Source organism: Triticum urartu, chromosome 2A, assembly GCF_056163025.1.
Source record: "Triticum urartu cultivar PI428250 chromosome 2A, HENAU_Tu73, whole genome shotgun sequence".
NCBI classification, from domain to species: Eukaryota; Viridiplantae; Streptophyta; class Magnoliopsida; order Poales; family Poaceae; genus Triticum; species Triticum urartu.
The window spans coordinates 630,994,385-631,066,270 of NC_141874.1; the positions used below are offsets into that span (position 1 = coordinate 630,994,385).

At 43.5% G+C, this 71,886-nt stretch overlaps 4 protein-coding genes across 5 annotated transcripts; 2 read left to right on the forward strand and 2 right to left on the reverse strand.

Moving 5' to 3' along the window:
- Positions 1–15,968: 15,968 nt before the first annotated feature.
- On the forward strand, positions 15,969–24,584 carry LOC125539306 (uncharacterized). 2 transcript variants are annotated; one of them, XM_048702731.2, is made up of 12 exons: positions 15,970–16,116; positions 16,190–16,255; positions 16,353–16,529; positions 17,560–17,691; positions 18,865–19,004; positions 19,734–19,820; positions 19,898–20,020; positions 21,130–21,273; positions 22,280–22,381; positions 23,177–23,347; positions 23,433–23,512; positions 23,889–24,584. In XM_048702731.2, the coding sequence occupies exons 1-12, from the start codon at positions 16,095–16,097 to the stop codon at positions 23,938–23,940; spliced, it is 1,296 nt and encodes a 431-aa protein (XP_048558688.2). In that variant the 5' UTR covers positions 15,970–16,094; the 3' UTR covers positions 23,941–24,584. The 2 variants fall into 2 exon arrangements, with proteins under 2 accessions (XP_048558689.2, XP_048558688.2); XM_048702732.2 differs by lacking the exon at positions 23,433–23,512 and having other exon boundaries at positions 15,969–16,116.
- A 2,022-nt stretch (positions 24,585–26,606) lies between these two features.
- Positions 26,607–30,307, forward strand: LOC125539308 (4-hydroxy-tetrahydrodipicolinate synthase 2, chloroplastic). The gene is made up of 3 exons (XM_048702735.2): positions 26,607–26,834; positions 27,749–27,829; positions 29,152–30,307. Exons 1-3 carry the CDS (start codon positions 26,710–26,712, stop codon positions 30,077–30,079), a joined length of 1,134 nt encoding a protein of 377 aa, XP_048558692.1. The 5' UTR covers positions 26,607–26,709; the 3' UTR covers positions 30,080–30,307.
- Positions 30,239–32,815, reverse strand: OZS1 (C4-dicarboxylate transporter/malic acid transport protein). Its single transcript, XM_087544641.1, has 3 exons — positions 31,777–32,815; positions 30,886–31,691; positions 30,239–30,794 (listed from the first exon to the last, which is right to left on the reverse strand). The coding sequence occupies exons 1-3, from the start codon at positions 32,320–32,322 to the stop codon at positions 30,410–30,412; spliced, it is 1,737 nt and encodes a 578-aa protein (XP_087400767.1). The 5' UTR covers positions 32,323–32,815; the 3' UTR covers positions 30,239–30,409.
- Positions 32,816–32,961: 146 nt separating this feature from the next.
- LOC125539307 (zinc finger protein-like protein) lies at positions 32,962–37,299 on the reverse strand. The gene is made up of 7 exons (XM_048702733.2): positions 36,940–37,299; positions 35,448–35,911; positions 34,856–34,970; positions 34,070–34,702; positions 33,886–33,978; positions 33,425–33,547; positions 32,962–33,330 (listed from the first exon to the last, which is right to left on the reverse strand). Exons 1-7 carry the CDS (start codon positions 37,234–37,236, stop codon positions 33,058–33,060), a joined length of 1,998 nt encoding a protein of 665 aa, XP_048558690.2. The 5' UTR covers positions 37,237–37,299; the 3' UTR covers positions 32,962–33,057.
- Between the last annotated feature and the right edge of the window lie 34,587 nt (positions 37,300–71,886).

Sequence of the window (71,886 nt, forward strand, 5' to 3'; positions counted from 1 at the left end):
ATGACTACCCCATCTCACATGATGATCGGACATGGGTTAGTTGATTTGAATCAGGTATCACTTAGATAAACTTGATGGATGTTTATTTAAGTGGGAGTTCATTAGTAATTTGATTAATTGAGCTTAACTTATCATGAACTTAGTCTTAATAGTTTTGCATATCTACGTTGTAGATCAATGTATAGCTCGCGATATAGCTCCCCTGTTTTTGATATGTTCCTAGAGAAAACTAAGTTGAAAGGTGATGGTAGCAATAAAGTGTGCTGAGTCCGTGATCTGAGGATTATCCTCATTGCTGCACAGAAGAATTATGTCCTTGATGCACCGCTAGGTGATAGACCTATTTCAAGAGCAGATGCAGACATTATGAATGTTTGGCAAGCTCGATATGATGACTACTTAATAGTTTAGTGCGCCATGCTTTATGACTTAGAACCGAGACTTCAAAAATGATTTGAACGCCACGGAGCATATGAGATGTTCCAAGAACTGAAAATTGGTATTTCGGACTCATGCCTGTGTCAAGAGGTATGAGACCTCTGACAAGTACTTTGCCTACAAGATGGAGGATAATAGCTCATCTAGTGAGCATGTGCTCAGAATGTCTAAGTACTACAATCGCTTGAATCAAGTGGGAGTTAATATTCTAGATAAAATAGTGACTGACAGAGTTCTCTAGTCACTATCACCAAGCTACTAGAACTTCGTGATGAACTATAATATGCAAGGGATGACCAAAACGATTCCTGAGCTCTTCGCGATGCTGAAGTCGGCGAAGGTAGAAATCAAGAAAGAGCATCAAGTGTTGATGGTTAATAAAACCACTAGTTTCAAGAAAAGGGCAAGGGAAAGAAAGGAACTTCAATAAGAATGGCAAGCAAGTTGCCGCTCCCATGAAGAATCCCAAAGCTGGACCCAAGCCTGAAACTGAGTGCTTCTACTGTAAAGGAAATGGTCACTGGAAGCGGAAATGCCCCAAATACTTGGTGGATAAGAAGGATGACAAAGTGAACAAGGGTATATATGATATACATGTTATTGATGTGTACCTTACTAGTATTCGTACTAGCCCCTGGGTATTTGATACCGTTTTAGTTGCTAAGCAACTCGAAACAGGAGTTGCAGAATGAATAGAGACTAGTTAAGGGTGAGGTAATGATGTGTGTTGGAAGTGATTCCAAGGTTGATATGATCACCATCGCACACTCCCTCTACCTTCGGGATTAGTGTTGAACCTAAATAAATGTTATTTTGGTGTTTATGTTGAGCATGAATATGATTAGATCATTTTTATCGCAATACTATTATTCATTTAGGTCAGAGAATAATTGTTGTTCTGTTTACATGAATAAAACCTTATGTGGTCATACACCCAATGTGAATGGTTTATTGAATCTCGATCGTAGTGATAAACATATTCATAATATTGATGCCAAAAATGCAAAGTTGATAATGATAGTGCAACATATTTGTAGCATTGCTGTTTAGGTCATATTGATGTAAAGCGCATGAAGAAACTCCATGCGGATGGACTTTTGGAACCACTTGATTATGAATCATTTGATACTTGTGAACCATGCCTCATGGGATATATGACTAAAACTCTGTTCTCCGGAACAATGGAGCGAGCTAATGACTTATTGGAAATAATACATACTGATGTATGCGGTCCGATGAGTGTTGAGGCATGCGGCGGGTATCGTTATTTTCTGACCTTCACATATGATTTGAGTACGTATGGGTATATCTACTTGATGAAACACAAGTCTGAAACATTTGACAAAGAATTTCAGAGTGAAGTGGAGAATCATCACAGCAAGAAAATAAAATTTCTACGATCTGATCGCGGAGGCGAATATTTGAGTTACGAGCTTGGCCTTCATTTAAAACAATGTGGAATTGTTCCACAACTCACGCCACCTGGAACACCACAATGTATTGGTGTGTCCGAACGTCATAATCGTACTTTATTAGATATGGTGTGATCTATGATGTCTCTTACCGATTTACCACTATCGTTTTGGGGTTATGCATTAGAGACGGTTGCATTCGCGTTAAATAGGGCATCATCTAAATCCGTTGATATGACACCGTATGAACTATGGTTTGGCAAGAAACCTAAGCTCTCATTTCTTGAAATTTGGGGTTGCGACACTTATGTCAAAAGGCTTCAGCCTGATAAGCTCGAACCCAAATTAGAGAAGTGCGTCTTCATAGGATACCCTAAGGAAACAATGGGTTACACCTTCTACCACAAATCTGAAAGCAAGATCTTTGTTTCCAAGAATGTATCCTTTCTAGAGAAGGAGTTTCTCTCGAAAGAAGTGAGTGGGAGGAAAGTACAACTTGATGAGGTAATTGTACCTTCTCTTTAATTGGAAAGTTGCACATCAGAGAAATCCGTTCCCGTGATGCCAACACCAACTAGAGAGGAAGCTAATGATGATGATCATGAAACTTTGGATCAAGTTACTACTAGACCTTGTAGGTCGAACAGAGCACGTTCCGCACCAGAGTGGTACGGTAATCCTGTCCTAGAAGTTATGTTATTAGACCATGGCAAACCTTTGAACTATGAAGAAGTTATGATGAGCCCAGATCCTGATAAATGGCTTGAGGCCATGAAATCTGAGATAGGATCCATGTATGAGAACAAAGTATGGACTTTGGTAGACTTGCCCGATGATCGGCAAGCCATAGAAAATAAATGGATCTACAAGAAGAAGATTGAAGCTGATGGTAATGTTACTGTCTAAAAAGCTTGACTTGTTCCGAAAAGTTTTCGACAAGTTCAAGGAGTTGACTATGATGAGACTTTCTCAATCGTAGCGATGCTTAAGTCTGTCCGAATCATGTTAGCAATTACCGCATTTTATGATTATGAACTCTGGCAAATGGACGTCAAAACTTCATTCCTTAATGGATTTCTTAAAGAAGAGTTGTATATGATGCAAACAGAAGGTTTTATCGATCCTAGAGGTGCCAACAAAGTGTGCAAGCTCCAGCGATCCATCTATGGACTAGTGCAAGCATCTTGGAGTTGGAATATATGTTTTGATGAGGTGATCAAAGCATATGGTTTATACAGACTTACGGTGAAGCCTATATTTACAAGAATGTGAGTGGGAGATCTGTAACATTTCTGATATTATATGTGGATGACATATTGTTGATTGGAAATGATATAGAATTTCTGGATAGCATAAAAGGATACTTGAATAAGATTTTTTCAATGAAAAACCTCGGTGAAGCCGGTTATATATTGGGCATCAAGATCTATAGGGATAGATCGAGACGCTTAATAGGACTTTCACAAAGCACATACCTTGAGAACGTTTAGAAGAAGTTCAACATGGATCAGTCAAAGAAAGGGTTCTTTTGCCTGTGTTGCAAGGAGTGAAGTTGAGTAAGGCTCAAAGCCTGACCACGACAGAAGATAGAGAGAGCATGAAAGTAATTCCCCATGCCTCTTTCATAGGTTCTATAAAGTATGCCATGTTGTGTACCAAACCTGTTGTGTGCCTTGTGATATGTCTCCAAAATATCTATAATTTATAAAGTATTCATGCCAAGTTTACAATAGTTTTATATAATTTTGGTATGATTTGATTAGAACTAACTCGGACTGACGCTGTTTTCAGCAGAACTACCGTGGTGTTGTTTTTGTGCAGAAATAAAATTTCTCGAAATGCGATGAAAATCAACGAAGAATTTTTCTGGAAAATATAAAAAATACCAGAACAAAAATCTACCATAGGGGAGCCCCGTGGGTCCCACGAGGGTGGGGGCGCCCCTGTGCCTCATGGACTTCCCGTGGGGACCCCTGACTTGTTCTCGACGCCAACCTCTCCTATAAATGCCCAAACCTCCAGAAAATAACCTAGATCGGAAGTTTCGCCGCCGCAAGCCTCTGTAGCCATGAGAAATCAATCTAGGCCCTCTCTGGCACCCTGCCGTAGGGGGCCATCATCATCGGAGGCTATGGAGGAGGATCCTGGAGGGGCCATCATCACCATGAAGGCCAAGGACCAGAGGGAGAACCTTTCCCCATCCAGGGGGGAGGCCATGGAGGAGGAAGCACAAGGGGGAGAACCTCTCCTCCTCTCTCTCGGTGGCACCGGGGTGCCATCGGGAGGGGAATCATCGCAGTGGTGATCATATTCATCAACATCACCATCATCATCACCATCCTCATCTCTTTTACGCGGTCCACTCTCCCGCACCCCGCTGTAATCCCTACTTGAACATGGTGCTTTATGCCACATATTATGATCCAATGATGTGTTGCCATCCTATGATGTTTTGAGTAGATATCCTTTGTCTTTGGGTTGATTGTTGATCTAGATTGGTATGAGTTGTATGTTTTATTTTGGTGATGTCCTATTGTGTCGTCTGTGTCGCGCAAGCATGAGGGATTCCCACTGTAGGGTGTTGCAATGCGTTCATGATTCGCTTATAGTGGGTTGCTTGAGTGACAGAAGCATAAACCCGAGTAAGGGGGTTGTTGCGTATGGGATAAAGGGGACTTGATGCTTTAATGCTATGGTTGGGTTTTACCTTAATGATCTTTAGTAGTTGTGGATGCTTGCTAGAGTTCCAATCATAAGTGCATATGATCCAAGAAGATAAAGTATGTTAGCTTATGCCTCTCACTCATATGAGATTGCAATGACGACCACCGGTCTTATTAACGATTGCTTAGGATAATTCCGCACACCGACCCATCATTATTCCACACTCGCTATTTATAATATTTAGTAATATATTCTAACTTTATGATAACAGCACCTACTTTTATATTTTAGCTCTCCGATATCATGCAAAGTTATCCTCTTCATACCCACAACATAGTTTTATTTCTCGTTTCTAGTTGGAAGCAAACGTTCGGTGTACGTAGAGTCGTATCAGTGGCAGATAGGACTTGAGAGAATATTGATCTTACCTTTAGCTCCTTGTGGGTTCGACACTCCATACTTATCACTTCCGCCTTTGGGAATTGCTACGATGATTCCCTGCACTTGGGGATTATCAAGCTCTTTTCTGGCGCCGTTGCCGAGGAGCAATAGCGTGGGGTTGATATTCTCGTGTGTGCTTGTTTGCTTTCTTCACTAAGTAGATTTTGTTTTTCCTTTATTTGTTTCTGTTTAGTTGTGGGTGAAACATATAAAAAACAATGAAAAAACAAAAAAAATTAGTTGCCTCTCATACCTAAAAAGTTTTTCAATAAGAGAAGTGATTGGAAGGTTATACATTGGAGAAGTGAGGGTCGACCTTGAACACTTGTGTTCATGCTCATGGAAACAATGTAAAAAAAATCATGGAAGCTTCTCTAAAAATAATTATCCCCTTGTTCTATTGTATTATAAAAATAATGTGCCAAGCCTTGGGTTTAGGATGATTAGATTGCTTGTTTACTTTGTGCAGTACAAAAACAGAAACTTTGGCTGTAGCGCGTGAATTTACATTTTTTACTGGAAAGTCAAATGGGTCTGAAATTTTTTGCACATTACTTTTGTACAGATTGTTTAAATTGACATTTTTTTGAATTTTTGGAGTTACAGAAGTATACTGAACTTCCAGATTACTACAAACTGTCTTGTTTTTGACAGATTTTGTTTTCTATGTCTTGATCGCTTATTTTGATGAATCTATGGGTAGTACCGGGGGTGGGGGTATGAACCATGGTGAAGTTGGAATACAGTAGATATAGTTCTAATATGAAATTGGAATGAGTTTGCAACAGTACCTAAAGGTAGTGGTTTGCTTTATTATACTAACGGATCTCACAAAGTTTTTGTTAAAGTTTTGTGTGGATGAAGTGTTTGAAGAATGAGGAGTTACCGATGTGAGAAGAATAAAGGGAGGCAAGAGCTCAATCTTGGGGATGCCCAAGGCACCCCAAGTAAATATTCTAAGGACACTCAAGCATCTAAGCTTGGGGATGCCCCGGTTGGCATCCCATCTTTCTTCTTCAACAATTATCGGTATACCTCGGTTTTTGTTTTGTTCACATGATTTGTGTCCTTTGTGTTTTTTTGTTTTTCCTTAAGAACCATGCTAGTATGAGATAGCCCTTCATTTATTTATAGAATGCTTCATGTGCTTCACTTATATCTTTTAACTATGATCTTATAGAATTGCTCTTTGTGCTTCACTAAAATCTTTTGAGTATGGTTTTATAGAATGCTTCGTGTGCTTCACTTATATATTTTGAGCTTGGATATTGGTTAGTCTATATTAATTGTAGAATGCTCCATGAACTTCACTTATATCTTTTGTAGTATGAATAATACTATAATCTAAAGTGGATTTGGAAGAGTGTCAACTTTAGTTAGTAATGATTCCACTATTTCGGAGAAGGTTCCCATTGATTATGAGAACAAAGTTGTTGTCTATGATGATTATTGTGACGACATGTATGCTATAAAGAATAATGTTAACCATGAAACTTGTCATCATGATTTTAATTTTCAATTGGATTATGCCTCACATGACAGTTACTTTATTGAGTTTGCTCCCACTATTCCGAATGAGAAGAATTTTGCTTATGTGGAGACTAGTAAAATTTCTATGATTGTAGATCATGAACATAATGCTTAAAGTGATGATTACATTGTTGAACTCATTCATGATTCTACTGAAAATTATTATGAGGGAGGAATACATGCTTGTAGGAGTTGCAATAATATCAAGTTTCCTCCCTATGTGCTTAAAGTTTTGAAGTTATACTTGTTTTGCCTTCCTATGCTAGTTGATTCTTGTTCCCATAAATTGTGTGCTCATAAAATCCCTAGGCATAGGAAGTGGGTTAGGTTTAAATGTGCTAGTCATATTCTTCATGATGCTCTCTTTATGTTTCAATTTTTATCTTTTATGTGAGCATCATTGAAATCATCAAGCCTAGCTAAAAGGCATTAAAGAAAAGCGCTTGTTGGGAGACAACCCAATATTTACCCTTACTGTTTTTGTGTGTTCTCATGATTAAGCTACTATAGTAATCATGTATTATAGCTTTTGTTTCAATAAAGTGTCAAGCAAGACCTTTGGGAAGACATGGGTGAAAATTAATGTGATCTTGTTGTAAAAAACATAAACTTTGCGCTCACGAGATTAGCTGTCATTTTTTTTACAGAAGAGTGCGATTGAGTTGATTCTTTTTTCAGAAGATTAATAGACAAATTCCTCACGTTCACCAATTTATTTCATAATTTTTGGAGTAGAATAAGAATGGTTGCTGTTCAGATCATTACAGTCTGTTCTGTTTCTGACAGATTTTGTGTTCATTGCATAGTTTTGTTGTTTTCTAGTTTCTATGGCTTATATTTCTCAATATAAATTGTAGAAATGATATGGTACAGTAGGCATTGTGTGAGAACAATTATGAACCTTGTCTTTGACAGTGCCAGAGTGAATGGTTTACTCTTTATCATACTAACCTAACTCACGAAGTTCCGTTAAGTTTTGTGTGATTGAAGTTTTCAAGCTTTGGGTGAGATATCGATACGAGGAGAACAAGGAGTGGAAAGACCCTAAGCTTGGGGATGCCCAAGGCACCCCAAGGTAATATTCAAGGAATACTCAAGCGCCTAAGCTTGGGGATGCCCCGGAAGGCATCCCCTCTTTCGTCTTCAAAACTATCGGTATAGCTTACTCGGAGCAATATTTTTATTCATCACATGATATGTGTTTTGCTTGGAGCATATTTTCAATTTTACTTGTTGTTTGAATAAAATCATTGGATCTGAAATCTTGAATGAAAAAGAATCCTCCCATGGCTAGTTAATTATTTGACTACTCAGTGTTCTTCACTTATATCTTTTTGGAGTAGTTTGTCATTTACTCACGTGCTTCACATATATCCTATGAGTAAATGGTTGAATGAATTGAATATCATAAATCTGAATTTATATACGTTTCATATGCTTACAACATGGGGAGTAATGACTTCACACATAATAAGTGTAGGTAGTAAACTTATTGGAAGTTAGCAAACACAGAATTGGTCACTTGAACAATTCATGAAATAATATTGAAGGAAGAGAGATTTCACATATAAATATACTATCATGGACATCTTTTGTAATTGTGAGCACTCAGTAAAATATGACATGCTAAAAAGTTGATGTTGGACAAGGAAGACAACTTAATGGGTTATGTTTTCCTATATTCGAAATGTTATATTGTCTTGGATCATCCAACATGTTGAGCTTGCCTTTCCCCCTCATGCTAGCCAAATTCTTTGCACCAAGTAGAGATACTACTTGTGCTTCCGAATATCCTTAAACCCAGTTTTGCCATGAGAGTCCACCATATGTACCTATGGATTGAGTAAGATCCTTCAAGTAAGTTGTCATTGTTGCAAGCAATAAAAATTGCTCTCTAAATATGTATGATCTATTAGTGTGGAGAAAATAAGCTTTATACGATCTTGTGATGTGGAAGAAATAAAAGCGACGAAATGCATAATAAAGGTCCATATCACAAGTGGCAATATAAAGCGACATTCTTTTGCACTAAGATTTCGTGCATCCAACCATAAAAACACATGACAACCTCTGCTTCCCTATGCGAAGGGCCTATCTTTTATTTTGTCCTATACTTTATACAAGAGTCATGGTGGTCATCACCTTTCCTTTTTACACTTTTTTCTTTGGCAAGCACTTTGTGTTGGAGCAATCCGGATATATATATCCACTTGGATGTAGGTTTTCATAAATTATTATTATTGACATTACCCTTGAGGTAAAAGGTTGGGAGGCGAAACTATAAGCCCCTATCTTTCTCTATGTCCGATTAAAACTTTGAACCCATAAATATCACATGAGTGTTAGCAATTGTGAAAGATTAAATGATAGTTGAGTATGTGGAGTTTGCTGAATCAAAGCTCTTACATAGACCCTTCCCAAAAATAAGATGAATTGCAGTTTTTTGATGACTAAGAGCACGGTTTGTTAGTTTTCAAGAAAGTTTATGATCTATACTTTAACATGTGAATAGCTTGTTACTTGATCATGAGAAGTTTCATGAGTTGAGCTACTGTTATGATATATAATGATGCTAGAAAAAGTGATTGGAACTATCATTGAGCAAACTTATGCACTTGCTAGCATTCACACTTCATAAATTATTTCTTTTATCATTTACCTACTCGAGGACGAGCATGAATTAAGCTTGGGGATGCTGATACGTCTCCAACGTATCTATAATTTATGAAGTATTCATGTCAAGTTTACAATAGTTTTATATGATTTTGGTATGATTTGATTAGAACTAACCCGGACTGACACTGTTTTCAGCAGAACTAATATGGTGTTGTTTTTGTGCAAAAATAAAAGTTCTCGGAATGCGATGAGAATCAACGGAGAATTTTTCTGGAAAATATAAAAAATACCAGAACAAAAATCTACTAGAGGGGAGTCCCGTGGGCCCCACGAGGGTGGGGGGCGCGCCCTTGTGCCTCGTGGACTTCCCGTGGGGCTCCTTGACTTGTTCTCGACGCAAACCTCTCCTACAAATGCCCAAACCTCCAGAAAATAACCTAGATCGGAAGTTCCGCCGCCACAAGCCTCTGTAGCCACGAGAAATCAATCTAGGCCCTCTCTGGCACCCTGCCGGAGGGGGCCATCATCACCGGAGGCTATGGAGGAGGATCCCGGAGGGGCCATCATCACCATGAAGGCCAAGGACCAGAGGGAGAACCTCTCCGCGTCCAGGGGGAGGCCATGGAGGAGGAAGCACAAGGGGGAGAACCTCTCCTCCTCTCTCTCGGTGGCACCAGAGTGCCATCGAGAGGGGAATCATCGCCGCGGTGATCATCTTCATCAACATCACCATCATCATCACCATCCTCATCACCATCCTCATCTCTTTTACGCGGTCCACTCTCCCGCACCCTGCTGTAATCCCTACTTGAACATGGTGCTTTATGCCACATATTATGATCCAATGATGTGTTGCCATCCTATGATGTTTTGAGTAGATATCCTTTATCTTTGGGTTGATTGTTGATCTAGATTGGTATGAGTTGTATGTTTTTTTGGTGCTGTCCTATTGTGCCCTCCGTGTCGCGCAAGCGTGAGGGATTCCCACTGTAGGGTGTTGTAATACGTTCATGATTCGCTTATAGTGGGTTGCTTGAGTGACAGAAGCATAAACCCGAGTAAGGGGTTTGTTGTGTATGGGATAAAGGGGACTTGATGCTTTAATGCTATGGTTGGGTTTTACCTTAATGATCTTTAGTAGTTGCGGATGCTTGCTAGAGTTCCAATCAAAAGTGCATATGATCCAAGAAGAGAAAGTATGTTAGCTTATGCCTCTCCCTCATATGAAATTGCAATGACGACCATCGGTCTTGTTAACGATTGCTTAGGATAATTCCGCACACCGACCCATCATTATTCCACACTCGCTATTTATAATATTTAGTAATATATTCTAACTTTATGACAACAACACCTACTTTTATATTTTAGCTCTCCGATATCATGCAAAGTTATCCTCTTCATACCCACAACGTAGTTTTATTTCTCGTTTCTAGTTGGAAGCAAACATTCGGTGTACGTAGAGTCGTATCAGTGGCAGATAGGACTTGAGAGAATATTGATCTTACCATTAGCTCCTTGTGGGTTCGACACTCCATACTTATCACTTCCACCTTTGGGAATTGCTACGATGATTCCCTACACTTGGGGATTATCACCTTGCCATGAGTTTGGCAAGGGGGTACAATAGTGATCCAGGAGTGGACCACTGGACGGCGATCAAAATTATCCTTAGGTACCTAAAAGAGGACTAAGGAAATGTTTCTCGATTATGGAGGTGATAAAGAGTTCATCATAAAGAGTTACATCGATGCAAGCTTTAGCACCAATCCGGATGACTCTGAGTCTCAATCTGGATACGTGTTGAACGTGGGAGCAATAAGCTAGAGTAGCTCCATGCAGAGCATTGTTGACATAGAAACTTGCAAAAATACATATGGATCTGAATGTGGCAGACCCGTTGACTAAACCTCTCTCACAAGCAAAACATGATCACACCATAGTACTCTTTGGGTGTCAATCACATGACGATGTGAACTAGATTATTGACTCTAGTAAACTCTTTAGGTGTTGGTCATATGGCGATGTGAACTATGGATGTTAATCACATGGCGATGTGAACAAGATTATTGACTCTAGTGCAAGTGGGAAACTGAAGGAAATTTTCCCTAGAGGCAATAATAAAGTTGTTATTTTATATTTCCTTATTCATGATAAAGATTTATTGTTCATGCTAGAATTGTATTGACCGGAAACTTAAATACATGTGTGGATATATAAACAAATACCATGTCCCTAGTGAGCCCCTACTAGACCAGCTCGTTGATCAAAGATGGTTAAGGTTTCCTAACCATAGACATGAGTTGTCATTTGATAACGGGATCACATCATTAGGAGAATGATGTGATGGACAAGACCCATCTGTTAGCTTAGCATTTGATCGTTCAGTTTATTTCTATTGCTTTCTTAATGTCAAATACATATTCCTTTTTTTTGACAGAAAGACTGTAAGGGAACCCTTTACATTATAATTGGTGCAACAAACCCAAATTGCAAGTACCATGCCTTGAACCTGGGTGGGTGGGGAGGCATCAGCCCCTTCCCACCACTAGGCTATGCCTTAGTCTGCTAAATAATTCCTTCGACTATGAGATTTTGCAACTCCCAGATTCCGGAGGAACGCCTTGTGTGCTATCAAACGTCACAACGTAACTGGGTGATCATAAAGATGCTCTACAGGTATCTCCGAAGGTGTTTGTTGAGTTGACATAGATCGAGATTAGGATTTGTCACTCCATGTATCGAAGAGGTACCTCTGGGCCCTCTCTGTAATACACATCATAAGAAGCCTTGCAAGCAAAGTGACTAAGGAGTTAGTTACAAGATGATGTATTACGGAACGAGTAAAGAGACTTGCCAGTAACGAGATTGAACTAGGTATGAAGATACCAACGATCGAATCTCGGGCAAGTAACATACCGATGGACAAAGGGAATTACTTATTTTGTCATAAGGTTCGACCGATAAAGATCTTCGTAGAATATGTAGGAGCCACTATGGGCAGCTAGGTTATGCTACTAGTTATTGACTGGAGAGGTGTCTCAGTCATGTCTACATAGTTCTCGAACCCGTAGGGTCCGCACGCTTAACGTTCGTTGATGATATAGTGTTATATGAGTTATATGATTTGGTGACCGAATGTTGTTCGGAGTCCCGGATGAGATCACGAACATGAAAAGGAGTCTCAAAATGGCCGAGAGGTAAAGATTGATATATAGGACGATGGTATTCGAACATCAGAAGAGTTTCAGAGTACACGGATAGTCATCGAGTCACCGGAAGGGGTTTTGGACACCCGCGATAAGTGTATGGGCCTAATGGGCCAAAGGGGGGGACAGACCAACCCACTAGGGGGATGGTGCGCCCCTCTACATGGCTGGACGACCCTAGGGGAAGGAAAGGGTGGCCCCTCCTGCCTTTCCCTCCTCATGAGAGAAAGGAAGGGGGCGCCACCTCCTCCTTCCTCCCGCACTCCAAATAAGGAAGGGGGGCGCCACTTGGGAAGGGACCCCAAGTAGGATTCGACCTACTTGGGGTGCCTCCTAGCTACTCCCTCCTCCCCCACCTATATATATGTGGGAGGGGGGCGCAACACAACTACAACATTATCTTAGCCGTGTGCGGCGCCCCCTCCACCGTTTACACCCTTGGTCATATTTTCGTAGTGCTTAGGCGAAGCCCTGCGGAGATAGCTTCACCATCACCGTTACCACGCCGTCGTGCTGCCGGAACTCATCCACTACCTCGCCATCTTGTCGGATCAAGAAGACGGAGGACGTCACCAGGTTGAACGTGGGCTGAACGCGGAGGTGATGTACGTTCGGTACTCGATCGGTTGAAGCGTGAAGAAGTTCGACTACATCAACCGCGTTAACAAACACTTCCGCTTACGGTCTATGAGGGTACGTAGACACACTCTCCCCTCTCGTTGCTATGCATCTCCATGGATAGATCTTGCGTGTGCGTAGAATTTTTTGTTTTCCATGCAACATTTCCCAACAGCCTTAACATGTTCCTTAACTCTAACAGGGAAAGGGAGCTTCTCAATATAAGCAGTAGGCACAACAAGATTAGTAGTATAACCTAGCATTTCAGTATTAGAAATGATAGGTTCTTCACAAGCATCTTTAATGGGTTCATGATATTTAAACCACTTCTCTTTAGGAAGATTAACATGAACATCAAAGCATTTACAGAATGTAGCTACTATCTCAGAATCAAGTCCATATTTTGCAGTAAGCTCATGAAAAACATCTATTTCTACAAAAGACTTAATGCAATAATATTCATCATTTATACCTGACTCTTTACCTTTGTCCGCCTCCCAATCTTTAGAGTTGCGTTTAATTCTTTCAATAAGATCCCATTTGATTTCAATACTGTTCTTGACAAAAAACCCTCATAAGATGAATCAAACATTTCTTTATCATGAAGAGAAAGCCTAGCATAAAAATTATGAACAATAATATCTCTCGAAAGCTCATGATTGGGGCAATTAAGCATTAAGTCCTTAAGCCTCCCCCAAGCTTGAGCGATACTTTCTCCTTCACGTGGCAAAAAATTATAGATAAAATTTCGATCACGATGAACCAAGTGCATATGATATTTTTTTGATGAAATTCCAGCTTCCTTCGGTTCTAGTCCAATTAATCAGAATCATCCAATAGCCTATACCATGCCAATGCTTTTCCCTCCAAAGATAAAGGGAATAATTTCTTTTTAATTTCATCCCTCGACAGATATGCAATCTTAAATAATCCACAAAGTTCATCCCCTCCAGCGGTCCCTCTGCATTGGATGGTCGCTCTCCGCCTCCATCATCGCCCAGTAGAGGTACTCATCGGAAGAGCGCGGTTCGGGAGCATGCTGGCCTTCTCCTTGCGCCGTGAGACAACCGACGATGCCGACCGCCTCCTTGTAGATCATCGCCAGGTTAGGGAACCACACACATATCTCGCGTAGCCGGGCGAGCTTCTCCGCATTGCCGGCGACCACCTGGACAAGGATTTGCGCCAACGGATTGAGGATTGGAGATTGGATGGGGATGGCCGGAAGATCGATTGACTAGGGTGAGAAGGGTTAGGGATTTGGGCAAGCTCGGGTCATGGATTTCGGAGAGATGATGAAGAGACGGATCGAGAGGAGTGGTGGTGTGGAGGCGGCTGGCTCAGAGTGGTGGAGTGGAGGCGACTGGCTTACCGAATAAGGTTGCATGATTTGACTACTTCGCGCGGGAGGCCGACAATTGTGCCCGAAGACGACGAGGCAGAGAACGTGTATCGGGGGAGCGCGGGTTGTTTTCGAAAAACGCGAGTTTTTTTTCCACAAAAGCGTGGCGCCACGCGACGGCACCAGGGCGCTCTACCGTCGAGGGGACCATAGAGATAACGTCAATGTAATGTATTCTCGTGTATAGGGGCCGTATTGAAGCGTTTCTCGAGTTGCGGTACCATTTTTTATTTTTTTGTGCCAGAGAATTAGAGGACCAAACATGTACTACTTTAGTGATCTAAATACTCTTATATTTCTTTACGGATTTAGTGATCTAAACGCTTTTATATTTCTCGAATTCACTAATTGAGGAGTACTCCTCGCAGAGATCACTTCCACCTTCCCAGATTATGACAAGTGGCACGCTGCATGCGGGCCACTTGTCGCAACCTGGGAGTTTTCCTTTTTTCATAGATCCATTTATTCAAAACGTTTTATCTCTTAAACCGTGCGTCCAAATCTCGAACCATTATCATCGTTGGATTTCTCGCGCCGAGTTCTTCAAAACTAGATCCCATGTTGATAGATTTTAACGAACTTATTTTTCATGAAAAAACCAGACAAAAAACCAGACAAAAAAACTGAACCGGGAGCACGATTCTTTCCCTTTGTGAAAGAGGCATGACCATGCCTCTCGCGAAATCACAACCGTGTCTCTCGTGAAAGCAAAACCATGCCTCTCTTGAAAGAAAAAAAATAAAAAACACATTTTTTCCATTTCCGAAAGGCATGGCCGTGCCTCCCGCGGAAGGAAAAAAAAATAGAAAACGTGTTTTTTCCCGTTTCCGATAGGCACGGTCGTGCTTCTCGTGAAAGCAAAACCGTGCCTCTCGCAAAAGCAAAACCGTGCCTCTGGTGAAAAAAACTAAAAATATTTTTCTTTTCATTTTCTGAGAGGCACGGTCGTGCCTCCGACGAAAGCAAAACCGTGCTGTGGCAGAAGGAAAAAAAGTTAAAAAACACGTTTTTTTTCCATTTCCAAGATGCATGGTTGTGCCTCTCTCAAAAGCAAAACCGCGCCTCTCGCTGAAGCAAAAAAAGCGTGTTTTTTCGCGTAAATTTTTTTCGGGACAAAAGCTAAGACCGGTGAAAACCAAAACGTCAAAAAAAAACAAAAAAATCATTTAAAAAGCCAAAAACGCGTGCAAAAAATATTTTTTTTCGAAGGGAGCATTCAGAGTGCGACACGTGACGGGCGGCTGAGAGCGCGCTAAGTGACGCTGATCGTTGTGAGGCTTTCGAAGAAGCGGTCGTCAACTAGTTGCTCTCTTTCTATACTAGTCAATGTGAACGTGCAATGCACGTTAGTCTGGAAGTACATTAAACGCATGCGGATATTAAATAAGATATTATTTACGTGTTATTATGTGATTAATACTATATTTGGCATAAAATTAATTACATGCTAAATATGTTGAACACTCAATATTGAAGGAGTCTAGGTCGTTGGATTGACATGATTTAATGATTAAAATTAATTGAATCTGTCTATTTGGCTCTTTTTATATTAGTGTAGAAGTATAGATATAGATTTATCTACGAAGGGAGTAATTTTCTCCCTTTCATCAAAGCCCAAAAAGCCCAAGATCAGTCAACACTCGTTCCCGTCCAGTCCACCGTATCGTCCGTTTCGTCGTTCCTTGATTCCCTCCCGCATATTAGCCGACTCCTTATTTTTTGCAAAATCGAAATTCGAACCCCAACTTCCGCAAATCCATCGCCATGGCGTCGCCTCTCGAGTACGGTAAGCACCCCCAAACCCTAGCCCCAACACCCCCCAAGTGCGGGCTCTTACCGAACTCCGCTCGCCCGTGTAGCTCTCGCCGTGCTGCAGGCGCGGCTCCTCCAGGCGGCGGAAGACGGCGACCTCCCCCTCTTCAAGAGTACGTACGCGCGCTGCGGTCTACGATACTATCTCCTCCTGCCTGCTCTGTTAAACTCGCTCGGACGCTCATTTGGGGTTTTCGCTCCGTCTCGCAGGGACGGCGAGGGCGCTGGACGGCGGGAAAGGCCGCCTGAGGGAGGCGGTGGAGGGCGCGACCGCGAGTAACTGCGGCGCTCGGGCTTTGCACGTCGCCGCCGTTCACGGGAGGATGCCCGTGTGCGCCTACCTGGTCGAGGACCTCCAGGTGAATGTCGATGCCACCGACGAGTCAGGTTGTTCCTTGTGTTCCATCTCGTGCTAAGCGAAACACTCCGTTGTCAGAAATGAATGTCTAGTCACGTTGGGAAATCTGGGTGACTGAGCAGCACTCCAGCCGCGCATCAGATTTCCCCAAGTTTGTACGCTGCCTGTACCCTGTAGGTATATATAGAGTATACTTATTGGTTTCAGTTTTTCTGGCGATTTGATTTGGCTTATCTCATGGTATGTTTTTCACTAGGCAAGAGTACAAGTTCTGCAGGGAAATTGTAATTAACTGGATTGTAATACTGAATTTGCTAGCGTTGTGTTTCAGTGGCAAATTTGGTTAACTGGTAGTTGCTTTAGCGTCGGTGTATCTTACTGTAAACTGTAATAAATCGACCAATTATTTCATGTTTCTGAATTCTGATCAAGGTAAGTGTTACCTGCATGCTTAGGTTGCTTGCTCGATCGAATTTAAATTAAATCTGATCTGCATGATGCATGATTATGGAGAACCATTTTCCCATGATATCATTGTCTCTGCTGCCATGACCTTTTTTGAAAAGACTGGTGCCATGATTTCATACACTAGAACGGATAAATAAGTTGTTTCCTAGATTTTAGCTTATTGGATTAGACATGAAGACTGCATGCGTAATCTCAGCCTATAACACACAATCAGGAAGGGAGGGGGGGCGGTACTCCTGATTTGGAAGCATAGCATAAATTACAATTTGATACAACTGAACAATTTTTAGTAGACTTGCGTAGCAGACTGACATGCCAATTTGTCAAAGCTGAATCATACGAGGATGATTGGTTATGTGCACATTGACATCTCTATCCTAGTTTTGTGTTAATATTTTTATTGCATTGTTTTGGTACTTATCCTGCTGAAATCAGCACTATGCACTTCATTTAGAGAGCCACATCAAAATGAAGTATGTTTATGCCATGCGTCGTTAGTCAAGGTACTTTTCATGTATTATAGCAAAGCAAAGATGCTTTGCTGCAAAAATCTCTGTTTTGACAAGCCTTTTCTTTTGATGATTTTGATAGGCGAGACAGCTCTGAGTTATGCAGCTGTTAATGGAATTGTGAATGTTGTGCGCTATCTTCTTGATCACGGTGCCAATCCAGATAAGTCTGGTCCGGGAAACCGTACTCCTCTCCACATGGCAGTTGGACAAGGTCTCTATCTATTTTCTATTTCAGTTGGGACTATTTATAAATTGTTTCCTTATCTGTTTTCGCTGAATGTAAATAATTGTGGGATAACCATTATATGTTGGAAGACAGGGAACTACCCATGCAGTAGCAAGGTTGTGCATAGTTATTATTCAAGGCTGACATGGTTATTCACTTATGCTTCTTGTTGTAGAGATTTCTCCACGATGAATGGGTTGGGTGGGTGAGTGATTTTGGTGTTTTTTTTTCTGTTTGTGCAAGTAAATGATGTGTTTCAGTATAAACCGAGTAGATAACATCTGAAAGTCTGGACCTAAGCAGTGGCCATTCAAACTTTAAGAGTTACCAACTGACCATCCTGTAGTTCTAAGACTTACCAATACAAATTGATAATTGAGTATTTTGATTTTAAATTTGAGAACAATAATTCTCGTCTGAAAATGGTCAAACCTTTGTATTCAACCGATATCAGCTCAATTAAATTTTGTGTTTAAATTTACGATTGAGGCAGGAGGAAACTATTTCCTAGCAATATCAGCCAGGAAAATTTGTTATTCGTCAGAATATTTTGCAACCGGTTTCTAAATCTTTGCTAGGTAGTATCAGAATTCCTGTTTATTTGAGTTGAATTTGATCAGAACTTGAGATGTATAGACAACAATTCCATTCCTACTTAAGGCTGGAAATGATCTACTAATTTATATACCTATCGGGGAAAGAAAATAAATCTGTAAGTTCGATTGCAGCTACTATCTGAACCAACTCTGAACATGACACATCTATGATGAATTGCTGTCATATACTTCCTTTGACCATCTGGATTTGCTAGTCCTCATTAGTGTTGCAGTTATCACCAGAGTCATCAGAATTTTCCAGGTTTGCTGTTATTATATCTTTCTTGCCATTTGAGATGGTGCACATCACATTCAGACATGCAAGAAGTTCTTTTGTTCCTTTCACATGCTGGTGTGATAAGATACAGGGAGGTTTATATTTTAACTGGCAGGAGCATTGCCTATTCACAAAGGGGAAATAGAACCAACATTTACATTATGGATATGCTATATTATCATACTTGTCTATAACAGTGCCTATTGCAAGGTCTGACTTTTAATTAAGAAAACTGTGAAAGAGTAATAATACTGACCTATTGCATGATCTGTATTTCTAATTCAGGGAATTGTGAAATAGTAAAGGTTTTGCTGTCAAAAGGAGCTGATGTCAATTGTTATTCTGACTCGGGGACGCCACTGCATATTGCTGCTGTATTTGGGTTAGATGGTGCTATGAAGATTTTGTTGGATCACCATGCAGATGCAAGTCTCACTATTTTACCTTGTTTGCTCCTTGTACTTAACGCACCAAGTACTGCACAATCCACTCCATGAATATGCTGCTATATAGCATATTTATGTTGAAGTTCAATTGCTGTAACTTCGCTTCTGGGGTTGGAACTGAGTAGACTTGTACAATTTAGGGTATCAATGGATTAGATATATCTGACCGGCACAGTGCCAAATCTAAATCAAGTTGTCCTGGCTGTGATATTTGCTATCTGGAAAGAGAAGATCGTAAGACACACACTTTAGTTTTTTTTTTCTTGATACTCCGTGGCTCATTGGAGGGAAGTGCTTGAAATAAATGGAGTAGATTAGGAACAAATTTGGTTCGTATTAGGTAAGTCAATGGATCTTATTCCTAAACTCGTTGCGTGCTTATGGTTTGACTGATTAATGTCATGTGTTCACTAACAGTGTGCATAGGTTTATATGTTTGTATGTAATATGTGACTCCAAATTTGTAACCGTGTTTTAGCAATATGGTTCTTTATGTGGTTCTGTTACTACCACTTCTTTGCTTGCCTCATGTCTGCAAACTTTCATCATGTAAGGGTGCTAATTTCCTTATGCCCACCTATTTGTAACCGTGTTCTGCCAATTTGGTTCCACCTGTTCATATTCTGTGTGCATACCACTTTTTTTGTTCTCCACATGTGCCAACTTTCAACAAGCTGAAGTGCTAATTTTCTTCACCTTCACTGTCAGTGTAACAAATCAGTTTGCATCGCCGATACACCTCTCATTGTTGCTCTCCGAGCTCACCGGCAGAAATGTGTGAAGCTTCTGATTAAGGTGGTGTACATTGTTTGTGCAACCAACTGAAGTTATGCCAGTCTTATTTAGAGGCATCTGCAATATTTTCTGTGTAGGCCGGTGCTGATTTGAAGGGTCTTGGCAGTGCTGATCCCGTAATAGTTGCTATAGATGAGGGTTTAACTGATTGTCTCAAGTGCTTACTAAATGCTGGCGCTGATCCCAATGTCCTTGATGATGTAAGTTTTGACCTTTTCATTCAGTTACCAGTGCATGTTCTTCACAATGGAAATTGAATTGACGACTAATTCTTGTTGACATTCAGATATCTAGAAGATGTTCTTGCTCACAATGCGGAAGTATTTTGTTATGATCTGCAGGGCTATTAGGACCTTAGGAACCTTGTCCTAGGAGAAGGATGCACACTCGACCTTTGTAGTAGTAATTCCCTTGTAACTAGGCATATACCATTCAAACTGGGGCTATTACAAGATTAGGACTCAGACTGTAATGCATTGCTGTGTCTTCATTCTGACATGCCTTCCGGGAAAAGTCCTGACAGCCACATGCCCAGGGTAGTGGTATACACTTCCCTCCCTTACATACAGCTGTCTGAGATCTGGAACATCCGCAAGGTCAGGTGTGCTCGACCCTTGTTGGCCTTAGATGATGGACTAGAGACCTTCTAGCATGACATAGTTGAGGTGGCCGCCATAGCATCGCTTTGTTGCATTTGGTGATGAATCAAGCACTTAGATGATGTATCAGTTATGTCTGCTAGACCCACCTTGACACTGCAAGTGCTTGTGAGGACAACCAAAACCTCAAGGTTAATGGGTGGCATTTAACATGCATTAGAATAGGTCGATACTCTACTAGATGTTCCCTGCACGCACAAAGGCGGGTTCTTTAATGTTTACGGTCTTTGATGCAAGATTTAACTATGGTTTCCAGTCATGTTATGACAGGGTTTTGCGCAATAAATCCGATGACATTATTTTCATAACTTTATCTACTATTTATTTTCATAAACTAGTGGCCAAAGGCTCAAAGGTTCAGTGCACAGATCCCATGCAGACCTATCCTTGTGGATGGAAGTATTCCTTCTGTTCATAAATGCAAGATGTTTTGGCAGTTCAATTTAAACTGCCAAAATGTCTTACATTTGTGAACAGAGGGAGTAGTAATTTAAAGGCAGTATATAAGTGAAATTTTCATTATTGCCATGTTCAGCTCTAGCCAGATGTTGTATGCCACCTATGGCTGCTATGTTAAGTTGTTACTGTGATACCGTCATGACACTGGTGGGCCCTTTCAAGTAAAATATGTCTCTGTTTATTCATAACAGTTTGGACGCCTGCCAATTGAAGTTGCTGCATCTTACAATAGCCGGGAAGACGTTGAGATCCTATTTCCAGTAACTTCTCGCATTCCATCGGTGCGTGATTGGAGCATTGATGGGATAATGGCTTACGTAAAATCAAAAGAGAAGGTACAAACTAGAACACCATTGTCATATCTAAGATTTTATTATTATTTGGTCTTAACAGTTCTTGCAGTATTCTGTAGATTCTTCAATAATCAATGTGTACCCTCACTTGAAAGAAAGTATTTGTTGCACTAGAGCATTTCCTATTCAATTCATTCTTCAATTATTACCCCTGAGTTCAAGAGCTGAAAGCATGTAGACAAAAGTAGCACATATTTCCATTCACCTTTCTTGAAGGCAGCATTGCAATTGGTTTGCTATGAACTATGAATTAGTAAATCCATAAATTCATCGAGATTTAAGGGTCTAGTAGCAGGAACAGGAATACTATCAATTTGACTTATGCTTTCTCTAAATATATCACATTTAGTTCCATTACATTCTGTAGTTGCAATTATGAGCTACTTGTCTCTTTTTTGGGGGGGGGGGGGGGGGGGGCGGCAAATCAAGCACATAATTGATCTCAAATAGATACTTGTGAAAGCTATGAGAAATGAATGTGTAGTCATATGTTTACCTCGGATAGTTCCACATTGGATGGTGGATGCGGCAGTTTAGTGGTCATGGAGAAGGTGTAATTTCAATGCGTGAGGTGGCTTATTTAAAATTTAACAAACTATGTCACGTCTAGCTACCTAGTGTGTTCATCCCTTTTTCAATAATTCGAGTGGGAAGTTGGAAGTTTGCACAATAGCACTGAAATTGTGAAATATGACTGAATGTGTTCCCATTCCACGTTTATGTGGTAATTCCTAAATGGTCAAGATTTTCGGATATGGCTTCTCGGCAGAAGTATCAGCATTGGGTAACACAGGTTCTTTCACTGTTTTGGAAGCAGTTGTGAATGCGTTATGTGCATGTTCGGAGTTTGGGTGGGGGTGGGCCGGTGGGGGATATGTAAAAATAAACAAGTCGCATAGGTCAAGCTAATATTAAGTTGGCTGATTATATCTGCTACCTTCCCATATATGTCTTAACCATATGTATCTGATATACTCCAATTGTACAGGATGACCCTATTTTTAAATTGAATCCATCTAATATGAAGATAGAAGGAAACAAAGCATACAAGAGAAAAGACTATATTACTGCAGCAAGGCTCTACACCATGGTATATTTTCCACGATGCTGTCTTATCATTCCTAGTTTACAATTGCGCGATATTTTAAGGAAAGTTATGTAGTTTCAGAAAAATCAATATTATTGTGATCTATCGGCAATTGTATGGCTTACACGTGTGTTCATGGTATCTGCCAAACGTTAATAATGCCAGTCTCTTGATTGGGATGCTATGGAAAGCCATTTTCATCGTGATTAGAGGAAAAGCCTTTCCTGCCACTTGAACTTTGTGCAATCTGGCTGTCAGTATTTCATACTTCCTGTTGTTGTTGTTGCTGCTGCTGCTGCTGATTTAGGTGTTGTTGCCTTAGTCAGTACTGTCAATTAACAAGCAGGTTGCCCTAAACTTCTACCTTCTCTTTTGTTTGCTTAAAAGGAGAAAAAAGGCAGCCATTTGTTGTGGCTTGGTACGATCTTCAGAATGTGGTGAACTTGAATGATCGTAAATTATCCCAGGGTTTATTGGACCCCCTCGGGAATGTTTCTGCCCGATTTGCTGACGAGTTATATGGTGCCATGCCATATACGTACCAAATTGCCATTTTAATTTAGGTAGGTTAGAAAGGCTCTAATTTGGATGGCTTAAAGTCTTAATAACAAAGTAAAATTGCATCCTATCTAATCTGTATGTGGGTTTATCATACGATTTATGCAGAGCTTAGCACTTACCCCTTTCAAAAAAGTTTTGCCAGTTTAATTGTACTCACACAAATGCCCCTGATGAATTTTTATTTAAGTGGTACCAGTTAGCAAAAGTGATAACTACTGGTTTGATTTGTTGGTGTAGGCAGAAGGTGACTACCCAGAGAATGTAACATTGATTTCAAATAGAAGCGTTTGCTGGCTTAACATGGGTGAAGGAGACAAAGCTTTGCGGGATGCTCAAATTTGCAGGGCACTGCGTCGTGACTGGCCGAAGGCCTGCTTCCGGGAAGGAGCTGCTCGAATGCTGTTAAAGGTAAAAGAAATGTATAATTGGCTTCCACAGCTGTATTTTCTGTAGAAAATCTTTCTTCATTATGCCATGGTCCTTCTGTCTTCAGGACTATGAAAAGGCATGTGATGCATTCCTTGATGGCCTCAAATTAGACCCATTGAACACTGAGATTGAGAACGCCTTGAGGTAGCCTACTCTTCCCCGTCCATTGAATTCTTAGTTTGGAAGGACAAAATTCACTAGATTCGGTGCGGCACAATAATTCAATCAAATACGTACATATCATCTGTAGCTGTCATCTAGAAACACATTAATTGACTTGCTGGTGACTTCTTTTATCTGCAAAGAACTTCTAGCCAGTAGTTTGTAGATGATTTTATTTCCTGTCATTTGGGACGTGAGATGTTTCCAGAACTCCTAGGGAAGCTGAACCGAACCGTCTACTATGAAACTCCTGTATGCTAAATAGTGCTTGAATACACAAGAGCATTATCTAAACATGCACCATGCATATGCTATATGCTTTTGTATACGCTGTAATTGTTGGAATATGGTTTTTCAGGGAGGCTTTACATTCCCTGGAGGTATCACATGCTGTCAAGAAGGGCCACTGAAGTGTCATCTGCCCCAAGAAAGGAAAACTTCTATGATGTTAAAAGAAATTAACTGATCTCGACAAGCAGATTATGTGATTCGATCACTCTGCAATGCGCTGTGGCCTCCAATGTAAGAATATAAAAGTTGAGCGCTTAAATTCAGTATTGCACCAAGAGCGTTGTCCACGGCTTCACGTCATCTCATGTCAGATGAGGCCGAGCAGTTTGGGCAAGCTTGGGAGTTCCCTGCATAACGAAACAACAATTACTGAAACCTATTGTCTTCACAGAGGGAGTATTTGTTTAGGCCTCCGAAAGTACCTACAAGAACTCAGCACGAAACTCACTGACCCATTTAATCTCGTCCACAGAGGTTGGTAGATGTGGTGTCATGAAAAAAGCAAGACCTGACCAACTGGTCGCTGCATCTGTTTGTCTCTGTTTAGAAAAAAACATTCAAGCCAGTCTCTTGTAAGGGCATGTACAATGGTTCTATCTTAAGAGTGCCAGGTAGGATAAATGATGAGGTGAAGGAGAGAGAAATGATAAGAAAAGGCTTGTCTTATCTTATTTAAGAGAAGACAAGAGATGATCTCTTAGCACAATTTGTTTCACCATGTTTTTAGGAACAACTAATTATTGAAGATAAGACTAAAAGATGACCTATTGTAAACATGTTTTTTTGTCATCTCTAATTTACATGCAAAACTTAAGATAAGACTATCTTATCAACCATTGTACATGCCCTAATATTCTCTCGCTATCTAGCTCGCTCGGCGCTGGCGATGGCCGTAGTTATGCGCATATGATGCCCACGTCGGGCCTCTTCTTTTTTTAGGGAAGGGCGTCCTTTGTTTGCAAACCCAGGAATAGGGAAAATTTTAGTAAGGTGTTTCGGACGGCAGCTTCATGGAGCCTGTTAATAAAAATAAATCAGTTTGAGTTTTTTCTGTTTCAAATATCGCTAAAAAAATTATATATAAGGATGTAACGTATATGTGTGCAAATTTCATGATGAAATACCTTTTTTTAGGTAAATGAAATACCTTGAATTGCAAGCTGCACCAAAGAATAAAATCGTGTACTGTAAGAGTGAATGATGAACGGTGTATGTGCTAAAAAGCCATATGTTTGTCTTTTGTAGCTCTTATTTTAACATATTGCATCAACATACTACTATAGAGCACCAAGATGGGAAGTGAGGAACAGCAGCTAGGACCTAGCTGCGTCCCTTTGGTCCAAGTTTTTGAACCAAAAAATGCAAAGAGAGAAAACTTGCAGAATGTTCTTTGTGGAGATTTTAGCAGGAACAATGTCATCTCTAAAAGTGAGAGAGTTGCGCGTGATGGGAGCTAGGGTTGTCACAAATTGCCTTCTGTGCGTGAGAGGAGAGGAGTAGAGATAGGGTTCATCGAGCAAATGGGTAGGATGCAAATCTGGAATCTTGAAGGTACCCTTTGACTCTCCTTAGTTCGACTAAATGAACTAAAATTCACATTATATTTAAATTTTAATTCATTTGATTTAATTGAGTGTACGTGTTCCAAATTTCATTTGATTTGAGGGCACGTGTTTCAAATTTGCATGCCTACAAATGAGGAAATTTCATCCCAACCCGTTCGCTGCCACGTCATCTAACATGTCACAACCCAGTCAGCATAATGAGTCAAAGGGGTTGTTTGGTTGGTGCCCATGCCAACCCTACCAAACGAGGGCTTGCCCCAAAATTTTGGCACAGGATTTTATCGCCAGGGTTTCGCCTGCAGGTTGCAGCAGAATCTCAAGGGGTGACCAAATAATTGGCAGTGATAGGTGCGATCCAAACACTTACCAACCCATCGGTGAACGACCAAAAATTGCCTGGATAGCTCTAGGCACCCATCCAAACAACCCCAAAACAACTATGAATGTGACTCATCACAGGGGATTTCAAGAGTGAAAACTATGGGGCTACTTGGTTGGTGCCCATGCCACCCCTACAAAAACGAGGGTTTGCCAAAATTTTGGCACAAGATTTTGCTACCAGGGTTTCATCCACAGGTTGTAGCAGAATCTCAAGAGATGACCAAAAAATGGCAAGGATATGAAAAATTAGGGGGACGTTTGGATTACACCTAGGATGGCCACGCCAAATCAGGGTGAGCCAAAAATTTGCCGGAGGAATCGACCGCCCGCGCTTCATCGGCGCATGGGTATCATATCTAAACTAGACGACCAAAATATTGGCGTGGAAAGGGAAGCTAGGCTTTAATCCAACATTCACCCATGCAGTTAGTCAACGCCAAGATTTTGGTGTGGTGACCGTGGGCCACGATCCAAACTGCCCTTCAAAACACCTACCAGCCCATTGGTCAACAACCAAAAAATTGGCAGGGCAGCTCTGGGTCCCATCCAAACAGCCCCAAAACCACTATGGATGTGATTCATCACAGAGGATTTCATCAGAAGTGATTTTTTTTTTTAGAATCAGGAGTTTTTTTTTTTTGAGAATCAGGAGTGAAAACTACTATGTACTTCCACATTTCGCAAGAAAAAAACTATGTACTTCCCTCTTTTCCCTCTTCCACGGGCGAGTCGAAAAGCCCAGGCCACTGTTCTATAAAAAAGGGGCCCAGGCCACACCGTACCGTGCCGTCCAGACGTGACCAGCCCAACCCAGCCCAGCGCATCCAGACGGGTTAGAAGCCGTTAGTCCCGTCTGCCTACGGCGTCACCGCGTCAGCCACGCCCACACCCAAATTCCAAAACCCTCGCCTGGTTCGCTGGTTTCACTCGAGGGACGAAACAATGATGGCGGCGCAGCCGACGGCTACCCCGGGGGTCCGCCTCGGCTGGAAGGGCCTTGGCGCTCTAGCGTCCCCGCCGCGCCTGGCGCTCTCTCGCTCCGCCGCCGCGGCGCTCGCGTCACACAGGTTGCCCCCCGGTCTCTGTGACTACGTTTTTTTTAGTGTATATAACCGATTTGTTGATTACTAAAATCGGAACAGTCTGATGAGAGTACTTATGTGCGAATTTCGGTTGAGATTCCTGGATTTGTTCGGCCATTGGATACTAGTCAGTGAGACAGTGAGATTGGGTGGATAGTGAATAGAAGGCCAGCGAGAATTGGCTTCCCCCCGGCAGAAATGAACAGAACTGGATTAGTTATTTAGCTGTAGTTCTAGACCTGGACCTCAGAATAGTTAGTGTATTTTGTTTTGAGTGCTAAATTAAGGATAATGACAGCGTGTTTGCTCTTACTTTAGTTGGCACCAAACATGTGGGGAGCTGTTTGGCTGTAAAACTATTCCAGTGTGATGGTTGCCTTTTATTTATTTATTAAGGAAGCAGATTTTATACCAGCAACTTATCAAATAGGAGGCACCAGACAATGTGGTGGGTGGACCGAGTCTGTATTTGAGCTATAATTAGTCAATCTTTGCAAATCCTTTGTTTCTAGTAATAGAATCAGAAGCTATGAAGCCTCTTTCTCAAGGAAAAAACAAGAAATAAGTAGTACCAGTAGGCGGCGCCAACGTATTTCCTGAGCCACACACATCTTGGTAGGTACTCAAGAAGGTTCCATTGCAGTGTTATATTTTGCACTTGTTTTATTCAAGAGGCTGTGTTTATAATATGTTTCATTTGTCATACAATATGCACAGCTTCCCGTCTTGATTATTCAGGATTGTCATCCTTCTGTAATGTGCAGTTTTCCTTCCATTGTTAGAACTGGACATGGGTTTTAGCTTTCATTTTTGCACACTTGTTTCAGCCTGTCTATTCTGCCTGATATTCTGCTCTACTTCCAAAAGCAACACACTAATGCCAAAAAGTGCTTGTACAGGGTTGGCAGAGGAAAGTTTTCAGCTGCGGCCATCACTACTGATGATTATCTTCCAATGCGAAGTACTGAAGTGAAAAATCGGTGACTTTTCTATCTCTAAATTTAGAAAGCCTTGGTTTCTTGTTTTATTCATTTCAAAATTTAGAATGTCTTGGGCAACTTCTTGCAATGGTCAGTATCTATAAATTTTGATATCGCTGTTCATTGAGTTAGGTCAAACAAGAAATATATTCTTACTTAAACTGACGGAGATTACATCAATTTGGCCCTTTTTTTAAGTCCTGAGGGCCAGATGCTTTACTGGCACACCAATTGATGATCATGTTTGCTTCCTGCTGTTTTCTGTTGCATGGGAGGAATATGACAACTCCCCAAAGCTACTGAGAAGTAGAAATGTGAAGTTAAATTTATTGTCTCAGAGACAAGGGATGAAAACTGGGAGAAGATGTTTACCAAGTCAAAGTTATTGTGTTTGTGTGATCAATCCTGTTTCAACCATCACTCGGTTTATTGTTGTAACATCAGGGCCCACTGGCATAACTATTATCTTCTGCAGTTTGTACCTTTTGCTAAATTGCCACATGTACTTCTGCACCATTTCTCTAGCGAATTACAATAAGTCCAGGTATAGCCCCTGAATTATTGTTTTGCTAATAGAGAAACAAAGGATGTTCTTAACGGACGTGGAGTATCTACACCTGAGCTTAAATGAGCTCGGGTGAACAGTAAAATCAAAAGACATTTTACAAATGTTCAAAAAATTCTGAATTTTTTTTGTGATAAATTTTGACAAATGTTCTAACTGCTTGCAAAATTTCATCTTCAGATCACCTTCGTGGAAGGTGTGACAAAAAAAACAAAATCGATGCTCTGAAAATGCTACTTTCAAAGCATTTCAGAGCACTGATTTTGTTTTTTTTGCCACGCCTTGTACGAATGTGATATGAAGATGAAATTTTGCAAGTAGTTAGAATATTTGTCAATGTTTACCACAAAAAAATTTCAGAATTTTTTGAGCATTTTTAAAATACTTTTTGATTTTACTGTTCACCCGAGCTCATTTGAGCTCGGGCTGAGAAAGGACTTTCCGGTTCTTAACTTCTTATTATCTTCCTTTATTAAGCCAATTCTGTAAAACTAACCTAGTTTTTGTGAATTATCCCTTGTCTCGATAATCTAGTCAATTGTTGTAGATATGAGAGTCTAAACTAAGCATATTATATGCTTGGTTCATTCTGCTAAACAAATGATGCTTGTACAATCCTAGTGAATGGCTAACCGAGGGATTTAGTTGCTTAGTAGCCACATGACTAACATGGACCATCCTGTTTGCACACAAGTATTTGACGACTTTGATACATGTCGATGTCTGCTGCTTATATCTGATCTTTCCCTGCCTGCAGGACATCAGTGGATGGAATCAAAAGTCTCAGACTAATCACAGCAGTCAAAACCCCCTATTTGCCAGATGGGAGATTTGATCTTGAAGCATATGATTCTTTGATAAACACACAAATAAACGGGGGTGCTGAAGGTGTAATAGTTGGTGGTACAACAGGAGAAGGTCATCTTATGAGCTGGGATGAACACATCATGCTCATCGGGCACACTGTTAACTGCTTTGGAACTAACATTAAAGTGATAGGCAACACGGGAAGTAACTCAACTAGAGAAGCTATTCACGCTTCAGAGCAGGGATTTGCTGTTGGCATGCATGCAGCTCTCCATGTCAATCCTTACTATGGGAAGACCTCAACTGCAGGACTGATCTCTCATTTCGACGAAGTACTCCCGATGGGTCCAACAATCATTTACAATGTGCCAGCCAGGACTGGTCAGGACATACCTCCTGCGGTCATTGAGGCTCTCTCAGGTTATCCAAACATGGCAGGAGTGAAAGAATGTGTTGGACATGAACGGGTGAAGTGCTACACTGACAAAGGTATAGCAATATGGAGTGGCAATGATGACGAATGCCATGATTCAAGGTGGAAATATGGTGCTACTGGAGTCATTTCTGTAACTAGCAACCTTGTTCCTGGTCTCATGCACAGTCTCATGTTTGAAGGGGAGAACACAACGCTAAACGAGAAGCTACAGCCTCTGATGAAATGGTTATTTTCTGAGCCTAATCCGATTGGTCTCAACACTGCCCTGGCTCAGCTCGGTGTAGTGCGGCCAGTTTTCAGGAGACCGTATGCCCCTCTTTCTCTTGAAAAGAGGACCGAGTTTGTCCGGATTGTTGAAGCAATCGGGCGGGAGAACTTTGTGGGACAGAAAGAGGTGCAGGTTCTGGATGATGATGATTTTGTGTTGATCAGTAGGTATTAAATAAGTGAGTTCATTGTGCGCAATGTACGTTGACAAACAGCGGCGGTTCTCCTTTTAGACATTTTATTTGTTCAAGAGTCGTATGTTTATCTTTTCTATGCTCGGAAGTTAATTTGGAACCCTGTGGGGTTTCTTTGCACCCTATAATGCCAGTTCTAGTGAGAAATGAGAATAAGCTAAGATATGTACAACACTCTTGTGATCAATCCATAGATAGTATTCCTTCTAGCTCTAGCTTACTACAATTCATATAGTATTATAAGTGTCTTATTTATGCTGATCAAGCCATGGAATCCTGTAATGCTGTTTAACCACACATAGTATGTACAACTAGTCTGTTTTCTCCTCTTCTTCCTTGTCTGCAGAGTTGCTCTTGGTGATGGAGGAGACGACCGAGAGCGGCACCTGCTTGGCCCACCGCTTGATGTCGTTCACCCTCTTGCCGGCCTTCCTCCCCTTGCCGTGCGGCCTCCCCGCGCCGCTCTGCCGGTCCTTGGTGATGGCGATGGCGAGGTCGTTGGGGAACAGCGAGCGCCAGTAGAAGGCGTGCAGGAGCGTCGACACGAGCAGCAGCGACACCATGGTCGTCGACATGAGGGAGAGGCTCAGCGCCAGGGCTCTGCTCGTGAAGCACGGCACGGCCTCGGCGTACTTGACGGTGGCCAGCGACGCCGTCGTCATGGGGAACGTGTAGGACCACCACGCGATGGAGAACCTGTTGAGTTGACACGGCGAATGATCATCAGATGATCGGATCGGACGGTGGAGTACAAGCGGATATGGGTCATGGATGGGGTGGTGCTCACCGGAAGCCACGGAAGAAGTTGATGCGCACGACGAGGGACATGTAGAGGAAGAGCGCCATGAAGAAGAAGGTGCGCGCGACGGCGTCGAAGCTGCCGTAGATGGCCGCCCAGGCGAGGCTGGCGGCGGACGGCGTGGCGATGAACATGGAGTAGACCGGGTGCAGCTCCATGGGCAGCGCCTCGTTGGTGGGCAGCCGCTGGTAGAGCGTGACGAAGACGACGATGTAGTGGGACACCCCGATGGCCCACAAGAACTTGCCGGCCTCCTCCCACCCGACCCTCGCCGCCAGGATGGCGCCCACGAAGTTGCCCACCACGGACAGGTGGGACGACGGGTTGGCCACCTTGCACAGCCTCCGCTTGCCGCCCGACAGCCACTGCCCGTAGATCTTGAGCTCCAGCGCGAACAGCGGCGCCACGAACGCGCACCACACGGCCGGGTGCAGCCTCGCCGGCGCGAAGGCGCGGGGGAGGCCGATGGCGAGGAACATGGCGGCGATGGACGGCGTGAAGAAGAAGTTGACGCGCACCGGGTGGAAGAACTCGCGCCGGATGGCCTCGAAGTAGAAGACGCACTTGAGCGCGTAGGTGACGGACGTGGCCACCAGCACCGCCGTCGCCAGCAGCCACACGGCGACGTTGATCATGGGCGTCACCCGGAGGAACCCCATCGCCGGGCTCGCCGCCAGCGCGCCCCACAGGATGGCCTGGCTGCCGAGCCCCAGGCAGACCCCGAAGCAGCCGATAGGGAACCGCAGCAGGAACGGCCACACCTCGTCCTTGGGCAGCAGGATGTCCTCGTAGTCCTACGTGCAGACAGTTCAGTCAGTGTGATTTTTCAGCAAAATCATACTGATCAGCAAGGACAAGATGGATGGATGGATGACTTACGCGGACTTCGTCGAGCTCGGGGCCGCGGAGCGCGGCGAAGTAGCGGCCGGCGGGGACGCTCTTGTTGAGAGGGTCCACGTCGGCCGGCCTGCCGGCGGGCTGGCCCTCGACGCGGTCCAGGTCGACGCCGTCGAGCTCCTCCTTGATCCTCGACGGCAGCATGGAGTTCTGCTTGCTGAGCGTGGACTTGGTCCGGAACATGCTGAAGTCGCCGCCCCTGCGCGGGGCGCCGTCCGGGCCGAGGCCGCCGCTGTGGTTGAGCACACCGAGGCTCTTGCCGCTGCGCGGGAGCGCGCGCTGCCCGGGCCTGCCGCCGTTCCTCCCGCCTCTGTCCATGCCCATCACCGTGACGCCGCTGCCCAGGGACACCTGCCGGCTGAAGGCCCTCTGCGCCGGCGGCGGCCTCCGGTCGCTCCGGAGGTTGAGCGGCCCGCTCATGGACGTCTGCCTCGGCTCCTCGTGCTGCGCCGCCGCGCGGATGTCCACCGCCGCGTGCTGGCCATTGCCCGCCCCCGCCCCCGCCGACGATGGCTCCGCTCCCGACATCCCGCGGCTAGCTACTCGATGGCAGCAAGAACTCAGGTGCTCGAAATGTTGGCGGCGTCGCCGTCCAGCGCCGATATAAAAGCTCCGGGCTCCGGGGAGGATGTCAACGTGAGCCGTGAGCGGGTGCTTTCACGTGTGCCGTCACCGCGTCCATGCATGCACACGGAGAGGCCATTGCTGTCCAAGTGGTTGGCCGATGCCGAGGACACCATGGATCTCTGCCAGCCACGCCTTTTGCGCCAAAGGGGAGATGGCCATGGCGAGGTCACGGGCCGTGGCATCCACTGGGTGTGCGCTGCCGTTGCCGTCGCGCCGGTCACAAAATCGGCGAAAAAGCTCGGAGGTTTTGTAGCCACGACGATGCGTGAAAAGCAGGGGGTCGGTCGAGGAGCCCTGCCTAGTGTGTTCGGGGCTGGCATTTCGGCAAAAGCTCACGTGCAGGAACCCAGCAACCACGCACGAACACACACCGGCATGTGACCTCAGAACCAGAAACTACTCCCTCTCGGAATTACTTGTCCGAGAAATGTATGTATTTAGATTTATTTTTAATTTTAGATACATCCATTTCTATCTATTTTCGCAACAAGTACTTCGTGGCGGAGGGGGTAGTTCAGAACTTCAGATGGCATAAAAACATAAGCAAAAACTGGCAGATGGGCCAGCTCCGGACTAGTTAATTAAAATTGAAGGTACCACAAAATCTCGGTATGTTTCTCCACGACAACAAAAATCTCAGTCATCTTCCAGCATTTCTGAATGGAGATGCATACATGTAGTGCTGCAGTACTTGTAGCTGTACCTATGGAATGGTACCTTGCCTGCCAGGGACGAGAAACAGCATGAACATGTAGCGTCGTTTGCCGCTGCTGTAGTCTGCGTGGAGCTGCCCGCCGCCGCCGGGGGCCCTGATGTGCCGCCTGATTGAACTGCTAGCGCCGCGAGCCTTCTTTCCGCTGCCGCTGCTCTCTTCTCTCTTTCGTCGGCGAGTTTCCGGTCTCGTTCCTCCTGATTAACAGTGAATCGAGATATAAATATGTGTGTGGTTTGAAAATATACCAAAGATGTGCTTAGCCTAAGATGGTTGCCCTTTAGTACATACCTGCATCGAAAGAGCAACAGCCTGGGGATTCTTATGTTTCAGGCCTGGCACAGAAGCAGTTGATTTAGCCATTTGGCCAACTGAAGTGCCTTTAGCAACAGGTTGTGATTGCGCTGCTAGCGCCTGCAGTTTCGAAGGATTAAATGTCAGACATAAGCAGCTAGATCAAAAACATATCTAGGGGTGATGAATGCATACTGGCATAAGTAACAAATTAAACGCCAGCAAAGCAAAGCACTATATTTGGGGCAACCAGTGAATGGTGTTTAAAAAAAGGGCAACCAGTGAATGGTGTTTAAAAAAAGGGCAACCAGTGAATGGTGTTTAAAAAAAGGGCAACCAGTGAATGGTACTTGCAACATATCACCAGATAGTGTATTGCATTCATGTGCAACCAAGTATAAGATATACATGCAGTCATATTTACTCACAACAATCATAATAATGAAACCATTACCAACCTTCTCTTTTTCCTTTTCCTTTTCCTTCTCTCTAGCCTTCTTTTGTTTCTTCAGTTCCTTTGCTCTGGCTTTCTTCTTGGCATCCTTCTCTGCCTAAAGAACAATTACAGATCAATTTACACAGCCATCTTCTTCCTCATTCAACGAGAACAAGAAGAGTTTATTCACAGGACATGAAACTCACCTGTTTTGCAGCTTGTGATTCTTCCATTTCCTTTGTTAATGCACTAGGCACATCAGCAGCATGCCAATCCCATTTGTCAAGGTTGAGCGCCATGAATCTTCTGAACGTATTTCTGACTTCTTTATCTGAAGCCAGCAGGTAAGGTGTCTTTCCTCTTTCATCTTTGATACAAGGATCCAAACCCTGCTCGAGCAATTCCATAGTTTGTTCAACATTGCCAGCCTTTGCAGCTTCATGGAGAGGTGTTGTTGCATTATTAGATGGTATAGCCATTGCTTCATGCGAATTCGATGAGTCCAAAATAGGTTCCTCAGGGGACACACTTATTTCTTCCCTTGCTTCTGTACTTTGCTCAAACTTTGTCACATTTTCCACAAGGGGTAATACTTCACCCATAATAGAGCATTCCGTCTCATAATAGAGCTGTGTTAGGTTATTGTATACGCGTTTTGCTTCTTTCAAGGTGGGCCGATGAACAGTCAAAGGGAGTGGACGAATATCACATGCTTGCAATACCGATTGAGCCTTATCCCCATCAAAGAGCATCTGGCGGTTCTTTGATGGAGCGTATATATAAACACAAACACAGGCGTCAAAGTATGGCTTCCAAGAAACTATTAATTCTTGAACTTCCTGCAATTAGACCGACAATAACAACAACAAATAAAAGAAATATAAGTAAACCATGATCAAATTTGGATACTAACTTGTAATCAGGTGCTAACATCTACTAGAGTTCCAGTGAAAAAGCACCCAAATAAACTTATGCTCTAAGCTGCGCATTACCTTTTTCAATGCTGCTTCGTTATAGCGGCGGAGAGAGGAGCCCGCTGAGTGTGCAACCTTTCCGGTAGCATCTTTTCCAGACTGCCTCTTTCCAGCCTTTGCCCTTACAACATACCTAACACATAAATAAGTAAGAATTATCAGTTATTACTAACATTAAGTTAGAAACAGTATTGCCAACTAATTTTGCTTGACAAACAAAAAATCCAACTAATTTTGCCAGTCACAGAGGTACAACTATGCTGACTGAAAGAATAAAATTTATTCTGCAAGGTGAACTTGACATGGTTATCAAAAGCGACAGGAAAATGATAGTGGCTAGATTATCTAGTTTAATTCAGTCAAACTTTACTACTTTAATATTTATTGTCTAGGAGCATTTCTTACTGTTCCAATGAGAAAAACATCTCTGTCATTTTTTTAGAAATAATTTATTCTGCATACGGCAAAATTACTGAATGTTGTCATAAAACTGAGAGTGTTGATGTTCTTTATCATGTCAGGGTGTACACAGAAATTCATCACGGTAATGTCGATAAAGAAAATATGGCTAACAAGCATGGACAATATTAGGGACTGACAATCTTGTTACCTGTGAAAAGTTTTATTTGCTAATATTTTGTTTCCATCAAAAACACATCCAGCAAAATGTCCACCACTTGTTAATATAATGATCCTCAAATGTGATGCATTGCGAGGTTCACATGCCAACTGCTTCACTCTATTTATCATCTCATCTTCATGCACATATGATGTAGACCCGTGACTTTCCATTTTTCCAGATTTGCAGTCAAAAAATGGTTCTTCATGTTCTTTGAACAGCACGCATCTCCAAAAAGAAACTGTGTCACCAGAATGACCATGAAAAAAAAGTTTCTTCCTGAAGTCTTCCTTGCCTTTAACTGAGAGCCGGTGATCCGATGCAGGCACATCTTCCCTTTCGTCCTCAGAACCAGATACACTAGATACCTCCAAATCGTCAAATAGAGAATCAGAATCAATTTTTTCCAAGTCTTCTTCCTTGATAATAGATTTACCAGCAACACTCAGCTTAACCTGACAGGATTGCCAGAAAAACAGATTCAAGAGTGTCAATAAGATGAGAAACATGTAGCATGGATAGGTTTTTGAGAATGACTACACAAACCCCACAGTAATTAGACTAAATATAACAACATCAGGAGGAGATTCATGCTTTTAAATCCAAAGTTACACTAAACAACAACCGTTTTACTTTCAAGTATGTAGCAAGTAGAAAGTTTTGCATTGAATCTTCACAGCATCAAGATAATGTTGAAATAAAATTACCCCAAGATCAAATTAATGATTACGAACTAACCAGTTTAGTCAGGTGGGTCACCAGAGTAGTAAAGTAGATAATAAATAAATAAATAAAAGAATGCAAAGTGGACCAGTAATGACGGCATAAACATTTCCAGTTAGTAGAACATGAACAGTGTACTTTTTAGTGAACATTTCGCTGTTGATACGAGTGACGCCATGTGGATGTAAGATATGCACCAATGCAAGAGGAAGGGCAACAAAGAGTGGATTGACTCCTATGAAATATCTGAATTTGGTAGAAAACGTCAAACACATGTAACAAACAAATCTTCCATGTCGAGTTTGTGGAGGCCATATCAGTTATATTATGTGATGGCGCCCAATTTATAGTTACTTAAACAAATAAGCTGTTAGTAAGGAGCTTTCGCAGAACAGTGTAGCCAAAGACGGCAATTTTAAACTCACCCTGATAGGGTTTCAAGTTCTAACATCTAGAATTTGGGGCTCCGGTGCAATATAAGAGGCTTCTAGTTAGCTATTCCTAGGTACAACTGAATGATTGGATGAATCTAGAGGCTCAATTGATTACTATCTGCTGTCGTTCTCAGGTACTCCACTGAACAGCACATACAGCTGCAGGTTCGTATTTCCATCTGCTGAAGAATGTGTCCTATGATCAACACTAGCATCTAAACACCATTCACACTTTTTCTTCAGTTGTTTCTTACCACATCAATCACGTATTATATACACGAAGGAAGATGCGATGTCAGGTAAAGAAGAGGGATGAGGATATATACGTTGAGGCGGTGGAGATCGGACTTGAAGTGCTCGCGTTGCTCCTGCAGTGAATCGAATTCGCCGGCGCAGGTGTTACACGTCCACCGGAACCCCGCGGCCTCCGGCGGTTGCTGCTGCTGCAACGGCGCCGGCGCCGGCCGGGAGGGTTCGGACGGCTCCGCTGGGGAAGGGGCCAAGGCGGGGTGGGACCGGAAGAGTACATACGAGTCGAAGAAGTCCGAGGGGAGGTCGAAGAGCGAGCGGGGAGGTCTATTCTCCGGCGCGGCCGCCGCCATCTGGGGGGCGGAGGAGGCCATGGCTGTGGATCCGACGTTTCGTGCCCGTGCCGTCTCGTGCGGTACGCGTGGAGGCGGATCTGCCTCATCAACCAGTCATCCAAAGGCTTGTGCGATAGGTTTGCCGTCGGATCAGAAATCGACGTCGCAGAGCAACTAGTCAGCCTTGCAAAGACAATAAAAACGTCGGTTCTCTTATTTGCAGATTAGTCCTGGTTGCAAATTCTTATTCACGCCATTAAAAAGGATATTTCCAAGATTGCCATTTCTTGTTTGTTTTTTTGCATATATCAAGGTTTGAGATTGCTAATCAGGTCCGCCGCCCGGTAGATTGTTATTTCTCATCGACTCAACTTGTTAAGTAACTTGCTCTTTTGTCAACCCTAGCCGTCACAAAAGTTTTCTCATGTCGTTGCCTCGGTCCCCTTCCTTTCTCTCTTCTAGTGGCCTCGTTATCGGCTAGAGGAGTAGGGACTCACCCGTTGCGTTGTTATTAGTGTTAGTATGGTCTCGTTTCCCCGTCTGTGATGATAAGGTGGTGGTTGCAAAGACGAGTTGGAATAAGACTTCTCCCTACCTCGACGACGTCTGATCTGACACTAGCGAATGGCCAATGAGGGTATTTGTCATCAGATTTGTTGTGTCTCTTCGAATCTTGGCATTTGGCGTGTCAATCAAGCAAAGTTGTTGGTTGGATTTTGGTGCGATGACTCCGACCTCTTCTTTTGATTTTGTTCCATTGCATGGTCCTATTTCTCCAACCATTTGGGTCGTAGTGAAGGCAAGTATGTATTGCCTGGGGTGATGCCCCAGTCAAGATTCTTTCAATGTTTTCTAAATATCATTTCATGTGACGGTTAGCGCTGCACTCTTCAAAGTCTACTATAACAAAGGTGTTCAGCAAGTATCCCCTCCCCTTGCTATCACTTAAGTGCAATTTTCAATATCCGTCAAGCGGCAAATGACCGAAGAAAAAGGATGGTTGGTATGGTTTCCAATGTAATTTTGTTTTTCGCTTGTTAATTTTTGTGTCATGTTTTTTCCTCTGTTGTATTGGCTACTATTTTACTTGATAGTTTTCTAATCTAAAATATATTTTGGATGTACTTTTTGGAAGACAAAAAGATACATGTAAGGTGACTTATGAGCATTGTCTCTCCGAGACAATGTCGAACATGATTTAGTTAAGAGTATTAGGCTAACTAAAGGAAAACGTTTACAATTAACCGGATGATTTCTATCTCTCGTAAACCTCCTTCACAGCACGCCACGTGTCCCACAGGCCCACATGCCCACGCGTCCTCCACCTTATCTCTTTGCCGAAGGATCTGGTCTTCCCTGGAGCGCTTCTCTTCATCCCCATCTCTTCTCTGTTCCATCTCCTCCCTCTCTCTCTCACCCCTCAATCCCATCCAACCCACCGCCGGAGCCATGCCGCTGGCGCCAACAACCTTCCTGCTCACCTTCTCTCCCTCCGGCGAAGCTCCAACACAAATCCTAGGACCCATGTGAGAGATCCATCGCAGGGCATCGCTGCTCCAAAGGGGGGCGAGGGTACGGTGTGGCCACCGGAGCTGCAGAAGACGATGGTGTTGGAGGCGGGTCACCACTCGCCGCACATGCTGCAGTGGGGAGGTTGAGGAGAGGAGCATCACAACATCGGGCCTCGAGAGCTCTGTCGCCACCGCGTCTGCATCGCAGCATCGCCGTCGCCGGCTCGCCGCACTGTTGTGTCACAACATCCGCCATCGTGGTCGCCTGATTCGCCGCAGCACCTCGACGCCATCGCGTTGCGCTGCAGTGAAGCTTCGCCGGCACCCATCTGGTGCTGCGGTGGAGCTTTGACGGAGCAGGCGGGCAGCGGTGCTGAGATGGAGCACGGCCGCGTGGTGGTGGTGACGCTGCAATGAAGCTTCGCCGGCGGCCGGCGGGGTGCTACCATGGAGCACGACTGAGGTTGCAATGAAGCTCCGGCGAGGTTGCAATGAAGCGCCATGGCGGTTGTTGGAGCTCCGGCGAGGTTGCAGTGAAGCGTCGCGGCGGTCGTTGGAAGCTCCGGCGAGGTTGCAATGAAGCACCGTCGACGTCGGCGGTTCGACAATGCTTCATCACAGCACCACGACATCGACAGTCCGGCAACGCTCCACCGTAGCAGCGACGACCCCCAGTGATGTTTCATTGCAGCTCCACCACGGCACCGTCAGCCAAGTGATGCTCCATTACAGCAGCGGCGACCTCCGGCGATGTTCTATTGCAGCTCCACCACGACACCGACCGTGTTGCATGCGGCCGACGGCAAGCGCTGCTCGCTCTGATCTCGGTAGCGTCTGCCATTGAACGGTTTGTATCAATTAATGTCGCGGGGCTATGGGCGTGCTGTGATGCGGGGATACAAACTGATGGCCTTGATTAATCATATCGGACGGTAGATAATGCGGCTTATAACTGCAAGTTATCAACCGGATGACGCCTAGCAGGCGCCCTAACTAAATGATGCCACGCGTATTGATGCGGGTACCTTGCTAAAAAGAGAATGCAAGAAAGTTACTGAAACATCTAAAACTAGTGGGAAGCAAATGTAAGCTTAAAGAATAAAAAATAAAACACAAATGGTATAAAGGAAAGAACTATAGTTACGTTTCAAGAATATCATTTCTAACAAAAATATGAAGGGTTAACTACATATGTATGTTGCAATCACCCAACCCACATATCAAATACAAAAATCTAACGAAAAAATAACTTATGACTAACATGCATGAATTGATGATGTGACGTGTTGCACGCATAGAGACTAATGCAAAAACAATATATTGTTTTTACTTACATGCACAACTTGCTTATGTGGCATGCTTGCATGTCTAGTAAAAATAGCTAGTGGGTTGTAACTATTTAGAAATTGAAGTTTCCATAAGGTGTTGTTATGGGTGGGATCAATGGAAAAGAAGATCAACAAATTAAAATATAGTGAAAATAGATGTTTGTAGGATGGATGTGAACAACATAAAGAAGATCCCTAAGGGGATCTAGCATTCGCGGTGCTATCCATATTATTATTTTGGTGAAAATTACTTGTATCACCCATTTTGCTACAATCATCATTACATAGGTTTATGACCTCATTAGGCCCTCAACCAAGTCATACCATGCGCAACCACTAGTTCTACCATAAGATGTCATCACATGGCTTACATAAAATTCGGTCTACAGGACGTGAGCAATACAAGAATTTCATTGTTCCATGAGTTGTCTGATCTCACAAACAATGAGGCTACGCTAAGATCTATCCTTATCTCCCTTCATCAACATTTTAGTGGCTTCCTGGCAACCTGATTCAATGACAACACATTGATCACTCCATTGCAATGCAAGCAAGAAACCCTCCCTTTTTGATAAAAGCAAGAAACCATCCCTTATAGCACATAGTTCAGCCTCAAGAGCTTCATGGCAATACAATAAATGACGACATGCACTGAGAATAATACCCCCCAAGTTCCTTGTCGTGCACATCCTCCAAGAACGACCCATCCATCTGTGATTAGCTTCCCTAAATGGTCTTTAGGGCATCTCACCCTCAAACCTCCACTATACATCTGGACTGTAGTGTTCGGATCACTTTTGCCATCCAACAGGGACACCTATTGTTGGGGAACGCAGTATTTAAAAAAAATCCTACGATCACACAAGATCTATCTAGGAGATGCATAGCAACGAGAGGAGGGAGTATGTCTACGTACCCTCGTAGACCGAAAGCGGAAGCGTTATGAAACGCGGTTGATGTAGTCGAACGTATTCACGATCCAACCGATCAAGTACCGAACGCACGGCACCTCCGCGATCTGCACACGTTCAGCTCGGTGACGTCCCTCGTACTCTTGATCCAGCTGAGGCCGAGGGAGAGTTTCGTCAGCACGACGGCGTGGTGACGATGATGATGAAGTTACCGACGCAGGGCTTCGCCTAAGCACTACAACGATATAACCGAGGTGGAAATCTGTGGAGGGACGCACCGCACACGGTCAAGATCAACTTTCATGTGTTCTAGGATGCCCCCCTCCCCACATATATAAAGGAGGGAGGGGGAGGCTGAGGGAGTCCTGGATTAAGGGGTCCTCGGGCGTCCGGGCTATGTGACGTGGGTCGGACTAATGGGCCATGAAGATACAAGACATAAGATTTCCTCCCGTGTCCGGATGGGACTCTCCTTTACGTTGAAGGCAAGCTTGGCATTCGGATATGAAGATTTCTTCCTCTGTAAACCGACTCTGTACAACCCTAGGTCCCTCCGATGTCTATATAAACCGGAGGCTTTAGTCCGTAGAGGCAATCATAATCATACAGGCTAGACGACTAGGGTTTAGCCATTACGATCTCGAGGTAGATCAACTCTTGTAAATCCTATATTCATCCAAGATAATCAAGCAGGAAGTAGGGTATTACCTCCATCAAGAGGGCCCGAACCTGGGTAAACATCGTGTCCCTGTCTCCTATTACCTTCGATCCTCATACGCACAGTTCGGGACCCCTACCCGAGATATGCCGGTTTTGACACCGACATTGGTGCTTTCATTGAGAGTTTCGTTGTGTCGTCGTCGAAAGGATCAATGGACCCATCAGTCATCTACAACAATGCAGCCCTGAGGGAGGACTTTCTCCCCGTTCAGATCTTTGTGTTCGGCGGCTTCGCACTGCGGGCCAACTCGCTTGGCCATCTAGAGCAAATCGATAGCTACACCCCAGGTCACCAGATTAGTTTTGGAAATCTAGATTATGTCGCCAATATCCGAGGAGATTTGGTCTTCCAAGGGTTCGCGACCCCAACCTCCGCTCTGGCCTGAGATCTGGAGCGCATTACCATGTCCGAAGACGGGATGTCCGAGCCCGCCGGACTCCCTGCGGCTATTGAGCCTAGTATGGGAGAGCCGGAGGAAGTAGTGTCACCGGCAATCATCATGAAGCCGGACTCTTCTCCGAACACTGGCTCCGGACCCTCGGAGTCAGCATCGTGTGAGCTCGGTCAAGGAGTCTCCTTCCCGCCATACTCCACGGACTCTCTTCTCCCTAGCCAAACCTCGCCTTTAAGCGAGGCTCTGGACTTAATGCGATCCCTCATCATTATAGAGGGGCAACATCCAAACTACGCCCATCCTAGACTAGGGGCTGAGAGCGGGGAGTTTTACGTCCCACCCACCACCCACTTCATAGCCACTATCGAGGATCTAACCGACATGCTTGACCGTACCTCCGAAGACATCTATGGTATGGACGTCGATGCCACAGACCAACAAAGCCAAAACCCGCCGCATACCCGATGTTGGGCGGCCACCTCCACATACGACGTATACATGGTGGATACGCCAAAAGAGGATGGCGATGAAGGCAGCAAGGATCCAATCAAGGACAATAACATTGATGAACCATCAAAGCGGCGGCACCAGCGGTGCCGTTCAAAATCACACTGCGACAAAGAAAGCAATACCGGCAACGGAAACAATAACACTCTGGAGAATGCCGAAGACCCAGACGCCCCCGCCGAACCAACATCCGAACATGACGATAGGGAGGAGGGGCAGGGTAACCCTGACGAGCCAGTCAGAAATGAGGACTCGGAGGACAGCAATTATATGCCACCCTCCGAAGACGAAATAACCTCGGCAACAAAGACTTCATCGTGCCAGAGGAACCCCTCGAGCAAGAACGCTTTAAGAAACAACTCATCGCAACCGCAAGGAGCCTAAAAAGGAAACAACAACGGCTTCAAGCCGAACAGGATACGCTCAACGACAGATGGAATAATGTCCTGGCAGCTGAGGAATACGGCCTCGCACGACCAACCAAAAGCTACCCAAAGCGCAAGTTGTTACCCCAATTCGACGTTGAGGCGCGGGAGCCCCTAACATCAGCGCGTAACGCAACCGATAAACCAGACCGGCCACCGCGTGGCCAAGACAGAACGACTACCCAAGCCAAACACCAGCCCACATTACCCCGTCGTAAAGGCAGGGAGATAGTGGCCCGGGATTACACCTACGACCTACGACAGAACCTGGACACTAAGGTAGGCCTAGCCAGATCAATCTACGGGTCAAGGGGACGTGCCCCCAACACGAGAGGACGGCTATCAGGCCCGGTGTGATCAACACAACCTCACTCAGGGTGAAAACCACATAGGGACGTCCGCCGAACTCCGTCGTGATGTCGGCCGTTATAGAGGCATCGCACACACCCTGTGCTTCACTGAGGAAGTAATGGAGCACAAATTCCCAGAAGGGTTTAAACCTATGAATATTGAATCATATGATGGAACAACGGACCCTGCAGTATGGATTGAGGATTTTCTTCTCCATATCCACATGGCCCGCGGTGATGATATCCATGCCATCAAATACCTCCTACTAAAATTAAAGGGACCAGCCCGGCACTGGCTAAACAGCCTCCCAAAGAACTCCATTGGCAGCTGGGAAGACTTGGAAGACGCCTTTCGCAACAACTTCCAAGGTACATATGTCCGGCCCCCAGACACCGATGACCTCAGTCACATCATCTAGCAGCCCGAAGAGTCAGCCAAGAAACTCTGGACTAGGTTCCTAATTAAAAAGAACCAAATTGTCGACTGTCCAGACGCCGAAGCCCTCACGGCCTTTAAACATAGCATCTGAGATGAGTGGCTCGCCCGTCACCTCGGCCAAGAAAAACCTAAGTCCACGGCAGCTCTTACCTCACTGATGACCCGCTTTTGCGCGGGAGAAGATAGTTGGCTTGCTCGTAGAAGCAATAGCACCAGTGATCCCTGTAGGGGAACGCAGTAATTTAAAAAATTCCTACGCACATGCAAGATCATGGTGATGCATAGCAACGAGAGGGGAGAGTGTTGTCCACGTACCCTCGTAGACCATAAGCGGAAGCGTTATGACAATGCGGTTGATGTAGTCGTACATCTTCACGATCGACCGATCCTAGTACCGAAAGTACGACACCTCTGTGATCTGCATACGTTCGGCTCGGTGACGTCCCATGAACTCACGATCCAGCAGAGTGTCGAGGGAGAGCATCGTCAGCACGACGGCGTGATGACGGTGACGATGATCCTATCGGAACAGGGCTTCGCCTAACCACCGCTACGATATGACCGACGTGGATTATGGTGGAGGGGGGCACCGCACACAGCTAAGAGATCAATGATCAACTTGTGTGTCTATGGGGTGCCCCCTCCCCCGTATATAAAGGAGTGGAGGAGGGGGAGGGTCGGCCCTCTACTATGGCGTGCTCTAGGGAGTCCTACTCCACCCCCTTTCCAAGTAGGAGTAGGAGAGAAGGAAGGGAAGGAGAGAAGAGAAGGAAGGAGGGGGCGCGCGGCCTGCCCTAGGCAGCCCCTCTCTCTTTCCCCTAAATCCCAATAAGGCCCATATACTCCCCGGGAGGTTCCAGTAACCTCTCGGTACTCCGGAAAATGCCCGAACTCATCTGGAACCATTACGATGTCCAAACATAGGCTTCCAATATATCGACATTTACCCCTCGACCATTTCGAGACTCCTCATCATGCACATGATCAAATCCGGGACTCCGAACTACCTTCGGTTCATCAAAACACATAAACTCATAATACCGATCGTCACCAAACGTTAAGCGTGCGGACCCTACGGGTTCGAGAACTATGTATACATGACCGAGACACGTCGCCGGTCAATAACCAATAGCGGAACTTGGATGTTCATATTGGCTCCCACATATTCTACGAAGATCTTTATCGGTCAAACCGCATAACGATATACGTTGTTCCATTTATCATCGGTATGTTACTTGCACGAGATTCAATCATCGGTATCTCAATACCTAGTTCAATCTCATTACCGGCAAGTCTCTTTACTCGTTTCGTAATGCATCATCTCGCAACTAACTCTTTAGTTGCATTGCTTGCAAGGCTTATAGTGATGTGCATTACCGAGAGGGCCCAGAGATACCTCTCCGACAATCAGAGTGACAAATCCTAATCTCGATCTATGCCAACTCAACAAACACCATTGGAGACACATGTAGAGCACCTTTATAATCACCCAGTTACGTTGTGATGTTTGGTAGCACACAAAGTGTTCCTCAGGTATTCGGGAGTTGCATGATCTCATAGTCATAGGAACATGTATAAGTTATGGAGAAAGCAATAGCAACAAACTAAACGATCATCGTGCTAAGCTAACGGATGGGTCAAGTCAATCACATCATTCTCTAATGATGTGATCCCGTTAATCAAATGACAACTCATGTCTATGGTTAGGAAACATAACCATCATTGATTCAACGAGCTAGTCAAGTAGAGGCAAACTAGTGACACTCTGTTTGTCTATGTATTCACACATGTACTAAGTTTTTGGTTAATACAATTCTAGCATGAATAATAAACATTTATCATGATATAAGGAAATATAAATAACAACTTTATTATTGCCTTTAGGGCATATTTCCTTCAATCCCGGCACCTCTGAAGCCATGGATAGTAACACTACTATCAGCGTCCGTCTTCCTCTTGAAGATCCATTTATTCTCAATGACTCACCTATCATCGGGCAAGTCAATCAAAGTCCATACTTTGTTCTCATACATGGATCCCATCTCAGATTTCATGGCCTCAAGCCATTTTGCGGAATCTGGGCTCATCATCGCTTCCTCATAGTTCGTAGGTTCGTCATGGTCTAGTAACATGACTTCCAGAACAGGATTACCGTACCACTCTGGTGCGGACCGTACTCTGGTTAACCTACGAGGTTCAGTAGTAACTTGATATGAAGTTTCATGATCATCATCATTAGTTTCCTCACTAATTGGTGTAGGAATCACTGGAGCTGATTTCTGTGATTAACTACTTTCCAATTCAGGAGAAGGTACAATTACCTCATCAAGTTTTTCCTCCCACTCACTTCTTTCGAGAGAAACTCCTTCTCTAGAAAGGATCTATTCTTAGCAACAAATTATCTTGCATTCGGATCTGTGATAGAAGGTGTACCCAACAGTTTCTTTTGGGTATCCTATGAAGACGCACTACTCCGGTTTGGGATCGAGCTTATCAATTTGAAACTTTTTCACATAAGTATCGCAACCTCAATCTTTAAGAAACGACAGCTTTGGTTTCTTGCCAAACCATAGTTCATATGGTGTCATCTCAACAGATTTAGATGGTGCCCTATTTAACGTGAATGCAGCTGTCTCTAATGCATAACCCCAAAACGATAGTGGTAAATCGGTAAGAGACATCATAGATCGCACCATATCCAATAAAGTACAATTGCAATGTTTGGACACACCATTATGCTGTGGTGTTCCAGGTGGCGCGAGTTGCGAAACTATTCCACATTGTTTCAAATGAAGACCAAACTTGTAACTCAAATATTCGCCTGCGCGATCAGATCGTAGAAACTTTATTTTCTTGTTACGATGATTTTCCACTTCACTCCGAAATTCTTTGAACTTTTCAAATGTTTCAGACTTATGTTTCATTAAGTAGATATACCCATATCTGTTCAAATCATCTGTGAAGGTCAGAAAATAAGATACCCGCCGCGAGCCGCAACACTTATCGGATCGCATACATCAGTATGTATTATTTCCAATAAGTCAGTTGCTCGCTCCATTGTTCCGGAGAACGGAGTCTTAGTTATCTTACCCATGAGGCATGGTTCACAAGCATCAAGTGATTCCAAAAGTCCATCAGCATGGAGTTTCTTCACGCGCTTTACACCAATATGACCTAAACAGCAGTGCCACAAATAGGTTACACTATCATTATTAACTTTGCATCTCTCGGCTTCAATATTATGAATATGTGTATCACTACGATCGAGATTCAATAAACCATTCATCTTGGGTGTATGACCACAGAAGGTTTTATTCATGTAAACATAATAACAATTATTCTTTTACTTAAATGAATAACTGTATTGCAATAAACATGATCCAATCATATTATTCTCAACGCAAACACCAAATAACATTTATTTTAGGTTCAACACTAATCCCGAAGGTAAAGGGAGTGTGCGATGGTGATCTTATCAACCTTGGAATCATTTCCAACACACCTCGTCACCTCGTCCTCAACTAGTCTTTGTTTATTTTGCAACTCCCGTTTCGAGTTACTACTCTTAGCAACTGAACTAGTATCAAATACCGAGGGGTTTGTTATAAACACTAGTAAAGTACACATCAATAACATGTATATCAAATATACCTTTGTTCACTTTACCATCCTTCTTATCCGCCAAGTATCTAGGGCAGTTCCACTTCCAGTGACCATTTCCTTTGCAGTAGAAGCACTCAGTTTCAGGCTTGGGTCTAGCTTTGGGCTTCTTTATGGGAGTGACAACTTGCTTGCCATTCTTCTTGAAGTTCCCTTTCTTTCCCTTGCCCTTTTACTTGAAACTAGTGGTCTTGTCAACCATCAACACTTGATGCTTTTTATTGATTTCTACCTTCGCCGATTTTAGCATCGCGAAGAGCTTTGGGAATGGTTTCCATTATCCCTTCCATATTATAGTTCATCACGAAGTTCTAGTAACTTGGTGATAGTGACTAGAGAACTCTGTCAATCACTATCTTATCGGCAAGATTAACTCACACTTGATTCAAGTGATTGTAGTACTCAAACATTCTGAGCACATACTCACTTGTTGAGCTATTCTCCTCCATCTTGTAGGAAAAGTACCGTCAGAGGTGTCATACCTCTTGACACGGGCATGAGCATGAAATACCAATTTCAACTCTTGGAACATCTAATATGCTCCACGTCGTTCAAAACATTTTTGAAGTCTCGGTTCTAAGCCGTAAAGCATGGTGCACCAAACTATCAAGTAGTCATCATACCGAGCTTGTCAAACGTTCATAACATCTGCATATGCTCTTGCAACAGTTCTGTCATCTAGTGGTGCATCAAGGACATAATACTTCTGTGCAGCATTGAGGATAATCCTCAGATCACGGAGCTAGTCCGCATCATTGCTACTAACATCTTTCAACTTATTTTTTCTCTACGAACATATTCAAATAAATGGGGAGCTACACCGCGAGCTATTGATCTACAACCTAGTTATGCAAATACTATCAGGACTAAGTTCATGATAAATTAAAGTTCAATTAATCATATTACTTAAGAACTCCCACTTAGATAGACATCTCTCTAATCATCTAAGTGATCACGTGATCCATATCAACTAAACCATGTCCGATCATCACGTGAGATTGAGTAGTTTTCCTTGGTGAACATCACTATGTTGATCATATCTACTATATGATTCACGCTCGACCTTTTGGTCTCAGTGTTCTGAGGCCATATTTGCATATGCCAGGCTCGTCAAGTTTAACCCGAGTATTCCGCGTGTGCAAAACTGGCTTGCACCCGTTGTATGTGAACGTAGAGCTTATCACACCTGATCATCACATGGTGTCTCGGCATGACGAACTGTAGCAATGGTGCATACTCAGGGAGAAAACTTATACCTTGAAATTTAGTGAGAGATCATCTTATAATGCTACCGTCGAACTAAGCGAAATAAGATGCATAAAGGATAAACATCACATGCAATCGATATACGTGATATGATATGGCCATCATCATCTTGTGCCTTTGATCTCCACCTCCAAAGCATCGTCATGATCACCATCGTCACCGGCTTGACACCTTGATCTCCATCAAAGCATCGCAGTCGTCTCGCCAACTATTGCTTCTATGACTATCGCTACCGCTTAGTGATAAAGTAAAGCAATTACATGGCGATTGCATTTCATACAATAAAGCGACAACCATATGGCTCCTACCAGTTGCCGATAACTGTGTTACAAAACATAATCATCTCATACAATAAAATTTAGCATCATGTCTTGACCATAGCACATCACAACATGCCCTGCAAAAACAAGTTAGACGTCCTCTACTTTGTTGTTGCAAGTTTTACGTGGCTACTACGGGCTGAGCAAGAACCGTTCTTACCTACGCATCAAAAACCACAACGTGGTATAGTGATTGCTTTTTGATCTTCAGAAAGAACCATGTTCATTGAATCCAATTCAACTAAAGTTGGAGAAACAGACACCCACTAGCCACATGTGTGAGAAGCACGTCGGTAGAACTAGTCTCGCGTAAGCGTACGCGTAATGTCGGTTTGAGCCGCTTCATCCAACAATACCGCTGAATCAAGAATCAACTAGTGATGGCAAGCAATATGTATATACCAACGCCCACAACTCCTTTGTGTTCTACTCGTGCATATAACATCTACGCATAGACATGGCTCAGATGCAACTGTTGGGGAACGCAGTAATTTCAAAAAATTTCCTACGCACACATAAGATCATGGTGATGCATAGCAACGAGAGGAGAGAGTGTTGTCCACGTACCCTCGTAGACCGTAAGCGGAAGCGTTATGACAACGCGGTTTATGTAGTCGTACGTCTTCATGATCGACCGATCCTAGTACCGACAGTACGGCACCTCCGCGATCTGCACACGTTCGGCTCGGCGACGTCCCACGAACTCACGATCCAACAGAGTGTCGAGGGAGAGCTTCGTCAGCACGACGGTGTGATGACGGTGATGATGATGCTATCGGAACAGGGCTTCGCCTAAGCACCGCTACGATATGACCGAGGTGGATTATGGTGGAGGGGGGCACCGCACACGGCTAAGAGATCAATGATCAACTTGTGTGTCTATGGGGTGCCCCCCTCCCCTGTATATAAAGGAGTGGAGGAGGGGGAGGGTTAGCCCTCTACTATGGCGCGCCCTAGGGAGTCCTACTCCCACCGGGAGTAGGATTCCCCCCTTTCCAAGTAGGAGTAGGAGAGAAGGAAGGGAAGGAGAGAAGAGAAGGAAGGAGGGGGGCCGCCCCTCCCCCTAGTCCAATTCGGACTTGGACTTGGGGGGCGCGCGGCCTGCCCTAGGCAGCCCCTCTCTCTTTCCCCTAAAGCCCAATAAGGCCCATATACTCCCTCGGAGGTTCTGGTAAGCTCCCGGTACTCCGGAAAATGCCCAAACTCATCTGGGACCATTCCGATGTCCAAACATAGGCTTCCAATATATCGATCTTTACATCTCGGCCATTTTGAGACTCCTTGTCATGTCCATGATCAAATCCGGGGCTCTGAACTACCTTCGGTTCATCAAAACACATAAACTCATAATACCGATCGTCACCGAACGTTAAGCGTGTGGACCCTACGGGTTCGAGAACTATGTAGACATGACCGAGACACATCTTCGGCCAATAACCAATAGCGGAACCTGGATGTTCATATTGGCTCCCACATATTCTACGAAGATCTTTATCAGTCAAACCGCATAACGATATACGTTGTTCCCTTTGTCATCGGTATGTTACTTACCCGAGATTCGATCGTCGGTATCTCAATACCTATTTCAGTCTCGTTACTGGCAAGTCTCTTTACTCGTTCCGTAATGCATCATCCTGCAACCAACTCATTAGTCACATTTTTGCAAGGCTTATAGTGATGTGCATTACCGAGAGGGCCCAGAGATACCTCTCTGACAATCGGAGTGACAAATCCTAATCTCGATCTATGCCAACTCAACAAACACCATCGGAGACACCTGTAGAGCACCTTTATAATCACCCAGTTATGTTGTGATGTTTGGTAGCACACAAAGTGTTCCTTCGGTATTCGGGAGTTGCATGATCTCATAGTCATAGGAACATGTATAAGTTATGGAGAAAGCAATAGCAACAAACTAAACGATCATCGTGCTAAGCTAACGGATGGGTCAAGTCAATCACATCATTCTCTAATGATGTGATCCCGTTAATCAAATGTCAACTCATGTCTATGGTTAGGAAACATAACCATCATTGATTCAACGAACTAGTCAAGTAGAGGCAAACTAGTGACACTCTGTTTGTCTATGTATTCACACATGTACTAAGTTTCCGGTTAATACAATTCTAGCATGAATAATAAACATTTATCATGATATAAAGAAATACTATAAATAACAACTTTATTATTGCCTCTAGGGCATATTTCCTTCAATCCCGGCACCTCTGAAGCCAGGAGGCAACGGCAAGCCATGACGCAATAAAAACAAGCGTCGAAACAATAACGCAGGAACCCAAGACACGGCGGTCAATGTCGGATTCAGTGGCCCCAAATCCGGTTAACGGAAGAAGCTATTCAAGGCAAACAGAGATGGTCCATCCAGTTTAGACAGGATACTGGATCGGCCTTGTCAGATTCATGGCAGCCCTGACAAACCCGCTAACCATACCAACAGAAATTGCTGGGTTTTCAAACAAGCCGGCAAGCTCAATGCCGAACACAAAGGGAAGGGGTCGCCCAGTGACAGCAAAGATGAAGAGACTCACCAACCAAAGAACGATGGACAGAAGCAATTTCCCCAGGAAGTCAAAACAGTAAACGAAGTGTATGTGACGCACAGGGACGGAGCCAGAAATTTGGTATGGGGGGGGCGATTTCTACACTTGATTAACCCAGCCATAAAACATTTTGACCATGAAAAAGGCCTAAACTGAAATCATGTTTTCATCAATCTAGTATGTACCAGAAGAAGACTACCAAATTATCAATCTTTGCCAAGACATATTCAGTTTGTTAGTTTATATAGCCAAATTCGCTACACTGTAGTATAAATAATTGATTCCAATCCAATTTTCATCTCCATCAATCAATGATCATTCATGTTAGGCAAAAAAAAATGGCGTACCATGGAGGCATAGAGGACGGTCATGCTCATGCATCCTTAAATCCATGGTCGTTCATGGTGACCGTGCTTCCCCCAATCCCTCTCTTCCTCTTCATCTCTACATAGATACAATTATACAATTGAATTTTTTAATTACTTTGCAATGCCTACAATTACATTATAAGGCAGAAAGTAATCTAATCCTGAAAATAAACTGACCTTTTCTTTCTTGTTGGGGCGCTCATCCGTGTCGCCGGCCGGTCGAAACGCGCCTGTGGATCAGCGCGACGGCTCTTGCGTGTCTCCTTCCCTTCTCGACAGTATACAATCTACTAGATGGGCGGCATCAGCGAGCAGGTTGTTTCCGATGCAGGAACTAATAGATTGGAAACCAAGCGACCGGAGGAGAAAGAACAACTGCCGTGTGCATGCGTCATGGTTGAGCCTGTGTCCTTCTCATTCACGGTGGGCTGTTTTTCTTCTTTCCTTCTCCTTGTATTTGGGCCTTTGACCTGCTGTCTACATGGGCTTTGACTATGGGAGGCACAGGGGGGCGACACAAGCCACAAATCGTTGCGTACACAAAAAACTACTGCAACCTAATCGCTATCAAGGGCCAACGTGATCGTTGGGGGGGGGGTCTCGCCCCCCCTCGTCCCTCCTTGAAATCGTCCCTGGTGACACATGTCCCTACAAGGGAGCGCAAGCACGCACTATGAGACGTCTATGCCATAAGACCGGTCGCCCCAAAATTTAACCCATGGGCGGCCTACTCGATCACTTTTGATTGCAAGGACCACCCAACCAATATCCGTCACGGAGGTTTGGCAGCTCTGGTCCTCGATCCAATTATCGATGGATTCCATCTCATACGGGTCCTTATGGACGACGGTAGTAGCCTTAATTTACTTTATCAAGACACTGTTTGCAAGATGGGCATTGACCCCTCAAGGATCAAGCCCACCACAACTACCTTCAAGGGAGTAATACCTGGCGTCGAAGCTCACTGCACGGATTCAATCACATTGGAAGTCATCTTCGGTTCATCGGACAACTTTGGAAGCGAAGACTTGATCTTCAATATTGTCCCATTCCGCAGTGGCTACCATGCACTGCTCGGGCGGACCGCTTTTGCTCGTTTCAATGCGGTCCCATACTACGCCTATCTAAAATTTAAGATGCCCGGTCCACGCGGCGTTATCACGATCAACGGAAACATGAAATGCTCCCTCCATGCCGAGGAGCATACCGCGGCCATCACAGCTGAAGTACAAAGCGGCCCCGTCAAGTCGCATATCTCATCGGCCATTAAGCCGCCGGCCTCTATTACACAGGACCGGCCAATTCTAGAGTTGGATTAGCAGTTCCGCCTTCGTTCGCCACATATACCCGCGAAGTTCGTATCGTGCATGCATAATTATGCACTTTAAATACCTTGGTCATCGGCGGAGGCACAATACGAGCAGGCCTACAATGCGGTTCGCCCTCCTACAGCCTTTTTCTATTTTCTAACTATATCTTATCTTTTGCCACAGGTGAATCAAAAACGGTTCATCCTACTGACCTACACGGACTCTTTTTGAGCCCGGTTTCGTACAAATAACCAAAGATTACTCCTTTTAAGGAATACTTTTCGCTGAGGCAACGGCAGCGCAGACGTGCGACAGGAGGTCCAAAAGATTTTCTGTAGACCAAACACTCTATTTAAAACCTGTATAGAGCCTTTTTCCTCAGCCTTCGACCCCTGGCATATAAAATGGCCTGGGTAGTGGTGTTATAATCTGTAAGATTGCGTTCGACGTATCAATCAGATTCCAATGAACATAATCCGTCTTCAGCATTTGCTTTTCCTCATAGAACTGCATTTTTCGGTTGTTTCACGCACACACCTCGGCACAAATCACCAGGGGCTCGATACGGCAACATATGGGTTACCGAAAAGTCCGAACAGCTCTATGGCATACTTCGGCGTCACGAGTTTGGCATTATATGCATCAGCTCCGAATCATGTCTTTGGTCAATAGTTGGGTTGCCCGGCTCCTGTGCTTACTACCTTACATTTTGTCTTATCGGCTAGGGTAGTAAAGGGAGAACTACTGCGATTGTGTTTCCAGTTCACCTGGTTAAACGCCTCAGTAGAGAAAGCTGAAAACTGACTGTCATGATGCGGCGAGAGCTGGTCAACCACTCGGAGACTTATTAGAATCTTTGGCGATTTCTTCCGTGCTACATGAAGGACCGTTCTTTATTTTTTGGTCACCTATGTAACGCGACCGTATTAGGATAACCGCGTACATACCAGGGGCTACATAGTAGACCCACCGTAAAATTCCTATGGCTAAGTGAAAGTGTTAAAGCCCTATAGTCCGATTGCCTAGTTTGCCGCACTGACACCTCCGTTACGGACCAAGACATTGGGTCAAGAGTAATCAGGTGCTATTCCGAACACCCCCGCATTATATGCGAGGGGGCCAAAGCCGACGATTGGCAAACTTTCAGATTACAAAAGACGGCCGCACAGGAGGAAATAACTTTTAGGCAAAGAAACGAATATAACACAACCTTAATGTATCATAATATTGTTCTCACAATTCCGGTGCATTTATTCGAACATAATATCCTTCGAGCACTGACCCTCTATCAAGCGAGCGCCCTCTGGGACGTCCTCCAAATAATGCTCCGGCGTGCGATGGTCCTTGCCTCCGGGTGGGCCCTTAGCTGCAACATCGGTGGCCTTCATCTTTGTCCAGTACATCTTGACGCGGGCGAAGGCCATCCGGGCACCTTCTATGCATGCCGACCGCTTGACAGCGTCGATATGCGGCACTGCATCGACAAGTCGCTGCACCAAACCAAAATAGCTGTTCGGAATGGGTTCAGCCGGCCATAGCCGGACCACGACGTCCTTCATGGCGGTTCCGGACATCTTGTGGAGCTCGGCCCACTGCGCCATCTGTTCGTTCAGCAACGCCGGACGCCGTGGCATGTTGAATTGTGACCAGAAAAGCTTCTCCGCAACACGTCCTTCCTGCACTTGGAAGAACTGCGCCGCGTCGGAGACACTCTTCGGCAGGTCCAAGAATGCGTCTGGAGAACTCCACAATTGGTTAAGCAGCACATACTTCCGGTCGCCGAACTTAGTCTGTAAAAGAAAGGGCTTACCAGCCGCTATCTCCCCAGCTTGCCGGATCTCCTCCCGAGCCTCTCTAGACTCGGACCGTGCTTCTCTGGCCTCTTGTAAGGCCTTGTCGAGTTTGGCTGCCTTGGCTTTGTTATCCTCCTCGAGTGATTTGCATTTGCCAGTGGCATCCTTCAGCTCTCGCTCCATGGTAGATATTCTCTCCTCGCACTGGTGCCGAGTGGCCTGTTCGGCCTTTAAATCAGCAGCCACCTTCTTGGCAGCCGCATTACTCACTCTGGCCTGCTCCTTGGCCTGGGCAAGCTCGGCCCGAAGGGTCTCAACCGCGGTAGCACCATCTATAGTTATGCATGTCATAGTGTATAATTTTCAGCTTCATGCTCATACTATTATACATGCATAAGCGAGCTATCCCAAAACATACCTTGTGCCTCGTCGAGCCGCGTGTTAATGAGGGTAATGTCCTCATCAGCTAATTCAAGTTTATGCTTTAAATCTGCAACTTCCGCAGCTTGGGCAGTCGCCTTTGACATAACAGCCTGTTTTCAAATTAATTATGTTACTTCCTAAGCATATCTTTTTTTGATCCTCTGATCGCCTCCCTGTGGAAACCGACCAGAGTCTCAGGGGCTACTATCTATATAGGCGCATTTTTCATGAAAAGAGCGGTTAAAGATATTACATTGCATACCTCAAAGCCTCTCAGCAGGCTCGTGAAGGCTTCATTCAATCCGCTTCTCACGGACATAATCCTCTCAACTACCGTACCCATTAAGGTATGATGTTCCTCTGAGATTGACGCACGTTGCAATGTTCCCATCAGTGTATCCGGCACCTCTGGATTCCCGAAGGCTGTTGTGGGAGTACAAACTCCCTTCAAAAGGGTACGCTTACTTGACCCTAGAATCGTCTTCGGCTGTAAAATGGATAGTTTGGGGCCCTCATTTTTGGTCCCTGTGGGGGCTTCCTCCCCTGGACCCTTGATGGTCGAAGTATCACCTTCGGGTGCTGTCTCCATTGTCCCCCGCGCCGCTGGATGGTCAGGGGAGATCCTCCGGGACGACACCTCGAAGTCGTCCGCCCTTAGGGGCGATGAAGCTTATGGAGGCGTCTCGCTTTCCATCATCTCCGGAGGCAAGTCCCCCGATGAGGAGGACTGTTGAGGTAGATAGCAGGCCGGACTGCAAACATATGGTTTAAATGTTACCCTTGCAAACCAAAAAGAACGGGATATGTCTAGAGCATCCTTGTTCACTTACGATTCGGCAAAGGGATTGTCCCTAGAGAGGAGCTCTGCGTCAACACCGGCTTCCGAACCCGAACCATCTGATAGGGATATCTTCCCTCTGTTGGGTGCCTCCACCTCCAAGTCTTCGGAGGCAATCCTTTTCTTCCCATGGGGGGAAGGGATATCCCTTTCTTCTTCTTCCCCTTTGTCTTCATCTTCAGAAGAGGGAGCTTTAGTCTCCCTGGACATAGCGTCCAGTATAACTTTAGAGCGGAGTCCACCTTCAGCCCTCTTGTTCTTCTTCTTGCCCTCCCTCGCCGGCATTTGGTACGGCACCGGGGCCAGCATCCTCATTAACACAGGATCAGCTGAGTCTTCGGGAAGTGGAGCCAAACACCTAATTCGTTCCACCTTCTTTATCCACCCCTAGTCGAAGATAGGTTTCTCAGTACATCGCTATGGGATAATCAACCGAGTTGCGTTCAGAAGTTGGGTGCTTACCGAAGTATCCAGATGGTTACAGTCGAGGCCGATGTCCTCGAATGTGTCCGACCACTGCTTTTGGGTCTTGAAGAATAGTTTCCACATCCCTCTGTGCGTTGTGTCGAAGAATTGCAGAAGGGTCTGCGGTCCTTCCAGATTGAACTCCCACATGCGGAGAGGCCGTCGCTAACATGGGAGTATCCGGCGGACTAGCATCACCTGGATCACGTTAATGATGCCAGTGTCCTTTTCGAGGATGCTCTGGATACGACTTTGCAGTATCTGCACTTCATCAGTTGATCCCCAGTAAAGCCCCTTATTAATCCATGATGCAAGTCGCAATGGAGGGCCAGATCGGAACGCAGGCGTGGCTGCTACTACCTCTTGAGCACTGCGTTGGTTTTCCCTTGAAGAGGAAAGGGTGATGCAACAAAGTAGCATAAGTATTTCCCTCAGTTTTTGCGAACCAAGGTATCAATCCAGTAGGAGGCCACACGCAAGTCCCTCATACCTACACAAACAAATAAGAACCTCGCAACCAACGCGATAAAGGGGTTGTCAATCCCTTCACGGTCACTTACGAGAGTGAGATTTGATAGAGATGATAAGATAATATTTTTGGTATTTTTATGATAAAGATTGAAAAATAAAGATTGCAAGATAAAATAGATTGGAAACTTATATGAAAAAAGATAGACCCGGGGGCCATAGGTTTCACTAGTGGCTTCTCTCAAGATAGCATAAGTATTACAGTGGGTGAACAAATTACTGTCGAGCAATTGATAGAAAAGCAAATAATTATGAGAATATCTAGGCATGATCATATATATATGAAGGAAATATGCCCTAGAGGCAATAATAAAGTTATTATTTATTTCCTTATTTCATGATAAATGTTTATTATTTATGCAAGAATTGTATTAACTGGAAACATAATACATGTATGAATACATAGACAAACAGAGTGTCACTAGTATGCCTCTACTTGACTAGCTCGTTGGTCAAAGATGGTTATGTTTCCTAACCATAGACATCAGTTGTCATTTGATAAACGGGATCACATCATTAGGAGAATGATGTGATTGACTTGACCCATTCCATTAGCTTAGCACTTGATCGTTTTAGTTTACTGCTATTGCTTTCTTCATGGCTTATACATGTTCCTATGACTATGAGATTCTGCAACTCCCGGTTACCGAAGGAACACTTTGTGTGCTACCAAACGTCACAACATAACTGGGTGATTATAAAGGTGCTCTACTGGTGTCTCCGATGGTACTTGTTGAGTTTGCATAGATCAAGATTAGGATTTGTCACTCCGATTGTCGGAGAGGTATCTCTGGGCCCTCTAGGTAATGCACATCACTATAAGCCTTGCAAGCAATGCAACTAATGAGTTAGTTGCGGGATAATGCATTATGGAAACGAGTAAAGAGACTTGCCGGTAACGAGATTGAACTAGGTATTGAGATCCCAACGATCGAATCTCGGGCAAGTAACATACCGATGACAAAGGGAACAATGTATGTTGTTATGCGGTTTCACCGATAAAGATCTTCGTAGAATATGTAGGAGCCAATATGAACATCCAGGTTCCGCTATTGGTTATTGACCAGAGACGTGTCTCGGTCATGTCTACATAGTTCTCGAACCCATAGGGTCCGCACGTTCGATGACGATCGGTATTATGAGTTTATGTGATTTGATGTACCGAAGGTAGTTCGGAGTCCCGAATGAGATCGGGGACATGACGAGGAGTCTCGAAATGGTTGAGACGTAAAGATCGATATATTGGACGACTATATTCGGACATCGGAAAGGTTCCGAGTGATTCGGGTATTTTTCGGAATACCGGGGAGTTACGGGAATACGAGGAAGAAGTATTGGGCCTCATGGGTCAAGTGGTGGAAGAGAGGAGGCAAGGGCGTGCGGCCCCCTAGCCCAACCCGAATTGGAGTAGGGGGCCGCCCCCCCCTTTCCTCCTTTCCTCCCCGTCCTTCCTTCTCCCTCTCCTCCTTCCTTTCCTCCTCCTAGTAGGAGTAGGAAAGGGGAGTCCTACTCCTACTAGGAGGAGGAATCCTCCTCCTGGTGCGCCCTAGGAGGGCCGACCAGCCTCCCCCTTGGTTCTTTATATACAGGGGCAGGGGCACCCTAGAACACACAAGTTGATTGTTCCAAGCCGTGTGCGGTGCCGCCCTCCACCATAATCCACCTCGATCATATCGTAGCGGTTGCTACCTCTTGAGCACTGCATTGGTTTTCCCCGAGGAAGGGATGATGCAGCAAAGTAGCGTAAGTATTTCCCTCAGTTTTTGAGAACCAAGGTATCAATCCAGTAGGAGGCTACGCGCGAGTCCCTCGTACCTGCACAAAACAAATAAATCCTCGCAACCAACGCGATAAGGGGTTGTCAATCCCTACATGGCCACTTACGAGAGTGAGATCTGATAGATATGATAAGATAATATTTTTGGTATTTTTGTGATAAAGATGCAAAGTAAAATAAAGGCAAAGTAAAAAAGCAAAGGAAATAACTAAGTAGTAGGAGATTAATATGATGAAGATAGACCTGGGGGCCATAGGTTTCACTAGTGGCTTCTCTCAAGAGCATAAGTATTCTACGGTGGGTGAACAAATTACTGTTGAGAAATTGATAGAATTGAGCATAGTTATGAGAATATCTAGGTATGATCATGTATATAGGCATCATGTCTGAGACAAGTAGACCGACTCCTCCCTGCATCTACTACTATTACTCCACTCATCGACCGCTATCCAACATGCATCTAGAGTATTAAGTTAAAAACAGAGTAACGCCTTAAGCAAGATGACATGATGTAGAGGGATAAACTCATGCAATATGATGAAAACCCCATCTTGTTATCCTCGATGGCAACAATACAATACGTGCCTTGCTGCCCCTACTGTCACTGGGAAAGGACACCGCAAGATTGAACCCAAGGCTAAGCACTTCTCCCATTGCAAGAAAGATCAATCTAGTAGGCCAAACCAAACTGATAATTCGAAGAGACTTGCAAAGATAACCAATCATACATAAAATAATTCAGAGAAGATTCAAATATTGTTCATAGATAGACTTGATCATAAACCCACAATTCATCGGTCTCAACAAACACACCACAAAAAGAAGATTACATCGAATAGTTCTCCACAAGAGAGGGGAGAACATTGTATTGAGATCCAAAAAGAGAGAAGAAGCCATCTAGATAATAACTATGGACCCGTAGGTCTGAGGTAAACTACTCACACTTCATTGGAGGGGCTATGGTGTTGATGTAGAAGCCCTCCGTGATCGATGCCCCCTCCGGCGGAGCTCCGGAACAGGCCCCAAGATGGGATCTTGTGGATACAGAAAGTTGCGGCGGTGGAACTAGGTTTTTGGCTCCGTCTCTGATCATTTGGGGGTACGTAGGTATATATAGGAGGAAGGAGTACGTTGGTGGAGCAACAGGGGGCCCACAAGGGTGGAGGGCACACCTGGGGGGGGGGGGGTAGGCGCGCCCCCTACCTCGCGGCCTCCTCTTTTGTGTCTTGACGTAGGGTCCAAGTCTCCTGGGTCTTGTTTGTTGAGAAAATCACGTTCCCGAAGGTTCCATTCCGTTTGGACTCCGTTTGATATTCCTTTTCTTCGAAACCCTAAAACAGGCAAAAAAGCAATTCTGGGCTGGGCCTCCGGTTAATAGGTTAGTCCCAAAAATAATATAAAAGTGGATAATAAAGCCCAATAATGTCCAAAACAGTAGATAATATAGCATGGAGCAATCATGAAGACCTAGGGCATTTTGAGGAAGCCCATCATTGGAATATACAAGCCAAGTTCTATAATGAAAAATTCCCACTAGTATATGAAAGTGATAACATAGGAGACTCTCTATCATGAATATCATGGTGCTACTTTGAAGCACAAGTGTGGTAAAAGGATAGTAACATTGTCCCTTCTCTCTTTTTCTCTCATTTTTTTATTTGGGCCTTTTCTCTTTTTTATGGCCTCTTTTCTTTCTTTTTTTTATTTTTTGTCCGGAGTCTCATCCCGACTTGCGGGGGAATCATAGTCTCCATCATCCTTTCCTCACTGGGACAATGCTCTAATAATGATGATCATCACACTTTTATTTTTCTTACAACTCAACAATTACAAGTCGATACTTAGAACAAAATATGACTCTATATGAATGCCTCCGGCAGTGTACCGGGATATGCAATGAATCAAGAGTGACACGTATCAAAGAATTATGAATGGTGGCTTTGCCACAAATACGATGTCAACTACATGATCATGCTAAGCAATATGACAATGATGAAGCGGAACGGTGGAAAGTTGCATGGCAATATATCTTGGAATGGCTATGGAAATGCCATAATAGGTAGGTATGGTGGCTGTTTTGAGGAAGGTATATGGTGGGTGTATGATACCGGCGAAAGTTGCGCGGTATTAGAGAGGCTAGCAAAGGTGGAAGGGTGAGAAAAGTTCGTATAATCCATGGACTCAACATTAGTCATAAAGAACTACTTATTGCAAAAATCTACAATTTATCAAAGCAAAGTATTACGCGCATGCTCCTAGGGGGATAGATTGGTAGGAAAAGACCATCGCTCGTCCCCGACCGCCACTCATAAGGAAGACAATCAAAAAATAAATCATGCTCTGACTTCATCACATAACGGTTCACCATACGTGCATGCTACGGGAACCACAAACTTTAACACAAGTATTTCTCAAATTCACAACTACTCAACTAGCATAACTTTAATATCACCATCTTCATATCTCAAAACAATTATCAAGTATCAAACTCCTCATAGTATTCAACACACTCATAAGAAAGTTTTATTATTAATCTTGTATACCCAGCATATTAGGATTTTAAGAAAATTACCATGCTATTTAAGACTCTCAAAATAATCTAAGTGAATCATGAGAGATCAATAGTTTCTATAAACAAATCCACCACCGTGCTCTAAAAGATATAAGTGAAGTACTAGAGCAAAACTATATAACTCAAAAGATATAAGCGAAGCACATAGAGTATTCTAACAAATTCCAAATCATGTATGGCTCTCTCAAAAGGTGTGTACATCAAGTATGATTGTGGTAAACTAAAAAGTAAAGACTCAAATCATACAAGACGCTCCAAGCAAAACACATATCATGTGGCGAATAAAAATATAGCTCCAAGTAAAGTTACCGATAGAAGTAGACGAAAGAGGGGATGCCTTCCGGGGCATCCCCAAGCTTTGGCTTTTAGGTGTCCTTAGATTATCTTATGGGTGCCATGGGAATCCCCAAGCTTAGGCTCTTGCCACTCCTTGTTCCATAATCCATCAAATCTTTACCCAAAACTTGAAAACTTCACAACACAAAACTTAAAGTAGAAAATCTCGTGAGCTCCGTTAGCGAAAGAAAATAAAAGACCACTTCAAGGTACTGCAATGAACTCATTCTTTATTTATATTGGTGTTATACCTACTGTATTCCAACTTCTCTATGGTTTATAAACTATTTTACTAGCCATAGGTTCATCAAAATAAGAAAACAACACACGAAAAACAGAATCTGTCAAAAACAGAACAGTCTGTAGTAATCTGTAGCTAGTGCAAGATCTGGAACCCCAAAAATTCTAAAATAAATTGCTGCACGTGAGGAATTTATCTATTAATCATATGCACAAATAATTAACTAAATATCACTTTCCAAATAAAAATGGCAGTATTTCTCGCGAGCGCTAAATTTCTGTTTTTTACAGCAAGTGTAACAAGACTTTCCCCAAGTCTTCCCAACGGTTCTACTTGGCACAAACACTAATTAAACACAAAAGACACAACCAAAACACAGGCTAGATAAATTATTTATTACTAAACAGGAGCAAAAAGCAAGGAATAAAAATTAAATTGGGTTGCCTCCCAACAAGCGCTATCGTTTAGCGCCCCTAGCTAGGCATAACAAGCAAGGATAGATCTAGGTATTGCCATCTTTGGTAGGAAATTCTTCAATGAGGCATCTACCATCTTTAGGAATTTCTTTCTTTTTATTGATTATCAAATTTTTAGGCACAAGATTGAAAAAATCATTTCTAATAAATGGTTCCTTAATGATAGCAAAAAGATTGGGATGAACACTTACAGATTTGAGATCCGCAGTTTCCTTACTAGAGGATTTCACCCTTATTCTTAGGAACATACATAAGCTTGGAAATTTTAGCGATAGGACTTGGAGTGTTCTTTACGGAAGAAAAAGCGGTTCCCAAGTTGGTAATAATATCCTCAAGTTTATCAATTCTAGTGGAATCGTGATTTATTTTCTCATTAACTATGGGTTCCTTCTCTTTAATATTTTCAAAGTGACTCCTACTTTAGATCCATATTGGGAGATTCGGTTGTGAATCTTTTTATCCAAATTTTCAATTAACTCTATGGTGGCAACCTTATTTTCAATAATTTCAAGCCTTTGCATTACATGCTCCAAAGTTAATACAGTTCCATTAACCAAAAGAGGGGGTGAGCCAAACAAATCTATCATAGCATTATAAGAATCAAAAGTATGGCTACCCAAGAAGTTCCCTCTGGTAATAGTATCAAGGATATATATGTGCCAGGGAGTTATGCCTACATAAAAATTGTGAATAAGAACGGAAGTAGATTGCTTCCTGGTAGATCTATTTTGAGCATTGCAAATTCTATACCAAGCATCCTTTTGATTTTCTCCCTCCCTTTGCTTGAAATTTAGAATTTCACTCTCGGGAGATAGCGGAGAAGATAAGGGACTTGCCATAACGACAAGCAAGCAAACTAACACAATCAAACAAGCATGCAAAAAGAGGCAAATAGAGAAAGAGAGGGAGGATAGAGAGAGGGCGAATAAAACGGCAAGGGTGAAGTGGGGGAGAGGAAAACGAGAGGCAAATGGCAAATAATGTAATGCGGGAGATAAGGGTATGTGATGGGTACTTGGTATGTTGACTTTTGCGTAGACCTCCCTGGCAACGGCGCCAGAAATCCTTCTTGCTACCTCTTGAGAACTGCGTTAGTTTTCCCCGAAGAGGAAGGGATGATGCAGTAAAGTAGCGTAAGTATTTCCCTCAGTTTTTGAGAACCAAGGTATCAATCCAGTAGGAGGCTACGCGCGAGTCCCTCGTACATGCACAAAACAAATAAATCCTCGCAACCAACGCGATAAGGGGTTGTCAATCCCTACACGGCCACTTACAAGAGTGAGATCTGATAGATATGATAAGATAATATTTTTGGTATTTTTGTGATAAAGATGCAAGGTAAAATAAAGGCAAAGTAAAAAGCAAAGGAAATAACTAAGTAGTAGGAGATTAATATGATGAAGATAGACCCGGGGGCCATAAGTTTTACTAGTGGCTTCTCTCGAGAGCATAAGTATTCTACGGTGGGTGAACAAATTACTGTTGAGAAATTGACAGAATTGATCATAGTTATGAGAATATCTAGGTATGATCATGTATATAGGCATCACGTCCGAGACAAGTAGACCGACTCCTGCCTGCATCTACTACTATTACTCTACTCATCGACCGCTATCCAGCATGCATCTAGAGTATTAAGTTAAAAACAGAGTAACACCTTAAGCAAGATGACATGATGTAGAGGGATAAACTCATGCAATATGATGAAAACCCCATCTTGTTATCCTCGATGGCAACAATACAATACGTGCCTTGCTTCCCCTACTGTCACTGGGAAAGGACACCGCAAGATTGAACCCAAAGCTAAGCACTTCTCCCATTGCAAGAAAGATCAATCTAGTAGGCCAAACCAAACTGATAATTCGAAGAGACTTGTAAAGATAACCAATCATACATAAAAGAATTCAGAGAAGATTCAAATATTGTTCATAGATAGACTTGATCATAAACCCACAATTCATCGATCTCAACAAACACACCGTAAAAAGAAGATTACATCGAATAGTTCTCCACAAGAGAGGGGGAGAACCTTGTATTGAGATGCAAAAAGAGAGAAGAAGCCATCTAGATAATAACTATGGACCTGTAGGTCTAAGGTAAACTACTCACACTTCATCGGAGGGGCTATGGTGTTGATGTAGAAGTCCTCCGTGATCGATGCCCCCTCCGGCGGAGCTCCGGAACAGGCCCAAGATGGGATCTCGTGGATACAAAAAGTTGCGGCAGTGGAATTAGGTTTTTGGCTCCATATCTGATCGTTTGGGGGTACGCAGGTATATATAGGAGGAAGGAGTACGTTAGTGGAGCAACAGGGGGCCCACAAGGGTGGAGGGCGCGCCTGGGGGGGTAGGCGCACCCCTACCTCGTGGCCTCCTCTTTTGTGTCTTGACATAGGGTCCAAGTCTCCTGGGTCTTGTTTGTTGAGAAAATCACGTTCCCGAAGGTTTCATTCCGTTTGGACTCCGTTTGATATTCCTTTTCTTTGAAACCCTAAAACAGGCAAAAAAAACAACAATTCTGGGCTGGGCCTCCGGTTAATAGGTTAGTCCCCAAAAAAATATAAAAGTGGATAATAAAGCCCAATAATGTCCAAAATAGTAGATAATATAGCATGGAGCAATCAAAAATTATAGATACGTTGGAGACGTATCAGCGGTGCTTAGGCGAAGCCCTGCGTCGATAGCAACATCATCACGTCATCACACTGTCGTGCTGACGGAACTCTCCCATGAAGCTCTGCTGGATCGGAGTTCGTGAGACGTCATCGAGCTGAACGTGTGCTGAACTCGGAGGTGCCGTGCGTTCAGTACTTGGATCGGTCGGATCGTGAAGACGTTCGACTACATCAACCGCGTTCTCATAACGCTTCCGCTTACGGTCTACGAGGGTACGTGGACGATACTCTTCCCTCTCGTTGCTATGCATCACCATGATCTTGCGTGTGCGTAGGATTTTTTTTTTTGAAATTACTACGTTCCCCAACAGTGGCATCCAAGCCAGGTTTATGCGTAGATGTTATATGCACGAGTAGAACACAAGTGAGTTGTGGGCGATACAAGTCATACTGCTTACCAGCATGTCATACTTTGGTTCGGCAATATTGTTGGATGAAGCTGCCTGGACCAACATTATGTGTACGCTTACGCGAGACTGGTTCTACCGACGTGCTTTGCACATAGGTGGCTGGCGGGTGTCAGTTTCTCCAACTTTAGTTGAACCGAGTGTGACTACGCCCGATCCTTGTTGAAGGTTAAAACATCACTAACTTGACGAACTATCGTTGTGGTTTTGATGCATAGGTAAGAACAGTTCTTGCTCAACCCGTAGCAGCCACGTAAAACTTGCAACAACAAAGTAGAGGACGTCTAACTTGTTTTTTGCAGGGCTTGTTGTGATGTGATATGGTCAAGACGTGTTGAGATATAAGTTGTTGTATGATATGATCATGTTTTGTTGAAGTTATCGTCAATTGGCAGAAACCTTATGGTTGTCTCTTTATTGCATAAGATGAAAGCGCCAAACAATTGCTTTACTTTATCGCTATGCGATAGCAATAGTTGCAAGAGCAATAGTTGGCGAGACGACCATGTGACGACACATTGATAGAGATCAAGATGATGGAGATCATGGTGTCATGCCGATGACGATAGAGATCATGACGGTACCTTGGAGATGGATATCAAAGGCACAAGATGATGATGGCCATATCATGTCACATATTTTGATTGCATGTGATGTTTATCCTTTATGCATCTTATTTTGCTTAGTTCGACGGTAGCATTATAAGATGATCTCTCACTAAAAATTTCAAGGTACAAGTGTTCTCCCTGAGTATGCACTGTTGCAAAAGTTCGTCGTGCCGAGACACCACTTGATGATCGGGTGTGATAAGCTCAACGTTCTTATACAACGGGTGCAAGCCAGTTTTACACACGCAGAACACTCGGTTTAAACTTGACGAGCCTAGCATATACAGATATGGCCTCGGAACACCGAGACCGAAAGGTCGAGCGTGAATCATATAGTAGATATGATCAACATAGTGATGTTCACCATTGAAAACTACTCCATTTCACGTGATGATCAGTTATGGTTTAGTTGATTTGGATCACGTAATCACTTGGATGATTAGAAGGATATCTATCTAAGTGGGAGTTCTTAAGTAATATGATTAATTGAACTTAAATTTATCATGAACTTAGTCCTGATAGTATTTTCATAACTATGTTGTAGATCAATAGCTCGCGATGTAGCTCCCCGTTTATTTTGATATGTTCCTAGAGAAAAGAAATTGAAACATGTTAGTAGCAATGATGCGGATTGGATCCGTGATCTGAGGATTATCCTCATTGCTGCATAGAAGAATATGTCCTTGATGCACCGCTAGGTGATGAACCTATTGCAGGAGCATATGCAGACGTTATGAACGTTTGGCAAAGCTTGGTATGATGACTAGTTGATAGTTTAGTGCACCATGCTTTACGGCTTAGAACCGGGACTTCAAAAATGTTTTGAACACCACAGAGCATATAAGATGTTCCAAGAGTTGAAATTAGTATTTCAAACTCATGCCCATGTCAAAAGGTATGAGACCTTTGACAAGTACTTTGCCTACAAAATGGAGGAGAATAGCTCAGCTAGTGAGCATGTGCTCAGAATGTCTGAGTGCTACAATCACTTGAATCAAGTGGGAGTTAATCTTCCAGATAAGATAGTGATTGACAGAATTCTCTAGTCACTATCACCAAGTTACTAGAACTTCATGATGAACTATAATATGCAAGGGATAATGGAAACGATTCCCATGCTCTTCATGATACGGAAATCGACGAAGGTAGAAATCAAGAAAAGCATCAAGTGTTGATGGTTGACAAGACCACTAGTTTCAAGAAAAGGGCAAAGGGAAGAAGGGGAACTTCAAGAAGAATGACAAACAAGTTGCTGCTCAAGTGAAGAAGCCCAAGTCTAGACCTAAGCGTGAGACTAAGTGCTTCTACTGCAAAGGGACTGGTCACTGGAAGCAGAACTGCCCCAAGTATTTGGCGGATAAGAAGGATGGCAAAGTGAACAAATATATATTTGATATACATGTTAGTGATGTGTACTTTACTAGTGTTTATAGCAACCCCTCAGTATTTGATACTAGTTCAGTTGCTAAGATTAGTAACTCGAAACGGGAGTTGCAGAATGAATAGAGACTAGTTAAGGGTGAAGTGACGATGTGTGTTGGAAGTGGTTCCAAAATTGATATGATCATCATCGCACACTCCCTATACTTTTCGGATTAGTGTTGAACCTAAAATAAATGTTATTTGGTTTTGCGTTAAGCATGAATATGATCGGATCATGTTTATTGCAATACGGTTATTCATTTAAGTCAAAGAATAATTGTTGTTCTATTTACATGAATAAAACCTTCTATGGTCATACACTCAATATAAATGGTTTATTGAATCTCGATCGTAGTGATACACATATTCATAATATTGAAGCAAAAATATGCAAAGTTAATAATGATAGTGCAACTTATTTGTGGCACTGCCGTTTAGGTCATATTGGTGTAAAGCGCATGAAGAAACTCCATGATGATGGGTTTTTGGAATCACTTGATTATGAATCACTTGATGCTTGCGAACCATGCCTCATGGGCAAGATGACTAAGACTCCATTCTTTGGAACAATGGAGCGAGCAACTCACTTATTGGAAATAATACATACTGATGTACGCGGTCCGATGAGTGTTGAGGCTCGCGGCGGGTATCGTTATTTTCTGACCTTCACAGATGATTTGAGCAGATATGGGTATATCCACTTGATGAAACATAAGTCTGAAACATTTGAAAAGTTCAAATAATTTCAGAGTCAAGTGGAAAATCATCGTAACAAGAAAATAAAGTTTTTGTGATCCAATCGTGGAGGAGAATATTTGAGTTATGAGTTTGGTCTTCATTTGAAACAATGCAGAATAGTTTCACAACTCACGCCACCTGGAACACCACAACGTAATGGTGTGTCCGAACGTCATAACCATACTTTATTAGATATGGTGTGATCTATGATGTCTCTTACCAATTTATCACTATCATGTTGGGGTTATTCATTAGAGACAACTGCATTCACGTTAAATAGGGCACCATCTAAATCCGTTGAGACGACACAATATGAACTATGGTTTGTCTAGAAACCTAAGCTGCCGTTTCTTAAAGTTTGGGGCTGCGATGCTTATGTGAAAAAGTTTCGACCTGATAAGCTCGAACCCAAATCGGAGAAATGTGTCTTCATAGAATACCCAAAAGGAAACTGTTGGGTACACCTTCTATCACAGATCCAAAGGCAAGATCTTTGTTAGTAAAAGTGGATCCTTTCTAGAGAAGGAGTTTCTCTCGAAAGAAGTGAGTGGGAGGAATGTAGAACTTGATGAGGTAATTGTACCTTCTCCCGAATTGGAAAGTAGTTCATCACATAAATCAGTTCCAGTGATCTCTACACCAATTAGTGAGGAAGCTAATGATGATGATCATGAAACTTCAGATCAAGTTACTACCGAACCTCGTAGGACAACCAGAGTATGGTCCACACTAGAGTGGTACGGTAATCCTTTCTGTAAGTCATGTTACTAGACCATGACGAACCTACGAACTATGAGGAAGCGATGATGAGCCCAGATTCCGCGAAATGGCTTGAGGCCATGAAATCTGAGATGGGATCCATGTATGAGAACAAATTATGGACTTTGATTGACTTGCCCGATGATCGTTGTTTCATTAAGAATAAATGGATCTTCAAGAGGAAGACGGACGCTGATAGTAGTGTTACTATCTACAAAGCTCGAATTGTCGCAAAATGTTTTCGACAAGATCAAGGTGTTGACTATGATGAGATTTTCTCACTCGTATCGATGCCTAAAAGTCTGTCCGAATCGTGTTAGCAGTTGCTGCATTTTATGAAATCTAGCAAATGGATGCCAAAACTGTATTCCTTAATGGATTTCTTAAAGAATAGTTGTATATGATGCAACCAGAAGGTTTTGTCGATCCTAAAAGTGCTAACAAAGTGATCAAAGTGATCAAAGCATGTGGTTTTATACAGACTTGTGGTGAATCCTGTATTTAGAAGAAAGTGAGTGGAGCACTACAACATTTCTGATAAGTATATGTGAATGACATATTGTTGATCAGAAATAATGTAGAATTTTCTGGAAAGCGTAAAGGAGTGTTTGAAAAGAGTTTTTCAAAGAAAGACCTCGATGAAGCTGCTTACACATTGATCATCAAGATCTATAGAGATAGATCAAGCCACTTGATAAGTTTTTTCACTGAGTACATACCTTGACGAGATTTTGAAGTAGTTCAAAATGGAACAGTCAAAGAAGGAGTCCTTGCCTGTGTTGCAAGGTGTGAAGTTGAGTAAAGACTCAAAACCCGACCACGATAGAAAATAGAAAGAGAATGAAAAGTCATTCCCTATGCCTAAGTCATAGGTTCTATAAAGTATGCTATGCTGTTTACCAGTCCTATTGTATACCTTAGCATCTTTCTGGCAAGGGAGTACAATAGTGATCTAGGAGTAGATCACTGGACAGTGGTCAAAATTATCCTTAGAAGACTAAGGAATTATTTCTCGGTTATGGAGGTGATAAAATAGTTCGTCGTAAAGATTTAAGTCGATGCAAGCTTTTTACATCGATCTAGATGACTCCAAGTCCTGATCTGGATACATATTTAAAGTGGGAGCAATTAGCTAGAGTAGCTCCGTGCAGAGCATTGTAGACATAGAAATTTGTGAAATACATACGGATCTGAATGTTGCAGACCCATAGACTAAATTTCTCTCACAAGCAAAACATGATCACTCTTTGCGTATTAATCACATAGCGATGTGAACTAGATTATTGACTCTAGTAAACCCTTTGGGTATTAGTCACATGGAGATGTGAACTAATCACATAAAGATGTGAACTAGATTATTGACTCTAGTGCAAGTGGGAGACTGAAGGAAATATGCCCTAGAGGCAATAATAAAGTTATTATTTATTTCCTTATTTCATGATAAATGTTTATTATTCATGCTAGAATTGTATTAACTGGAAACATAATACATGTATGAATACATAGGCAAACAGAGTGTCACTAGTATGCCTCTACTTGACTAGATCGTTGATCAAAGATGGTTATGTTTCCTAACCATAGACATGAGTTGTCATTTGATAAACGGGGTCACATCATTAGGAGAATGATGTGATTGAATTGACCCATTCCGTTAGCTTAGCACTTGATCGTTTTAGTTTACTGCTATTGCTTTCTTCATGACTTATACATGTTCCTATGACTATGAGATTATGCAACCCCCGATTACCGGAGGAACACTTTGGGTGCTACCAAACGTCACAACATAACTGGGTGATTATAAAGGTGCTCTACAGGTATCTCCGATGGTACTTGTTGAGTTGGCATAGATCAAGATTAGGATTTGTCACTCCGATTGTCGGAGAGGTATCTCTGGGCCCTCTCGGTAATGCACATCACAATAAGCCTTGCAAGCAATGCAACTAATGAGTTAGTTGCGGGATAATGCATTACGTAAACGAGTAAAGAGACTTGCCGGTAACGAGATTGAACTAGGTATTGAGATACCAATGATCGAATCTCGGGCAAGTAACATACCGATGACAAAGGGAACAACGTATGTTGTTATGCGGTTTGACCGATAAAGATATTCGTAGAATATGTAGGAGCCAATATGAACATCCAGGTTCCGCTATTGGTTATTGACCGGAGACGTGTCTCGGTCATGTCTACATAGTTCTCGAACCCGTAGGGTCCGCACGCTTAACGTTCAGTGACGATCAGTATTATGAGTTTATGTGATTTGATGTACCGAAGGTAGTTTGGAGTCCCGGATGAGATCAGGGACATGACGAGGAGTCTTGAAATGGTTGAGACGTAAAGATCGATATATTGGACGACTATATTCGGACATCGGAAAAGTTCCGAGTGATTCAGGTATTTTTCGGAGTACCGGGGAGTTACGGGAATACGGGGAAGAAGTATTGGGCCTCATGGGCCAAGTAGTGGAAGAGAGGAGGCAAGGGCGCGCGGCCCCTCTAGCCCAAACCGAATTGGACTAGGGGGCCGGCCCCCTTTCCTCCTTTCCTCCCTCTCCTTCCTTCTCC

Coding starts and splice junctions, on each gene's coding strand:
- LOC125539306 (XM_048702731.2), top strand. CDS start 16,095: ATGGCGTCGCCTCTCGAGTACG. Junction 16,530..17,559: donor CGATGCCACCGACGAGTCAG/GTTGTTCCTTGT, acceptor TGATTTTGATAG/GCGAGACAGCTCTGAGTTAT. Junction 17,692..18,864: donor CCACATGGCAGTTGGACAAG/GTCTCTATCTAT, acceptor TTTCTAATTCAG/GGAATTGTGAAATAGTAAAG.
- LOC125539308 (XM_048702735.2), top strand. CDS start 26,710: ATGATGGCGGCGCAGCCGACGGCTACCCCGGGGGTCCGCCTCGGCTGG. Junction 26,835..27,748: donor GCGGCGCTCGCGTCACACAG/GTTGCCCCCCGG, acceptor GTGCTTGTACAG/GGTTGGCAGAGGAAAGTTTT. Junction 27,830..29,151: donor AGTACTGAAGTGAAAAATCG/GTGACTTTTCTA, acceptor CCCTGCCTGCAG/GACATCAGTGGATGGAATCA.
- OZS1 (XM_087544641.1), bottom strand. CDS start 32,322: ATGTCGGGAGCGGAGCCATCGTCGGCGGGGGCGGGGGCGGGCAATGGC. Junction 31,692..31,776: donor CCGAGCTCGACGAAGTCCGC/GTAAGTCATCCA, acceptor GTCTGCACGTAG/GACTACGAGGACATCCTGCT. Junction 30,795..30,885: donor AACTTCTTCCGTGGCTTCCG/GTGAGCACCACC, acceptor TCAACTCAACAG/GTTCTCCATCGCGTGGTGGT.
- LOC125539307 (XM_048702733.2), bottom strand. CDS start 37,236: ATGGCCTCCTCCGCCCCCCAGATGGCGGCGGCCGCGCCGGAGAATAGA. Junction 35,912..36,939: donor CCGATCTCCACCGCCTCAAC/GTATATATCCTC, acceptor CAATCCTGTCAG/GTTAAGCTGAGTGTTGCTGG. Junction 34,971..35,447: donor GCAAATAAAACTTTTCACAG/GTAACAAGATTG, acceptor TTTATGTGTTAG/GTATGTTGTAAGGGCAAAGG.